Source organism: Vipera ursinii (genome assembly GCF_947247035.1).
Source record: "Vipera ursinii genome assembly, chromosome: 1".
In the NCBI taxonomy this organism is placed as follows: domain Eukaryota; kingdom Metazoa; phylum Chordata; class Lepidosauria; order Squamata; family Viperidae; genus Vipera; species Vipera ursinii.
In genome coordinates, this window is record NC_139512.1 from 47,854,943 (window position 1) to 47,927,031 (window position 72,089).

The 72,089-nt window shown below is 37.6% G+C and overlaps 1 protein-coding gene across 2 annotated transcripts; it reads left to right on the plus strand.

Moving 5' to 3' along the window:
- Positions 1 to 30,930: 30,930 nt before the first annotated feature.
- DIO2 (iodothyronine deiodinase 2) lies at positions 30,931 to 56,546 on the plus strand (the record flags this gene model as incomplete). Of its 2 annotated transcripts, none has more annotated exons than XM_083375618.1 (2): positions 30,931 to 31,842; positions 49,365 to 49,940. In XM_083375618.1, the coding sequence occupies exons 1-2, from the start codon at positions 31,621 to 31,623 to the stop codon at positions 49,938 to 49,940; spliced, it is 798 nt and encodes a 265-aa protein (XP_083231744.1). In that variant the 5' UTR covers positions 30,931 to 31,620. The 2 variants fall into 2 exon arrangements, with proteins under 2 accessions (XP_083231744.1, XP_083231743.1); XM_083375617.1 differs by having other exon boundaries at positions 30,934 to 31,842; positions 49,365 to 56,546.
- Between the last annotated feature and the right edge of the window lie 15,543 nt (positions 56,547 to 72,089).

Genomic DNA, 72,089 nt, shown 5'->3' on the forward strand with positions numbered 1-72,089 from the left:
CCAGGATCTGAGGAAGTTGGTGCGCCACCACGCTCTCAACAACCTTCGCAAGGAAGCGAAGATTGGAGACTGGACGAAAGTTATTCAATGAGGATGGGTCCAAGGTGGGCTTCTTGAGGAGAGGTCTCACCACCGCCTCCTTCAAGGCGGTGGGGAAGTGACCCTCACTCAGAGAAGCAGAGATGACCGCCAGGAACCAGCCTCGTGTCCCCTCTCGAGCTGCATAAGCCAGCCAGGAAGGGCACGGGTCCAGTAAGCATGTGGAGGAGCTCAACCTCCTCATAATCCTGTCCACTTCCTTAGGAGTCACAGGATCAAATTCCTCCCAGATGACGTCGACAAGACTGACCATGTCTTGTTCTTCCAGCTCAGCCCAGTTGGAGTCCAGGCCGGTTCGAATCCGAGCAATTTTATCCAGCAGATATACAATATACAAGCATACATGAGTATTTTCTATTGCTTTCATCTTATCCTATAGTCCTCAACTTACAACATTCATTTAATGACTAAAGTTACAATAGCACTGAAAAATGAGACTTATGACTGGCTTTCATAATTATATTGCAGCATCTCCATGTATATGTGATCAAAATTCTGGGGCTTGACAACTGGAATGTACTTATGGCAGTTGCACTGTCCCAGGGTCATGTGATCAACATCTGTAATCTTTTCAGCTGGCTTTCAACAAGCAAAGTCAATGGGGGAAGCCAGATTTACTTAATGACCACATGGTTCACTTAAAAACTTCAGTGATTCACTTAACAACTGTGGCAAAAATGTCATAAAGTTGGGTGAAACTCATTTAACAATTGTCTTGCTTAGTGAAAGAAGTGGGGCTCCATTGTGGTTATAAACCAAGGACTGTCTGTACTTCATTACTATTGCTACTATGTCATTACAATTTTCTCTACACTACATTCTACTATTCTATAATATTACTTTTATACTGGTACTATTACTCCATAGAGTGATATTTTCCTCTGGTCTGTCTTTAATTCCTTTCTCTCTGGGATTTCTTCTACTTTTTTCCTTCTTTATTAATGGCCAGCATGCAAAGCACTTGCACCTTCTACATTGTGCTTTGCTTTGTGGTTCTTCTTTTTTCTATGGATCATTCAGTCTCTGTGAGACTCTTACTTTTCTCTGTTGCTGGCTGCAGAGCTTCCAAAGTCCATCTCCTCCCACACTTGTTTCAAGGTTGCAGCTTTCTTAGCCAACTCTGCTGAGCTGAGGATGCTGGTGACATGGTTAAGATAGGATGGAAGGAAAGCAGCACAGGTGCCAGCAATTTTCTCTGCTGCCTGCTTTTCCACATTGACACATGCTTAAATTGCTTCTTATTTTAATTATCATAATCCAATTCTATAAAGAGAGGCTTTGAAACGTATTCAGAAACTTTCTCCAATTCAGAATGTTGCAAGCATACTGTTCATTATATAAGGCAGGCATGTCAAACTCGTGACGTAACGTGATGTCGCACAATGTATTGCGACTTTTTCCCCATTGCCGGCAATAGGGTGGGCACGGTTTCATTATGATGCATCAAAGCGATGGTTTGGATTGTTGTTAGTTGCGAAGTCACGTCTGACCCATCACAACCCCATGGACAATGTTCCTCCAGGCCTTCCTGTCCTCTACCATCGTTTGGAGTCCATTTAAGCTCATGCCTACTGCTTCAGTGACTGCATCCAGCCACCTCATTCTCTGTCGTCCCCTTCTTCTATTGCCCTCAATCTTTCCCAGCATTAGGCTCTTCTCCAGTGAGTCCTTCCTTCTCATTAGCTGGCCAAAGTATTTTTTTTTGGACTAACTTTTCGCCCTTGAGTCCTTTGAATAATATTATCATTTATAGCTGGGATTAAAATGTTATAGAGAGACTTAACATGATATTTTTTGCCTGGAATCATAGGCTCTCTTTTTATCTGACTGATTATATTACTACTTTTTAAACAGTACCTATTATATATCTATTGTCTTTATTGTTTCTAACTGCCTTGGGAATTATATAAATTGAAAGAACAAGCCACAGATACTTGACCTCACAAGATCAATGGAATGGATTTAACAGATGGAATACTGAAACTGGCAAATTTTATAACAGAAGCTAGGCTTATTTAACATAAGTACAGTATGTTGGAACCATCCACAGGTATTGGTGTTCTGTTCTGTTCCCTGGCTATAAACAATACATCTGAGGAGCATAACTAAATTATGGCTAGTTATTCAATATGCAGAAAGCTCCCATTTCTGTTCTTGCACTTGAAATTTATTATCATCTGCAAGTCAAACCAGATCTAGGAGAGAGTGCATCTTATGGGTTCCATCATCTAGAGAGCTACATTTGGCAGATTACAGGCCTTTTCTGCTGTGGCCTCCTCTCCTCTGATGTGAGGTTGGCCTCATTTCTACTAGGCTTCTAAAGATCTCTCAAGACCTTATGCCAGCAAGCATCAGGACCCCAGGAACACATGAACTAGTGAGGTGGCCACATTACCATTAACATCCATATATATATATATATATATATATATATATATATATATATATATATATGATATATGAATTATCACTATATGAATTAGGAAAAATAAATTTCAGGAAACAGGAACAACTTTAGCCAATGTCTACCATAGCTACAGCTGTTCAGGAGAAACCATACTAGGATCATTTTTATCCCTGGCCTTAGCAGAAAAACTTTGAATTTCTGCAACTGTAATACAGATTGGTAGTGAAGAACCTCTCTATGATCCAAGTTCACCTCTCAAAATCTTCATACATACCTTCAAACCTTGGAATTCAGATAACATCCCTGTTTAAGAAAGGAGTTCAGACTGAAGCAAATCCGACAAAGGTTCCAGTCTCTGAATATATCAGTAAAAGGGAACTTCCTTTGGTACTTGATTTTACTTGGTATATTTCCTTATTACAGCGTTTCCCTTAACGTTTAGCCAGAATTCACTTTTCTATAACTTAAAACTATTAAACTGAATCCTGATCTCTAGGGTAATACAAAATAGGCGAAGTTTTTCTTTTGTCTGACAATCCTGAATTGCTCTCATACCTCACTTCAGGATTTAATTTTTAGGCTCCTTTAATCTATTTTTAAACGTCTAAAAAGGATTTTTTTATTTAAACCAGATTCACATATGTCACTAGAAGTTGCAAACAGAAGTTTTGCCAAACATGTTTTGGTTGACAGAAAGAGAGGGAGAGAGGAAAATTGACCTTTGATCTATCATTTGTAAGGAATTTTTGAATGGGCTTGCTCTTTTACTTCTGTTCTTTTACTTCTGTGTATGCCATTTTATTGTGCTATAAATAAAGGAAATATTATGTCCTATTTGGACATAATCTTTACAGGCTAAGTGGAATATTTGGAATAAGTAATGCAGTTTTTAAAATAATTTTCCATATTTTTCATCATTCAGTCCAGAAACATTAAAGATGTGCTTTCATCTGTCAGGGTAATTATGCCACTCCTGAAATATTTCCTGTGCCCACACACATCTTTGGTTCTCGTGACTTCCTTATAGTTCAGTCATTTAAATCAAAGATGTTTTTCAAATTCAGGAATGACATATGATATCCTAGTGCAGGAATACTACATCCCAGCATTTTTTTTTAAAAAAAATCAACCTTGGACACTAAGTTGAATAAACTGTTTAGTATAGTATAATATAGTATATAGTAACACTAACAGTAATAGCATAGCATAGTATAGTATAATATAGTACTGTATAGTATACGGTATGGTACGGTATGGTATAGTATAGTACAGTATAGTATATGCTCCTACATACTGGTAGAATACACTATTTCAACAATATTCATCATGTATAGACAGCCAGTTTGGTGTAGATGGTAAGGAACAAGATCAGAAACAGGGAGACTATGAATTCTATTTCCACTTTAGACACAAAGTCACATCGATGACCATGAACCAGTCTCTTTTTCTCAGCCCTAGGAAGAAAACAATGTCAAACCACTTCTGAAAAATCTTGCTGAGAAAACTGGAGGAAGTAATCCATGGTGACACCAGATGTCAACATTCACAGGAAAGTGTACATGCACATAAACACACACAGAGAGGCAGATACAGAGAGAGAAAAACAACCCGCCCACCCACATACACCACCAAAATAGTACCTAGTAGAAAATAGATTTCTCAATAACAAAGCTTTCCAGTATTTGGCTAGTCTAAAGAAAAGAAGAAATAGGAGAGACATGATAGCAGTGTCCCAGTATTTGAGGGGCTACCACAAGGAAGAGGGGGTCAAATTATTATCCAAAGCACAAGAAGGCAGGACAGGAAACAATGGTTGGAAACTGATCAAAGAGAGATGCAACCTGGAATTAAGGAGAAACTTCCTAACACTGAGGATAATTAACCAGTGGAACAGGTTGCCTTCAGAAATTGTGGGCACTCCATCACTGGAAGTTTTTAAGAAGAGACTGTACAGTCACTTGTCTAAGATGATATATATTCTCCTGCTTGAGCAGGGGGCTGGACTAGAAGACTTCCAAGGTCCCTACCAGCTCTCTTCTCTTCTCTTCTCTTCTCTTCTCTTCTCTTCTCTTCTCTTCTCTTCTCTTCTCTTCTCTTCTCTTCTCTTCTCTTCTCTTCTCTTCTCTTCACTTCTCTTCTCTTCTCTTCTCTTCTCTTCTCTTCTCTTCTCTTCTCTTCTCTTCTCTTCTCTTCTCTTCTCTTCTCTTCTCTTCACAATCCAAGTGAGTGAGAGTCTCTCTCAGTTTCTGTCTCACTCTCCCCACTCAGCATGGTCTGCCCCTCTATTACTCTGTACTCTCCTTGATGCTGAGGCCAAGCCTAAATATCCATCCATTTGAATTCAATTTTTGATTTTAAGTAACTTTGGGAATAGTACCACATATCTTGCCTGTGGATACGTTTTCCAGAGACTAGAGAAAGCTATAGGCATGGAATCTTTGTCTTTAATAAATGTTTGCTTCTGGGTTTCTTTTTAAATACATAGTATATAAATTTGATAAATAACTAATAAATAAGCATTGCTTCTTGATTAGTTTAGCATTGAAATGAAGAGCACCAGTTGCAAATGAGAGGTTAAATAGCAATTTTTGGGGAAAGGAAAGTCAGCACCTCCCCTCAAACATTTCTGGCCACCACTGTTTTCCTTCTCAAAATGCCCTAATGGTGATCTTGATGCTTAAAATTTTGGGGAGGGGGGGGGAATATGATGGCTGTAAAATCTTCATGGCTACTGCAGCTTACTAAAATAGCTATCTAGCATAACAATTAGATACCTCCAAAATGACAGCAACTTCAGAATATTGGTTAGTGAGTACAAACACAGGGAACTAGAATTGGAATGTAGAAAGAATAGAGACCAAATGGATGAAATACATTTTAAGGTAAGGCTAGCTGTTTTCCTTTCTTAGCTCATCTTAACAGATTATTCAAATATCAAAAGGCCATGATTTTTATTAATTTTCTATTCTACATTACTCTAAATAAAGTATTTATTTACAGTAGATTGATTGGATTTACAGTGAGATTGATATATAGGACTAGACGTATCTTTCTATGCCTATCTCCATTTTTAATCTGGACTTGCTAAGCATCTTTCCGTTTGTTTAGATAAGTCTGCACATCCAAACAAATTGGATGTGCAGGACATTTTCCCACCCATTGCCCTTATACAAGGGGTCTTCAAACTTGGCCCTTTTATGGCTTGTGGACGACAACTCCCAGAATTCCTCAGCCAGGCATGCTGGCTGAGGAATTCTGGGAGTTGAAGTCCACAAGTCATGAAAGGGCCAAGTTTGAAGAGCCCTGCCATACCATCATGGAAGGTGAGCCTGACTGGCTGTTGCTGTGTAGACCAATCACCAGTACTTGCTTTTACCTTTCAAAGACTACTTCCTTGTCTCTCATCTCCATTCCCTTTGCTTTCCCTGATGTTTGCGCATATGAATGCCATCTTCCCATATTATAACTTTTCCATTAATATGCGAGGGAGAGGACTCATCCATTGTAAAAGTTTGCCTTCTCTTGACAAAAAAGAGCAGGAATTTACTGCTATGAAGCTAAGGCCTAACCAAGCCTTATTACTGCCAAATAGTCAGATAAGACCTTAGGCCACATTACATTAGGGAAATGTTTGTGTTGTGATCTTAGAATAGCTTTTTATGGATTTATTTTATCAGTGGATTTGTCAGCCTTACTTTTGCCATCAAAAAGCATAATCTCAGAATTTCTCCTTCGGGCCTATCACTGACAACTGACAACAAAGGCTGATGCAGTGACACAAACTCATTTCATTCTGCTATGATACCTTCTGTATGTACACATGCCCAAACCAAAACCATAAAGAACACAATACAAGAGCCTGCATATTTTTCCTTTCTTTTCAATTTTTCTTCATCATTTCTCTTTTCTTGCACTTTTGTTTTTTCTTTGATTTCTTTTTCTTCCTTTTCCTTATTTTATATTATTTTGTGTTGGTTTTTATCTTGTTTAAATGTTTCAACAGAAACTATATTTTAAACAAATCCATTGGTCAATTTCAAGCTCCCATCAGATAGTTATTGAATATATGTGGAAGGAAGCACAGCTGCATAATTCCCATTTTGTTATAATAAAGACTGGCAGGAGTTTACAACATCATTAACCAATAAAAATATCCACATAAAATAATAATAAAAGTGTGTCTATTACCCACCACCCAACATTCAGTATTAGACCTACAGAAATCTTCCATATTAATGGCTTCACAAAAGAGTCCTGTTTTTACCACCTTTCTGATCATAATCAAGAATATCACCCAGGCTTCCATTCCCATGGGTTGAAGCAAAGTTTGCAAATATTGTCTCCTTCCCTCTCCCTCCATATCCAAGTCTCATGTAAGCAGGGATTCTTCACTTCCCAAAGTGGGAGAATGAACCAGATGGATTGGTTCTACAGTATCTACCAGAGGAAGTGGTTCTGAAACTATTTTCATATCCAAGTTAAAAGGACTTAACCCTAACCCTTCCAGGTAATTTTGAAAGACAGTCTCATGTATGGCACAAAGCATTAATCAATCTAGACCAGGGGTCTTCAAAGTTGGCCCTTTTATGACTTGCAGACTTCAACTCCCAGAATTCCTCAGCCAGTGTTTCTGGCTGAGGAATTCTGGGAATTGAAGTCCGCAAGTCATAAAAGGGCCAACTTTGAAGACCCCTGATCTAGACATTGTATTGGTCTTGTCTGCTAGTGTGATCCATTCATGCATATCCTTTAGAACGTCCACATATTTTGTTATTAATTATCAGACTTCACCCAAGGCACTTGACTATAACCAACTAAGCAAGCTCAGAATAATCCAAGAACTTCTAATAATGAATTGTTATTGAAGAAAAAGTATTAAAGTAATAATGAAAAAAATTCTAGAACTTCTGGGTTTAAAGAACAATTTTTATATACAGAAATCCTTTTTGTGTCTTTTTCGTGCTCAGTTTAACAGTACCCTTCTCCATCTCTTGGACAAAAAGTGTTGGTTTCATCTGTAGGATTGTAGAATCTATTTTAGTTCCTGACTGTGTGAATCAGATTAGATCAGACAGGTTGTAATTTTGCTCTGTCGTATTTTTACATAGGAATAAGTTTGTTGAATAAAGAGGGGTTTATTTCTGAGTAGAAATTATTATGTTAGGGACTCATCAGTTAACTGAGTTGTAACTTAAAGAAACAAGTCTAATGTACAATAAGTGATTCTACAAAGGTCATAATTAAGAGTGAACAAAGAGCTCCATCATTCAGTCTATAAACTAGCTTTGTTCATAATTATTCAGTGTAACAATATCATTGACTTACACGAAGTGGATTTTGGATTGATTGTTAAAACAAGCTTTAACAACATACTCTACTAACTAGTAGTTAGCTCCTTTTAACTAGCAGAGTTTGATCAGCCATCTGTCAAGATTTGTTCTATTTGCTGCATTAACCATGGGTTAATGTTAATAGTCTCAACTCTTCTAGCTCTTTGATGTTATGCTTTGTACTTTTCTCTTAACTAAGTTACTGGTATCCACAAGTGCATAGTGAAATGTTACATACTTCATTTATCTTTTTGCATTTTGACTATCTTCTCTCCCTTTTCTTCATTAAAACTGTAGTTTTCCAGGGATGCTTTTAATCAAAATAAAGAAACTTGCAGGACTTTGTTAATATGAAATGCACAGACTTTATGAATGTTGTTTATAATTCCAACTTTTATGAGTCATACAAGATTGAAACAGAATTCCAATGGCCAAATAAGAGAAGAAAAAACCAAGTAATTCCAGAATGTTCAATGTAATGATCAGTACCCCAAATATCCTAGCCTAATGCCTGTGGAAAGAAATCTTTCTTTAAGGCACAAAAGGTTTAGGCTTAGGTTTAGGTTTAATGTGTCTTGGGGCAAATGTTGTTCCAGAGGACAGGAATGGCACTAGAGAAGCCATGCTGGTCAGATCCTGTAAGATGATATTACTTAAGAGACAAGACCTGAGTCATACCAGTCTGTCAGATCTATATCCAGAAAAATGCAAAACAATTCCTGCTAGCTCTATGTAGAGAAGTTGCACCCCCCCTGCCCCCAGCTATGGTTCGTAAATGCTCAGAAATCAGATTATCAATCTACCTACAGCCACTTGGTCTTACCTGGGTTGAAGTTCATCTTATTTCTCCCCTCCTGTTATCTAAGTGTCCATAACACTTTGATGATATTGCTTTGTTGTTGTTGTTGTTAGTTGCGAAGTCGTGTCCGACCCATCGCGACCCTATGGACAATGTTCCTCCAGGCCTTTCTGTCCTCTACCATCTTCTGGAGTCCATCTAAGCTCACGCCTACTGCTTCAATGACTCCATCCAGCCACCTCATTCTCTGTCGTCCCCTTCTTCTATTGCCCTCAATCTTTCCCAGCATTAGGCTCTTCTCCAGTGAGTCCTTCCTTCTCATTAGGTGGCCAAAGTATTTGAGTTTTAGCTTCAGGATCTGGCCTTCTAAAGAGCAGTCAGGGTTGATCTCCTCTAGGACTGACCGGTTTGATCGCCTTGCAGTCCAAGGAACTCGCAGGAGTCTTCTCCAGCACCATAGTTCAAAGGCTTAACAGCTTAACAGCTTACTAATACCTGAGTCAATGCCATTGGATGACCTCACCCATCAGTTTTATATAAAGATTAAAGAAAAAAGGTTGGAGGGTTCAAACCAGAGGTCGGACTGAATCCTTCATATTACACCGTCCTCAACCTGTCTCAGGTACAGAACTGAAGAGAACATAACAAAGTATTAGGGTGAGATGGAATAAAAGCAGCCCAGTTTCTAATCTGAGGCAATTTTACATGTATTCAATTATAAAAATAAAACTATAAAGGAAACCTTGAGCAAATTTTGGTATATTACTTTTCATTCTGTATCATTACTGAACAAAATTTCCACCATTTGAGTATTTTTCATTCAGTTAAGAGGTACAGTATACGACTTTTGATAATATGTGTATCTTTTGTAGTTAATTTTGAATTGAAAATTGGATCAGAAACTTCAAAAAAATACAGTATCTGAAAGAACTGTTCTGAGTTGCTTATTAGTCTGATAAGTGCAAATTCAATACATTCAGTGAAACATTTAGACCAAATGCAATTCTCCCCGTTTTCTAGTTACACAAAACATCAGGTTCAGTGTCTTTTCCTGTTAAAATTTCAGGCTGAAAATGTGACTATCTTGAAGGGGATTTTTTGATCATTGGGTTAAATGGAATATTCAGTGTAGGAATCCATATGAAAGTATCTACGCCAGGTGATTGTCCTACCTCTACCTGAACACAAGGGGAGCCCATCAGCTTTGCTCTATAATCAAAACTGCTCTCATTGTTAGCAAAGTTTTTTCCCTCCAACATCCATTTATTTTCCTCACTTCTTTTCTCTGGACTTTTGCCAGTTTGTCTGAATACTTGTTAAAAATCTGGTGCCAAGAAATGAATTCCATACAATATTCAGGATTCAATCTAACCAACCAAAGTGTGAATAAAAATTCAATAGGTATTTCCTGTGCTTTGGAAACTATATTTTGTTGTTGAGGTCTAAAACTTTATTTGCTTTTTTTTTGCAGTCACCTCATATTTCTAAATATATTTGTTTGAAATCAGTTACACTTCCAAGATTTTTTTCACAATTTTATTATCAAGTCATAGATCCCCATATATACCTTCTATCCTTGTCTATTTGATTTTGATTGAAATAAAATCCTACATTTCTCTGTTCATTCTAAGATCCCTGGTGGCGCAGTGGTTAGAATGCAGTACTGCAGGCTACTTCTGCTGGCTGCCAGCAGTTTGGCAGTTTCAGTCTCACGGGCTCAAGGTTGACTCAGCCTTTCATCCTTCCGAGGTTGGTAAAATGAGAACCCAGATTGTTGGGGACAATAGGCTGATTCTGTAAACTGCTTAGAGAGAGCTGAAAAGCCCTGTGAAGTGGTATATAAGTCTAAGTGCTATTTTCAGTAGATATTTATTACTTAGAAACAACATGTTAATTTTTATTCCTTCTTCTAGCTTATTAGCTATTCCATCCAATTTCACATCAGCTGATAAAAAGCCTTTCTTCTACTTCCATATCAAATTAATTAATAAAACTGATGAAGACCATTGAACTTCGAGGCACCCTGACTTGATAATGATTTTCCAGTCTGATGAAGACTCTTTGCAAACTTTTTGAGTATGATTTTCAAGTAGGCTGTGCAGTCATTTTATTGTAAAAGCATCCAATCCACACTTAACTAGGTTGCTAATCAAAATGTCATGGGACACATTGTCAAATGTTTTGTTGAAATTAAAATATCTTATACCCCATAGCATTCTCAACAAGTTGATAAGGAGACTGTCCAATTAAAAGAAATGAGCTATGATTTGGCATGTCTTGTCCTTGACAAATTGATTCTGGCAAATACTGCATTGTTTACCATCAATGTTTTTATAATTTACTTTAAAATCCTCCCAAGTATTGATACAAGAATGAGTGGCTTTTAGTTCTCTGGATTCTCCTTTTTCCTCTTTTTTTGAAAATATGATATTTGCCCCCTTCCCAGCTGGCATTCCCCTGAGTTTCCAAGAGTTCTCAAATGTAATACGTAAATGTCTAGCCAGACAATCAGTGTGGTCCTTTTTTATCCTAGGATTTGATTAAAGAGGTTGTGGAGATTTAAACTCATCCAAAGTTAAATTTTCCTGAGACAGAATAAGACTAATGTTTTGAATTCCCACCATTCAATGTTATCTGATGCTCAGGGATTTTAGTATGAGAAAACAATAAAATCATGCTTCATTTTATAAATTCTTATTATGTCATCCTTATCTTATTTTTCCAGACACCCGTATTATATCTTAACTGCAAATATGCAGCTGGCATTTCTAAATAAGTGATAGAAAACCATCTGAGCTCTAATTCAGAAACTGTCTATTAGAAGAGTTTCATACTGCAAATAATGTTTGTTCTTCTCTTGTCTTGTGTAATCAGTGTTATGGCTTAGCTTATATACCTAGATGTCTGAAACTTAGCTTCACTCTTGACTTTGTTGTATGCCTAATCTATTGAAATTAATGTACTGTTTCTGCTATTTTTGATCTCTGGACTTCATTTTGCCTATTTTGCTATATTCTTTCTTCTGTGTTTAATGTGTTCTTGGCTTTGACTGGTTGATTATATTGTACTGTCTGTACTTATCGTCAGTGATAAGACATTTCCTGAATAGTACTCAGCGTTAATTCATTCTGGGAGGTACAATGAGTACCAAAACAATGAGTACCCAACAAATTTTTCCCATAAGGAATAATGTAGTGACTCACAAGGCAGCCAACACTGACAAATTCTAGCTTGTGCATTGAGTACAAACAATAATTATCAGGACAAAATTTTCATGTCAACTTTCAATGAGTACCTAATTAATTTAGTTTCAAAGCAGTTGAGTACCAAGGTACCACTGTATACTACAGGCCATATGTAAGTGCTCTTAGCTAATATGGAGGGACAATCAGTCAGTCAAGTTATACTATGCTATGCACTGCCTCTGCCTCTGCCTCTGAAAACTACAGAGGAAGTGGATCTGTTCTTCCTTCCAAGCGTATAATGCTGGCCAAGTTGCTTAATCATTTGTTTCTACGTCCTTTACTATTTTGACAAAATAACATATTAATTTTTTCCTTCTGGTCAAGGATGAGGAAGGGTGTTGAAGGCTGTACCAAAAGCTCACATAATTTTAGCAAAAGCAATATGAACTGCAAAAAATAGACTCAGTTTGAATATAATAATCATAAAACTATTTTTCAGACAAAGGTAAGATCAAGCCAAAGAAATCTATCCATGATTCATCCTAGAAACTTTATAAATGTGCTAATTACACTGGAGACTGTAACAAATAAGTTATTTATGCATGGTTTTGGAAGGTATCAAATAAATTCAATATGAATAATTTTTAGCTACATTACTTAAATTTGGGGTATCTAATGATTTTGGCATATTTTAAAGTTTGTGAATTTCATGTCATAAAATAGCTGTCTTGGAGATAATTAAACATGATTGTCATCTTACTATCTTCACTAAGATTAACCCTAAAAAGCACTTTCCAGTCTATGTATTTTGTTTTTAAAGTACATGTCTTATTTCCCAGTGCACTCGAAGGTCACCCTTTAACCATTCTTAACATCAATTCTTCCAAAAGGATCAATAAGTTAATGAAGAAATGTTTCTCCTAAATTCAATATGCCTTTAAAAACTTCAAGGCCTCTTTATTTAGTTTGGATCAATTCAATATTGATATGTCACTGCAGAGTGGGTATAGTGTTACATAATTATTATTAGTGATAATATTAAGTTCATTACTACTTTTTTATAACTTCCATAAAGGTCATTGATGCTGAACATTTAGCCCTTTGGTGCCCAAACAATGCAAGACAATCATTCTGGCCTTTAAAAACAAATTGCTGCAAAAGAGTAATGGTGGGATGATTATATTTTATTACTTATTGGACACCACATGTGAGTTCACTGCTAAGAAAACTCTTTGGCAGCCACTGAGATGATTCTCAGGTTTAATTTACTCATGTGGTTAACTTGCTTGCTGAATTGGGGCTATTTGTGTTGATATTACTACATAGATCCAATATTGTGGAAGGTCGGTGCCAATTTTAACTTCTTTTTCATTTGGTATGAAAATAGAGCCTATTTAGAATCATGTAATAAAAAAGTGTAAGCCTTGATGTTTTATTTTGGAATGGAAAAAGAGGACTCTTCTTGAATCATAATCAGGAATAAAATTGTAGAAAGTGAGATATATTTCTGCCTCAAAAATTGTAGCTTATTGAACATCTTAAGGTAAACTTTAGAAGGAGGATAAATGGAGTACTGGCAAAGAGATTCCTGTCCATTTAGAATAATAACACCTGCTATAAATTCACAGTATTGCCTGCCCTGCTTGTTGCAAGATAAATTTCAAGTGTCCAGTGTTACATGTTACATAGGAACAAGATTTTCACTAGATTGGGAACTCTCTGTTCATAAAATTTGATTTTTTTTATGAAATGCCATAAAGATGGGATGAACCAAAGTATGTCTGGAGGATCTGTTGAACTAGGTGTGTCTGGGTCAAATATAGAGGTTGTATTGAGCCCTCCTATTAGTAGGAGTTTAATAGCAGTAGGAGTATTAGTAATAGTAGTAGTAGTTAATAGTAAGTTACTATTAATTTGTGTAAGCAAAACCAACACAATTATTATTTCATTTTTGATGATTGCTGCCTCAAGCTAGTTAAAACAATAGACCTCAAGTCTAACCCAGTTCCTTGTGACTGCATCCATATTGTTTCCTTGGCAATGTTACAAAATTGATTTGCTGTTGCCTTCTTCCAGTGTAACTTTTCTTATGGCCCCCTATCCAAGGGTTAAGCTGCTTAGCTTTTAAGATCAGTCAGTCTCGGTATGGTTACCATCTCAGGAGGCATACCAGAGATTGTTAAACATTCTTACACTGTTCCTATTAATGTAGTCCATAACTTTTATAATTGAACATATCTTTTTTTCTCCTAAAATATTATCAAAACTGTTACCCACCGAGTAAAATTATCTCAAGCCTGGCAATCAGTTTTCTTTTTCAATTATATATGATCTATGGATCTTTGTAGTAAACCTATATAGTTGGGTCATTAAACAATAAATACAAGTGTATTTACAGCAAGAAATTATTTCTAAAATATACACTAGGAGAAACAGGACAATTATAAAGATCAATTTCACATAGTTTCCTCTTTTTACTCTTCCTCACAGTTTATTGATATGGTTAAGTTCTGTGTTTATAAAGTTTAGGGTTACAATATATCCAGTAGTGGGATTCAGCCAGTTCGCACCAGTTTGCCAGAACCGGTAGGCTAATTTTTTGTTGCCCAGGCCCAGAATGGACTTCCAGAAGTGGCATCCACACAGAATGAATGAGCCTTTATTGTCAAAGTACAACCATGTATACAATGAGATTGGGTGAGCCTCCCTTCGTGCCCCCCACAACTCACAGTGAACCGGTTGTTCACATATTTGAATCTCACAACTGAATATATCCAAATATATCTGTGCACCAGAAGACACATAACTAGTAAAATAGATTTCCTCTCTCCCCCCACAAAGCAATTTTTTCTGTTGTCCAGAGAATAAATGATTCCTCAGAAGAACTTGGGAGAGGTAGAGGAGTGCAAAAGAAGGAAAAATTAGAGATTATGATTATTGAACAATTAGAAGTAGGTATGTCTTTGGTTGCTCATTTGAGAGAGCCGGTTGCTCATTTGAGAGAGTATTCTAAAGAGTGATCTTCAAAGAAAAATCAAACTCATTTATGGTTGCCAGAACAAATTTCCATTGTAATTTTTCTAATGTTAGTTTAAACTTCTTATTCCATTTGGACTAAATACGCTCTAGGTCTGTCACAGACCTTTTTAGAAAATTTGGTTGTTTTATGAAAAGCCATAAAGGTGGGATGAGCCAAAGTATGTCTGGAGGATTTGTTGAATTAGGTGTGCACTGAACTTTAACTGTGGCTAAGAATGACAGATCAGATTCACAGTGAAGGGTTGGAGTTATTTAAATATATTGTTCTATGAATATAGGGCTAGATGAAGAATGTTAGACTAGTCTTCTTGAGATCTGTAGTCAGCTATAGGGAGGTTTCTCATCAGGCCATTCCACTATGAACATAAAGATCCAACTAAGAACTACTGCCACTTTCAAAGTCCAGGCAACAGATGCTAGACCATCAAATAGGGCACATCATAGCAGGTACATTCTCCTCTTTCCTCTGATGTTTGTTTTTGTCCATATCTTAAGTTTTGCATTATACCTAAGAAAGTAGGGAAAACATGGACAGCATGGCTTCTGGAATATTTTTCTCCCAAGGAGCATCTTCATTTTCTTATGTATGTCCAGTTATCCAGTATATCCAATTATCCAAGTATATTTGTATAGTATATCAAAGTATATTCTCTGTTGCCTCTGTAAGTGTGTGCCTGTCTGCCTCTGTGAGAGTCTAAGTAGGGTGGGTACATATGTATTGCCTCTGTGTGCATTTCTGCCTTGTGTTGCAGTCTCGGTTCTTTTGCATTGGAAGTACACGGCAAGCTGCATATGCTCTGCTTGGATCTGGTGATGAAAACGAAGGAGGGGTAGCTTAGATTGGATCAATCAGCACTATTCTAAGCTGCTGTCCAACTGACTCTTCCAAAGAAATGCTTTGAGGGATTTTTTTTTCTAGAAATGTTTTTCTTTGAAAAATTTTTGGATGCAAATTTTCTTTCAGCAGCTTCTCCCTTAGCACCACATCTGGTCCCATTTTGTTCTATTTTCAGAGCATTATCTTGCTGATGGACAGAGCCCCCTTATATAATTTCTTTACGATATTCCACTCGGTTGGAATGAATAAAAATGTATTAATCAAAATATCCTAATTTTATAGGTAAGTGTCCTTCAAAAAACAAATTATTTGCTTTTGCTTCCCTGAAGATTCCAAAATGGAATAGACATAATTGACAAAATAATAATCCATGGAGAGACAAAAATTAAGTACTAATTCAAATTCAGAAAGGCAAGTTCTCGATACACAGGTCAACAAGGTTATTATATATTGATATACAAGTAGTTCTTGATTTACAACAGTTCATTCATTTGGCTAATTTAAAGAAAAAAGAAATAGGGGGGACATGGCAGCAGTATTCCAATATTTTAGGGACTGCCACAAAGAAGAGGGCATTAAACTATTCTCCAAAGCACCAGAGGGCAGGACAAGAAACAATGGTTGGAAACTGACCAAAGAGAGAAGCAACGTGGAATTAAGGAGAAACTTCCTGACAGTGAGGATAATTAACCAGTAGAACAGCTTGCCCCCAGAAATCGTAGGCACTCCATCACTGGAGATTTTTAAAAAGAGGCTAGACAGTGACTTGTCTGAGATGGTGTAGGTTCTCCTGCTTGAGCAGGGGGCTGGACTAGAAGACCTCCAAGGTCCCTTCCAGCTCTATTCTATTCAATTGTTCTATTCCTACTTGCCTAGGCAAGTGTATGCCAAATCATTTAGTGGGAGGCATGTGCTTGCATTGTAATTTAGCAATGAAGCAAGACTACTATGTTGATTTCACAAGGGTGCCAATTCAGCTATCCTGTATTTTAGACTGGCCTGCCATGTGTTGATCTCCATAATGAATGCACCTGGTGGACCACACCCCATGTGTTCATAAATTATGCAACTGATCCAAGCAAAAGATTTCAAAGGTGTTTCACCAGATTTCTTCAGAGCACATGTCCATCCCAGTGAGCTACTGTAATGAATCTCCTACATGGGGTCACTCCTATAACCACAATTGACATTGAAGTTGATGTTCTTCAAATGCAGAGCAGGTAAATTATTATCCCATCCCAGCCTAGGCATTCTTACCTAACTTCACTTAACTATAATGACTGGAAAATGACAAGATGTGTTCTGACATCATAACACAAACTCTATCTTTTCATTAAGTGCAAATACAAAACTTATTCAACTTGTAAATTTCATTTCTATCACTTTTTCCTCTGTTTCTTGGTTATACTGTCAAATATGATGTGATGATGTGATGACCAAATGGCCATTTCATAAAAAAAATCTCCATGTGGTTAGCTATGAATATTTAATTATTTGCTGCCTGTTTCATCATGGGGCTACATTACAAGAGATTTACGGGAAATTAGTTACAGAATTACAGAAGATTCTTTTTATTGTTCACTATCCAACAAAATGTTGCAAAGACACTATGTTAAGGTGCTTGGAAATGACCAATCTTTAATAGTATAACTCTCCCAAAAAACAGAACAAGACCAAATTTTGTGTATTGGGAAAAGAAAGGCTGTATTTTGGAAATAGTCTGGATCAGGCTGGGGGTAAAAATTTGTGAAGAAATTCATTCAGTGCCTCCCTATAGGGGAAGTCAATGAGCAGCAGCTTGGAATGTTGTTTGCTGCTCCATTCTGAATCCCTCCTATTTGTTCTGGCCATGTGACCCAGGACAGAGCAGCTATGAAGGCATTGGAAAGAATTGCAGAAATCGTGCTCCTCATATTCTCTCAACCCTGCTATGCTTTCCAGTCTAATGGAATGTTGGAAAGAAATATTTAAAGAGGCTTGGGCCTGTATCAGCAGGGTAATTCTCTGAAAACAAAAGGGGCTGAAACCAAATTTGATGTGGTGAAAGAAGCTGGCAAAAGAAACCTTGAGCCAGAACTTGCCAGGACTGTTGACTCTTCCATCGTATGCTACTGTTCTTCCTTCTTCCTAATCACACAACCCAACATGGAAAGTGTGCAATCTCCAAGCGCATAGATGTATAAAGCATAGATAGATAGATAGATAGATAGATAGATAGATAGATAGATAGATAGATAGATAGATAGATAGATAGATAGATATAGATATAGATATAGATATAGATATAGATATAGATATAGATGATATAGATATAGATATAGATATATAGATATAGATATATAGACAGATGAACAATACAAGGAGAGAGTTTCAACAGACACACCAGGTTACTTCATTAGCCAGATAAAAATACACACTAGATTCTTTCAAGTAGCTTGGATGATGATCTGAATGCTCTCACTAAGAGAAACAGAATTTCTACTTATAGGCTTCCAAGTCTACAGCTCATGAAGAACCATCAGCCAGTTTGATCAACAGTAAAACACAGAAAACTGTTAACTAATCATTGTTTACTTCTGTCCAGTTAATGAATATTGCATCCTAACCTTCCATCATGCCTAAACATACATTCCTATCTATGTCATAGACATAAATGGAAATAAACTGCTAGTGTTTGTAAATGATCATCTAATCACAGCAGCCTCTGTGATTAAATGCTAGAATCCTAGAACCCAAGAATCCTTTCTGTTAAGAATATAGGCATCTGGTACCCAATTATGTGAAAATGGTAAAAACATGTGAGATCTTAACACAATCCTGGCTTTTGTGCTTGTATTTTAGTATCTTACTTTCTCACCTGAATACATAAGCTAGTTTGCATTGTGACATTATGATACATTTGCTTCACTCCTGCAGAAGCTCACAATGTGTGCGTGTGCATGTGTGCATGCATGAGTGTGTGTGTATGTGTGTGTAGAGAGAGCCTGTGATTTAATATAGTTATATTACACGCAAGGCAGCAATGCATTGCCATTTTGGGTATTTGGTGCTTTGATAAGGATTTTCTATACCATGGATATAGTATTGCTAGCAAAATTGGTCATGTTAACAAGTTCCCAGTTCCAGTGTTGTGCAATGAATGGGGGATTCGTCTTATCTTACAACTGGAACTGTAGCTTCATTTGGAAAATCCTTCTGTGCCTAGTTAATAAAAAGCCAGTCCACTTCTGAGGAGCCAATTCACCTAGTTTTGAATAGTATCGGCCTCTGAATCTTTCATCCCACACAGAACATTCACTCAATAAGTTTAATCATATTTCCATAGGCAACACAATTGTCTTCACAGATCAGAGTAGACTCAGGGGTTAGATAATCTAATTGAAATATTAGACAATCAGCATGAACTGATCCTCTCTGTGACCTTCTACTATGATACTACCCCTGGTATAGTGGTTAAAGCATTAGACTAGAAATGGGGAGACTGTGAGTTCTAGTCTCACCTTAGGCATGACACCAGCTGGGTAACACTCTGTCTCAGTCTTAGGAAGCAGGAAATGGCCAAACACTTCTTAAATCTTGCAAATAAAGCTTCAGGAAGTGGTCCAGGCAATCCATCAGGAGTCAAATACTGATTTGAAGGCACTTTATTTATAGATTTATTTTGCTTACAGTAGGGCATCATCTGTCAGAGAGGAGGAATATCATTTGCAGCTTTTCACCTGCCACTCTCAAATACAGATCAGCTACCTGGCTTTCTTTTAATAAAGAGATTCCAGCAATCATATCACTAAAATACTAATATTGCTCTCCCATTGCATCTGATCTGGTAGAGCTGATTCACCAGTAAAGAGATGAAAGAGCTAAAAATCATTTCAATTTCCTATTTTTTCCTTTATCTCTTCTATATGGTTTTTTTTTTGTTTCTGTTTATTTTATCTTAAGGTGCAACCCCGAAGAGTCAATAAGTCAAGATGGCAGCCATCACCATGTAATATTTAATCAGTCAAAATCATGCAATCAAAGTCCTGTTGTTGTTTTCAGAATCACATGGTAAACAGGGGAAGGGTTTTGATCACATGGTCTTGGCTATTATTTTGATTTTTTTGAAGCTGCCCTTGCAGGTGCTCTTACCTGCCTTTTAACTATGTATGACCTTAGTTTTAGGCTCTGGGAATAATTGTAGCCTTCATTCCTTCCATCTTCATTAGCTCTTCATTTAACAAGTTCTGCTCAGTGGGTTAGGACGCTGAGCTTGTCGATCAGAAGGTCAGCAGTTTGGCGGGTCGAATCCCGAGTGCCGCGTAACAGAGTGAGCGCCTGTTACTTGTCCCAGCTTCTGCCAACCTAGCAGTTCGAAAGCACGTAAAAATGCAAGTAGAAAAATAGGGACCACTACGGTGGGAAGGTAACAGCGTTCCGTGCGCCTTTGGCGTCTAGTCATGCCGGCCACATGACCACGGAGACGTCCTCGGACAAGCGCTGGCTCTTCGGCTATGAAACGGAGATGAGCACCGGCCCCTAGAGTTGGAAACAACTAGCACACATGTGCGGGGGAACCTTTACCTTTACCTTTACTGCAGCACTTTGGAATCTGATCAGTGGTGGGATTCAAATATGTGAATAACCGGTTCTCTGTGTGGATACTGCTTCCGGAAGTCCATTCTGGGCCTGGGCAACAAAAAATTAGCTACTGGTTCTGCTGAACTGGTATCAACTGGCTGAATCCCACCACTGGATGTAATGCTTCAGAACATGTAGGAGCATACACATAATTATTTTTCCAAATGAGCATTAAAGGTACAGAGAAATTGCAGGCAGGTGCTATAAAAGCATCCTATATCAGCATCTGCTCCAAAGCAATCTTTTGTTCTTGTATCCCAAGCCCTGTACTTTCCTAATATCTAGAGTCATAGGTTGCCTTTCTTAGATCTCACATGTGACCTGGGGTCAAATTGTACCAGAAAATGTAAAGCTATTCACTCTAGCCTGATTTCTTAATCTGAACAATATTGCTTGAACAATTGTTTGTTTTCAGAGCTGCTGTCTTGATTAACAGTTACATTGGCAACCATTTTCCCTTTTAATATGGTGACATGGACTCAAAGTAATCTGAAAAGCATTTTCAATAGATCAATGTTTGTAGCTCTTTCTTAAACCATTATTTGTGGTGCATACTAAGAAAATACTTTGCAAAATTGCTTCTGCAAAATTTTATTTTGGAATACACATATATAAATTGCAGCAGAGATTTTCAATCTCTCCTTGAATAAAACTGATGCCAAATGTTGAACTGAGTAACTGACTGTGATTCCCCCCAAAATACTAACATTTGTTAATGATTGGCACTACTTGGAATTTTTTATGCCTGGCCAAAGATACCAAGATAATAGGGTGAACAAATTCCCTTACATGATTTCTGGCAATAATATAAACAATTCAAAAACTTTTGTGTTTAAATTGCTGTAGTATCTTAGACTCTTGTGCATTTGCTTTTTATTGAAATTTTTCAATTGCAATTAACCATTATGAAAATTACCTAGAGTTGGCCACAACTAGCAGAATAAAATCCACAGGGACTCATTTACCTTTTATTTTTCAACTGTGATGAAACAGAGAAGTTTAATTAGCTGAAAATTTTCCATATATACTCAATTCTGAACTTTAAAAGATAGTCAAACAAGACTTTGTTTTTTTAAAAAAATAATATCTGAGAATAAGTGTTCTATATTGTGTGGCAGAGATTTTGAGAGTTTACATATTCCAGTGATTTGGCACAAAGACAGTAGGATATGTAATCTTAAGAAAAATTACACAACATTAGGAAAACCAAGGTTGTGAAAGGGCTTTATGGAATCAATTGCCGGTGGAGCTCCGGATGGCACCAGACCTTCGAACTTTCCGTCGGGGCCTGAAGACCCATCTGTTCGAATTAGCTGGTCTGGCCTGATGGGGGATTATGGGTTTTTAATTGTTTTTAATCTGTACTTCTGTTTTAATTGGGCATGGATTTAATTCTTTTTAATTTTTGTATAGTGTTTTTTATGTATGCCCTGTGAACCGCCCTGAGTCCCACCAAGGAGAAGGGCGGTATATAAATCAAATAAACTATAACTATAACTAACTATTCCAAGTACTACAATTCAAAAGGAATTGTCATCGCCTGTTTTGATCAAGAAGATCTACCTAATAAGTACATTGTCAACATGTCATGCCATCTCTATATTTGTACAATACTTTTCCTAGGGTGCAAAATTTCTGTCTGTCTCAGAGAATTCTTGAAGATGTCATTGCTGTTGTTTGATTTATGTAGGGCTTTATAGATAAAAGCTATTCCCTAATGGAACCCAAATAATATTATACAACCAGCTTTCAGTGAATCATTGACAAAGGCTGGGATTACATAGTTTTACTCATTATTTAGTTTATGAGGCACTATCAAATTGGGCCTTACCTTGTTGACAGAATGCATCTTTATCTCTTGTAATTATCAACTCTTCAAGGACATTTTAGTGATCTTAATCCTCTTAATTCATCTTATCTGTTGGCTTTGTTCTCTTTTATTTCCCTGAAACATGCCTCACATATTACTTTTCTCATCCATTATCCACTCACATATAATCAAACTATATGCTTGCTGGCCATCACATCAGGGAGTAGTCATCTTTTATTTGGTCCATTTATTTGACTTCTTTTTGTAATCCAAGGTATTCTTGGCAACTATTTCCAAATTCATAATTTGAATGGGTCTATCTTCTTTCTTTTGTCTTTTCAAGCCATATGTTACTACAACAAAACCTATTTTAATGGATTAATCAGAAGAGGTGTCTTTTATTCATTGATGTCTATTTAATACAAAAGTACATCACATAAGAATTTTTAAGAATTTGCTTAATAATATAATTCTACAAATTATGTCATTTGAATCAACTCACATAATTTACACAATGATGACATTCCAAAAATGACACAAATTGTGCTATTTGCATACTTTTATATCATTTGCATAATGATCTCAGTAAGCAAGTGACACAAATTGACAGAAATGTAATTTGCATCATTTGCAAAATATTTTAACCATGTAAATAATTGTAGAAATCTGCTCCGTTGTGTTTGAAATCCATTATATCAAGTTCCACTAAGATATTTTTTCTTTCAATTATTCTGATATTTGTTGTCATAGAAATATCCTTATCCTTCATGATTTCACATTCATTGTTGTTCTTGTCTTCATTAGAATTAATTTCCTCTTTATTTATTCAATATACTGTCTTTCTCTTGACACCAAGATGGTGAAAACTATTTCCTATTTTTATTTCTTCACTTGTAAGTTTGAATTCATCAAGAGTGATTTAAGTGCTGACCTATAAACCAGGAGAATGTGAATTCTAGTCCTGCCGTGAAAGCCAGGTTACTTTGGGCCAGTCTCTCTCTCTCTCTTAGTTCAACCGATTTCAAGGGTTGTTATTGTGGAAAAAATAAGAAGAGGAAGGAAAATTTGCTACCTTGAGTTACAGGAAGGATTTTTTAAAAAACTGATAAAAATGCTGGTTGACATAGTCTTTGATGTCTTAATGTTAACGATAATACTTTACACTGTTTACTTTTACTTTGCTACTTAAGCAAAGCCTTAAGTAGCATTTAAGCCTTTTTTTACTTTCAGTTAACGAAGTAGCATCATCTGTACATCTCAGATAGCTATTTTTTCTTGCTCCAAGTTTGATTCCAAATGCCATTTCTTCCAATCTTATCGTTTTTCTATTATATTTGCTTCACAATTTAAACAGATGCATTTTTGTCCCATTTCCACTTTTAAACCAATACTTTTTCAAACCTATTTCTTATGGAAGTAGTTCTTTGTCAACTGCAACAGTTTCCCAAGAAAAATAATTACATATACAAGGGCCTAACTATAGTTAAATTTCCTTCTTAAATTGTCTTATCCTTACTATTATCCATTTTGTGTTAGTTATCCTATATGTTGTCCTTTTATCTTTACTGAAAGTTGCCTGTTCATATGGCATTGCTATATTTTTTTTATAAAACTTTAGCCAAAAATTTATTTGCATGAGGAATTACTCTGATGCACAATCTTTTGCATCTGTCTTGTTTGGTATAAGCAATTATGCACCAAACCTTTTCATACATTGATTTTTATATACATTTTTATATATACCAATATCATATTTATTGACATAGAACTGTTAGCACTTTAATTGCTGTTTAACTGCCTCTTATCAGTGAGTATTTCTATGCCTTTGCATTACACTTTTCCCCAAATATTTTATCCCTACAATTGTTTGTTTCATTCTATAGTTCCATTCCAGATAATCTTCCAGTGTTATTTAACCCAATGTACTTTTGTTAGACCTCTTCCATGATTACCTTTGACTAGTCTTATATTAAATGTAACTGATTTCTGATTTTTCTTAAAATTATCTCAGTTTACTTTTCTTATTACTTTCTTCTGTTTGTTAATATTCTTAACTTATTGTCCTTTCTTGCTTCTTGTGCAAGGTCTGTGTTCAGTGGTCATATATCCTTGTTCCCCAACAATTTCATCTCTTACTTTCTTAGCTATCATAGTAGCTTGGTCTGAAAATCATTTGGATGCTTTCTTCTTTGAACAGTTGGGAATTGTTTTCCCACTTCATTTTTCATAATCCATCTTATCTGTTCCAAGAGCTTATTATTTACTTTTTACAAATCGGTTTCAAATACCTAAATCTTCACATTCATTTTTTTTCTGTTTAATATTCTTTTGAGAGACCCAAAAGTCTGTGTTTAATAGCTGCTGGTCATTCAAAAATCTAGCTTTGCCAGAAAGCCAAAGCAAGCAAACCAACTAACAAATTCAATTGTTAAATTTTAGTGTGCCAGATGGATTTTAAAAGGCCAGGAACTATGCCAATGTACCCAGTTTCAATGAAGTTACTATATCAATGCATATGTAATTATCATATACATTCTTCCAGGGCTTTTTTTCTCATAGAATGCTTAGAAAGGAGTTCCGGCACCTTTTTTGGATGGAACCTTGTAGAGTAGGCAAGGCGGGTTGTATGACATGTGTGAGTTCCGGCACCTTTTTCTTTTACAAAAAAAGCACTGCATTCTTCCATGTAATTTTCACATTTTTCATGTGAGCATTGTGTACAACTTTGCCCAAGATACAGAGCTCTCTGTGTCATTTAAGATTAGACAGATGAACTTCATGTCAAAGGAACAGATTTTCTTTTGAGGACTCAGAAGCACAACAAATTGTCACGTCTTGTTTGGACCACAAAGATAAGAGTGATATTATGATTAGGGCCCAAATGTTTTTAATGTCTTTCTCCTTCCCAGGATTATTACAGGACAAGCAAGTTCCTGCACAAAAGGCACATGAATAATATTATCTGCTGGAAGCATATTCTCACACTCTTATAGTGAAATGCACGACCCCTAGAGGAGAAAGCACGCCATTGTTGGCTTCAGAGTACACTTTGCTGATACAAGGAGAAATTGTTATCTGCTTCCCCCCACCTCATCCCACTAACTTCTGATGCAAAAGCACCAAAATAATGTAGAAACTAATAGGAAAAAGCACAAAAAGAAGATACAAAAAACTTTTCTCAGGAATATTTTGCACAGAAATATGAGTTTAAGCAAAAATATGATTTCAGCTGAGGACAACACTCTCTTTTGTGTATTATATACCCTGGTATATAAAGAATAGAATAATATACATTTATTAACCTTTTTAAATAAATAAAAAATACATTGCCAGGTCTGTGTTCTTTCAAAGCAGGTTTTTTTTATGACAATGAAGAAAATTATATTCCCTCTTATGCTATCTTCTACATAGAATGGTCCTGGTTTTGAAGACCATCTAATTAAGTTAGTCCTTCCTCTTAGGACAGACATGTCAAACTCATGATGTCATGTGACATTGTGCGACATATCGGAACTTTTTTCCTATTGCTGCCAATGGGGTGGGCACGCTTTCGTCGTGACACAGCTGGCCTGCAAGCCGGCAGTTTGACACCCCTGTCTTAGGAGGTTACTTAATTAATCAGAAAGAACGAAAGATCTTCAAATGTATTTTACAAGAATAAAAGCAATGTTTATGATTCTTTTATTCTTGGGGAGAAAGGAGGCATATCCCTCAGAATAATGTCGGCATTTTCTTTTCATTGAAGTAATTTTCTAAAAGACAGAACTAAATAAGCCAGATGGAATTCAGCAGAAAAGGCATCCCAGAGTACATACAGCATGAAGGAGAGTGCTTGGGATCTCATCTACTTGATGAATCACAGAGGGCAGGGTCACGTAAAGCAGGCTGGCCAGGTCTGATGATTGTAATTGTAATGCAAGAAAAAGAATATTTACAGCAGAGATCTACTATATACTCTATTATTATTGCATTTCATTTGCTTGTTTATTGATTTCATAGCATTAATGGATCCTACTTCCACCCCAGATCTTGTCAGCTCCAAAACAAGTAGCAAATACAATAAAACACCACAAATAAACTAGAAGCATAAAATAGTGGAGCAAATCCAATTTCTTTAGCACTGCATATGGCAAGGCCCACATTTCTCAACTCTATATTAAAACTTTGCAGAGCAAGTTTTCACAGAATGTGTTGTCCTTTGCAAAGGTACAGTTTGTACAATGTCTCAATGTCAGGGAGTTGCTGTCTTCCCCAAAAGTAGAAGAAAAGTTCATTGTAGGCTGTATCCACCGGAATCCAGAAATTTCAGTTTAGTTTTCACCAATGCTTTTGGCTCATCAAAGTACCCTTTGCAGTTGACCATGTTTCTGTATTCATAACACATGTGTGGCTCATGGTTTTTAATCAGGCATGAACACACACACAATCCCATGATGGAAGATGAACTTTATAGGGCCATGAAAACAGAGGTCTTTACTCTGTCAAATAAATACACCTGTTTCTTTGCATACAGAAGAACTCTAATGCTAGCAAGATGCAGTGCCCTACTCTTGATGCTAGTAAAGGAACCTTTTTCACATGGAACACTTCTATATTTGCCCAAAGGCTGCCATACAGTCCATTACTTATCTTTTACTTCATTGTTCCTTCTAGTGTACTTGCTACTTACTGTGCTGATTGATTAGAAATTGAAGTTGTCCATTTATAACTTTCAGACTCTTAAAAGGAGATGTGGAGAAAGGGAGCAAAGTTTTGTTTAATTGGTATTGTCATTATGAGGTTGTTTCAATTGAAATATTAAAAGTAACCAATTCCACTTGTTATTTATTATTGTATATTGCATTGATAAGTTTAGTATGGGCTGGGAACAAATTAGTAAAATAAATAAGATGGAAATAAAAATGCATGTTCTATGATTTTAGCTTCACTGGAACTCAACAGGAACACTTCGTAACTAAACCATTTCCTTCTTTCCTTTCTTTTCCTTTCCTCCTTTCCTTGCTTCCAAAATCATGCCTACCTACTTGACAAAGATGTTGAGAAAAGATTATACAGGCTATTTAATTTTTAAAAAAGTTCACTTATTCCTATTCTTTGATATATTGTAACATGATGCGGTGGCTCAGTGGGTTAAGACACTGAGCTTGTCGATCAGAAGGTCTGCAGTTTGGCGGGTCAAATCCTGAGTGCCGTGTAGCAGAGTGAGCGCCTGTTACTCGTCCCAGCTTCTGCCAACCTAGCAGTTCGAAAGCACGTAAAAATGCAAGTAGAAAAATAGGGACCACTACGGTGGGAAGGTAACAGCGTTCCGTGTGCCTTTGGCGTCCAGTCATACCAGCCACATGACCACGGAGACGTCTTCGGACAAGCGCTGGCTCTTCGGCTTTGAAACGAAGATGAGCACCGGCCCCTAGAGTCGGAAACGACTAGCACGCATGTGTGGGGGAACCTTTACCTTTACCTTTAACATGACTCAAAATTGACAATGTGCTTTGCAAATTAAGAGGGTGGAGCTATGTAAATGGGTTTTATTATTTCTCACATGAGAGCTGAAGAAGCTTTTTGGATGAAAAGTGAAACCTCTTCAAAGAAAAACAAGAAAATCCAGTTGCTGCTTGAAAAAAGCACCTTTGGATTCTCACATTGGACTCTATAACCAGTGTAAATAGGTCACAATCTGGAATATCCCTGAGAGTTTTTTCCCCCTCTAAATCGTTTAGAATGGGGGACAATTTTTAACCTCCACTTAAGTCTTTCTCTACAAATTTTGGCAATATATTGGTCTTTCTGTATATTTGTCCTGCTTGTTACAATTACCATGATTTTACTCATCCTAAGTGCTAGTATTGAAGCTCTTTCTCTTTGTTATAGAAATTGAGTCTAATAGGGCTACACCCAAAAGAACAACTCTGAATCTTATCATTAGCAGCTGGTACTACATTCTATGCAATGAAATTAATGGGCAATTTGCAGAATTCTTTGGAGGGAGAGAAAATTATTATGTTAGTGGAAAATGCATAGATTTGGATTACAGATGCAGAGATTTTAAAAGGAAAAGGACCCTGATTGTCTGCCTCTCCTCCCCTACTTTAAACTTTTTTTTCTGTAATAAATTGAAATATGGCATGCTAAAACTACACAATATTTAACAGACAAATGAAGTCAAAGAGAAATGAAGGAGTTTGAACTGGTCATATCCATTACTGATAAACTTTTTAAAGAATTTTTTTAGATAATCTCCTGACTCCTTTTTTTGATTGAGATGACACTAACAAAATTCAGAACATATTAAGATAAGAATTAAAAATTGTATTTTGCACATGGGTCCTCTTTTTTTTGGCAGTACCTATGAGTCATGGCTGATCTTGAAAAACTAAGCAGGGTACGATGCTGGAGGACCCACCAGGATATCTTGAAACTGTAGGTTAGTCTGGGAATTTTAAAAAAGAAACCCTAAGAAAAAGTGGCAAACCATTTTTACACATGACCATGATGTTACTGGGAATTATGATTTGAAAAAGAATTCACCATTTTACTCCTTTCTTTCAGGCAGAACCTGAAAGCAATTGAAAGTAATTTTCCCAGGTCCACAAATGGAAGGGATCCTGTCCAAAGTATGGTAAAGTATTTGAATAAGAAGGATCACTGTCATTCAAAGTAATAAAAACAATCAATTAAAGCAAAACCCCAAGGCTTATTTCAATATTTTGGTTCCCTCTTCACGTTCCTGCTTATTTGGCCTGTGGATGGGAAAAAACAAAGGATGACTGACATGGATTAAGGTAGCAAACATTTTGCTAGCTTCTCAGCATTTAGCTACAGTGAATCAGCTAGAATGTCCTCTTAGCCTTTATTTAATACTTATTAACTAACTTTATTTAGATTGATTGATGGGTGCATTTTATATCCCAAGTTGCTCAAAACATCATATATAATTTTATCTTTCCCTATGAATTATTGTCACAACAATCCTGTAAAGCATCTTAGAGAAAAATAATAATGACTGGCATAGGGCTACCAATAAGCTTTGAGGCAAAGAGATATCATTTGTGCATGCATGAAGGGCCTAGAGTCACTTGTTCAGTCCTCTTCTGACTGAGTATCTTAACAGTACTGGAAATTAGGCATACTTGTTACTCCTTTTTCCCAATAAACATTTTCCCCTCATGTTCAATTGGTCAGAATGTTTCTGGTTTGAGAGACAGGCATACGAAGGGAAAGAACCAGTTTAATCTGATAAAGTATGCTATGTCTCTTTGATGTTCTTTTATTCTAGATTCCCTTTCAGTATCATATTGAAATGATCTTCAATTATAATTAAATTATGTTTATTTGAATGTAATTTTCAAGAGGAAACATCTCACGAAGACTCCTGGGAATATGGAATGGTATTTGTGCTAGTGAATGCATTTATGCTTAGTATGTTGGTGAATATGGTGTTCATAGATGTTGAGATACTATTCTGTTTTATAAGCCTTTGGGTAGGTTGATGCATGAGAATGGTTCTATTGTTCAAATCATAGTTTCATAGTAAATATACAGAGCTAACTGCCTTTCGGTCCCTAGGTATCAATAGTAATCTTGTTTTAAAGTTAATTTTCTGAGAATGCTACAGGGCTACATGTGGCATAAAGCTTCTTGTTCAGAATATACAGCAAAACAGTCATAAGAATGTATAATAATATATAGATCTAAGAGATGAATGAAGGAGGGAAAACTAATATTAGCCTATACCCTATTCAGGTGTACCACCCAGGGCTGCATGGGAGGAAAAGAAAATTCATTCCACCCTTTTTACATGGGCTTAGTGAAAAAAAAGCCATTCTATTGCTTCAGAGAAGAAGGCAATTCACCTTTGGAAGGTACATTGGTGGAGCCAACTGTTATCTGACACTGTCAGATACCTGGAGCCAGGTTTCCTCAGCTACACTGAGAAGATTTCACTCACAGATTCTATCCTGATGCAAGAGAAGTCCAAAACAATCTGAGATCCACAGGTCAGCTTTCCAGAGACTCTAGCTCTGTAAGTTTTGTTATAAATAAATAAATAAATAAATAAATAAATAAATAAATAAATAAATAAATAAATAAATAAATAGCTAGCTAGCTAGCTAGCCATGGTGGAAATAACTGAAGATCAATTAAAAGATTATAAAATAGCATTTTTGTAGCATTTAATTTAGAAGGAATGACAAGGCTGCCTTTGAAATAAACTATAAGTCAATGCTCAGTTTAAATGTCCTCTTCTCTTTCCTGTTCTTTTATTCTCCTACTTCAACATATGAAGTCAGACTGGGTGTTTCTTGTGCTTCTTTAAATACCAAGAAGACAACAAAAGATATTTAAAACAACTCTCACTGATGTAGTTGATAGTTGTGGGAGGGAAATGCACCAAAAATAATAATGGGGGAAAGCCATAAGAGAGAAAGGGAGAGAAAAATTCTAGATAATAGTAATACCCTTTTTCTGTGTCACTCTCTGTTTTTTGAACATGCTTTCCCAAAGTTTGAAAGCATGTGTAAAAGACTGAAAAATGTGCATCTGAAATATCTAGTTTGTGGGGGGGGGGTTTTTTGGGGAACAACAAAGCAACATTCTTCCCTCCCCCTCCCTTCTTGTTCTAAGAGAGAGAGAGAGAGAGAGGGAGGGAGGGAGGGAGGGAGGGAGGGAGAGAAAGTTTTGAGAATTTTACTTTTCTATTCACTGTAGTCCTGGCCAAAGTAAAGCCCTCTTTTACATTGACGTCAAGATCTTTACTAAGATTAGGGTTTCATTTCTCTATTGCAGCAATTAGCCAGGGAATGTATAAAAGGCTTGAGGGAACCAAGCGAGGACTCCAGAGGGAAAAAGCACTTTGTACCACAGGCAGATAGTGAGAGGCAGAGAGAGACGGAAGAGTGGCAGGGGGAGAGAGAGAGGCTGAGCAGAGCCAGCCCAGCCAGCAAGGGAAAAGCAGAAAGTTTGTGTGCAAAGACTTTCCTCCAGAGCCCTCCCTTGACAGAAAAAAAAAAACATTATTTCACCTGATAGCTCCGGTAATAATAAGAATGAGAATACTACTGAAATAGGAGGAAAATTAGAGGAAAGTTAGCCTATTCCGTTTCAATTTTAGAATTATAGGCAATTGGCAGCCCGGCTGTCTCTCTCTCTCTCTCTCTCTCTCTTTGTATTTAGAGGACTGCAAAGGGCTTCTGGCTAAGTAAAAACAACAGTAGTTTGAGTTAGAGTTTCTGAAAAATTAAAAGCAGCTCAGGGTGGAAAAAACGTTCATGTTGGCGTGGTGCTTCCCTTTTCTTTTTCTTTTCTTTTTCTTTTAAGCGGCTCTACTGAAGTGAGAACTGAGCCAACTTTGAAAGAGAGCTAACGGAGCACTATGAATTTTTAAAAAGCCCTTTATCTTTTATTATTTTTTATTGTTGTTTTTCATGAGGGCGCACAGGGTATGAAGAGGGAAGTCAGAGGAACCCTTTGAAGAAGAAGAAGGGCAAGCAAGATGGGTCTGTTAAGCATTGACCTGTTGATCACACTTCAGATCCTGCCGGTTTTTTTCTCCAACTGCCTTTTCCTCGCCCTCTATGACTCGGTGGTCCTCTTGAAGCACATGGTGCTTCTTCTGAGTTGCTCCAAGGCTGCACGTGGTGAATGGCGAAGGATGCTCACATCAGAGGGCTTGCGCTGCGTCTGGAATAGCTTTCTTCTAGATGCCTACAAGCAGGTAGGTTTGTGGACAGGCATGGGCTGAAGAAGACCAAACATCTGAAGAGCAAAGAGTAAGAGGTATTAAGACAGCATGTGTGTGAAATTGATATAATGTTGACTAGATGATCTGTAAATATTACTAGCCTAGCCATTTAGTGCAGAATAGACTAAGTTACCATCTAATTTTGGGCTCATTTTTTCAGTGTTTTTTTATTAAGAGATATTACATTCACATTCTGATTTAATTGCTTGGGTCTAACTATACTGTTTTTAAAAACTTTTCTATAGTGCCCACTTCCTGACTAGTTAATAGCACTATATTAAGGTCTAAGCAGAGATTGAACTGTCTGCACTATTGCCTTTATTGGTGATTTTTTCTTTGTGCCCTCCAAACACATCTTTTCTAGTGCATATAAACACACACACACACACACACACACACACACACATACAGAGTGGCAAATTCTCATGTCTTTCCTTTGTGAATATAATGGTGAGTCCAAAGATATGTAGAACTTTAGACTTAATAGACAAACAAATAATCCCAATTTCTCATACTGCCAGCTATTAAAATAGAATATATTTATTGTTACTATTTAAAATGGTAGGTAGAATTAATAGGAAATCAAACTTCTTCACCTCACTATTTCCATCCGCAAAATGGAAGTAGCCAGACACTATTTTTCTGGCCCAATTTCCATTTTACAGATGGAAACAGTGAGGTAGGGAAGATAATTGTCAGTTATGGAACTAATACATATATCCATTGCAAGGAAGTGCAGGCTGTCCTTGCATTTTGCAAGAGGAGCATAAAAAAATTCAGAAAACTGTGTGCAAGGGTTTTTAATACTTCTGGTTAATAAACTGATTGGCTGATCCCCGCCTAAAAACATCACTGGGGGGGGAATGTGTCATATTGGCATCATTTTACTGCTTGTATTTCCCCAGTTGCTGACAAAGCAGAAAACTTAAATTTCTAGAAATTGACTTTGTGAAAAAGAAAAGCCATCTTCCAGCTAGCATGAACATTCCATATGGAATTTGCATACAAAATTCAAATAAGCCTTTGTTGTGTTACTTGAAACAGATAAATCTAACCTTTTCATTACCTTAGATAGGGAGACACTTGTTTTTTGTTGGTATCCAAGGTGCTTTCTATTTTTGCCAAAAGAAAAAAAAGCTATTCAGCAGATTTTCCCATTTTAGCCTTTTTCTGTGGTATACTTATACTTGTGAGGGACCTCTTGCACCATGGAGAGCTCCCATGGTAGTATCATCAAAAGTAAATTAGAGTCTTAGGTACCCCGGGATAACTCTCTTCATATGTTTCTCCTTAATAGGTAGAATTATTCTTGAATAAAATAACTCTCACAATTTTCAATAAAGATACACAAAACATTTAAAACTATACTTAATACTTTTCCGCTTCTGGGTAATCCAGTGGTAGGAAATATATTTTGCTAGAACGTTATTGGTATCTTGAAGTTTTGGAATATACATATTGAAACTCTTTCATTGCAGAATTTATACAGAAGGAGAAACTGTAGTGTAGACATTCTACAAGGCAATAGCGTATAGGCAGACCTATATACTACTATATACAATAGTGGACATTGTGTCGAGATTTCAGCTAGCTGCTTGGCATAACTTTCTGAGGAAAAAAAAGGCTTGAGACATTAATATTTGGTGGATTCACTGGGCTGATTATTTTTTCTCCAACAGACAGAAAGTATTGGTGTTAAAAAAAATGTCCCAGAGAATCAGATTTTATGAGTATTTAAAATTGCAAATATAAGGATATATTTGGAGATGTTTTAATATCTTGACCAATATTAAAATTTTGCTTGGAGTAGTAAAAAAAAACCCTGAGAAAGACAGTATTTGTCTTGTTTGAAGAGGTACATACCCCAACACTTTCTGAAGTAGTATAAATTCTGACTGTTTTGAACTGTGCACTTGAGCTAAAGTACTCCTATGGGCATCAGGTGCTCATCATACTTCTGAGGAGAATTGAGATATGCAATATATTATACTGGCTTTAATACAAAACCTGCAAAATATATTTTGTGATCTTGAATCCCTTCCTCCAATGCAGTTTGCAAGAAATGCAGCCTAGGTTTCTTGAATACTAATAGCTCCAGTAGACAAGCAAGCAAGCAAATATTTCACATCTTTGCCATTATGTTATTAAAACTCTTCTGTCTATTTCTTCAGTGCTTCCTGCTCCTACTCTGTAATATATTAACAAACACCTGTTGGTCAATGCTTTCTTTGAAGCACTTTTTGCATCTGAAATTTTCAGGCATTCTACCAAAAAACAATTACAAAAACAATATTTTGATTAGTACCCAACTTTGATGCGTAGATGAACATATGAAAATTATTTTCTTGAAAGCTTGCATATTCTAAATCAATCTGTGACCCCCATTCAATTTCTTCTATTTTATTTCCACCCCCCCTCACACACACACAAAGGATAGCTATTTCTGCAGCAGACATAAAGAATATCATAGAAGTACTGGAGCTGAGATTTCTTTGAAGGTCATACTATTCTGCAAGATGCTTATGGTCTACACTAGACAAGATGAGCAAAGTTCAATTTAATAACTCCCAGGGATGTTGGTATAAAAATACATCTTACAGTGGGATGGCTGTATTTTCCCTATAGCCTAGATCAATAAGGGGGGGGGAAAAGGATGATGTACTCATCTGCTTGAGTCTCATTTTCATAAAGTGTTTTCCATTTTTTACTCAACTGCACCAGTAATATGTTTGAGCAAAGCCCAGCTATCCTATTCCGCAGTCACCACAGTCAGACTATTCAGTTGCCTGTCAGAAAAAATGCTTTGTTTCCACCACTAATGGCAGCAGAAAACCAAGGATCTGTTTTCAGGTAGTCAATAGATCATGCCAATTAGCTGGCCAGTGGAAGAAGCCAATGATGTTTCCTCTGGCTCTGAAATTTTTTTGCATTTGATAAGTTTCTTGCAGCCAGGATGCTCGTCCTGCTCCAGTCTAATAAACTATGCAACAATCTAAGGCAAAAATACTATGAATTGGTTATTTGGTGAACCAAATAGGATCATTTCCTTATTAAAAGGCCAGGTACCCAAACTTGAAATACTCTTAGATCTGAAATGGAAATGGCGAAAATTTTCTATTAGACTAAAGTAACTTGACAATTGCTATCCTATCTGTAGAAAGCTGATTTAACTATAGTGACACTTGTATTCGTAATGTCTATGTAAGGTTACTGTAATATGATACATAATGAACTGTTCTTAATGTTAGTTTACAACTACAATTGGCAGGAAGAATGCGGTTGCTAGTTACAGATTTGAACATCTATTCAACACTGGTTATATTGGAGACCTGTTTGCCTCCAGGTCTTTTGCAAAATGCTGGTTTTCTTTAAAAAAATATTTCAGACCATGTAAATTGAAAGACAGACTGTATTTATTTCATCCTCTAGCAGCATTAAAATCAGTATCAATTATTATACTCTGATCCATCACAAAATCCCTTTAGGTGATAGACATCCAAGACAAGGCTTCCTCTATGGTGGCCCTACACTTTGGGAAGTCTTTTCCTATCACTGCAGTCTTTAAATAAATGATTTTTCTGTTCTGCATTTTATACTTAATAACAAAATGCTTAGCTACTGTTATATTTTATTCATTTGTTTATATCACCTTGTTAACTTCCTTGTGAGAGCAGGGTGCCAAGAAAGAAAGGCTAAAAGCTTTAAAATAAATTAATACTTTACACATCTCATTTTGCACTGGAGCATCCTAGACTATATATGAATATGATTTAGTAAAATAACTAAAAGCAACTGAGTGGATGTTCAGACTATATTGAGAGATCGGTAATTAACATTGTACTAACACCTGTTCTGAGTTGAGCACTTGTCTCTTCCTTTCTCTTCAGCAGGCTATCTCTGCAAGGAGCAGAAATGTGGAACTTAGTTGTGTTGCTAGAAAGCAGGCATAGTGGAGAAACTATGTTAGGAGCCATGTTGAATTTAAAATTCAAAGTAAAATAAGCCTATTGGCCAATACAATATGGAGCAATTTGTTGTTGAAACCGCTAGTTACTGATTCTGTTTTATTAGATAGAGTTATTGATGATTCCCTTCTATTTGCTCATTTTTCCCTTTCAGGTACCCAACTTTAGTAAGTATTTTCCACATTGAACTTTGTTGAACTTTGCTTTCCAATTTGAACACCTGCCAGGTCAGTGGGGTTTTGTTTTGTACTGTTCCCTCCTTATAATTTGAAAAGCAGCCCTAGTAGCCAAGCACACCCTATATTGAATAGAGAGGGGTTTTTTAATAACAAGATTAATTTGATAATTAGGGTTAATAGAGTTTATAGGGTTTATAACGCTAGGTCACTACACATTTTAGAAGACAAGGTCAAAGAAAGCGCTTGTTTCTGAGGGCACTTCATATACTTTAGTACTCTAAAAGGTACTAAACTATTGAAGGGTGCTATTAGAATGGAAAAGGAAGCTGTATTATATCATATATTATGAAAACATAATGCTTCTCCCCAGCTATTGTATACATACAAAATATCCACACTTGTCATCATTTCTATAAGTCATCCAATACAGAATTAATGCCACCATGTTTGATCTGTATGTAACATATATGTGTAGAAATTATACAAACAATATTCAAGTCATTGCTTGTCTTTTGTGGGAGCTGTAGATGAGGTAATGCCACCCTGTTCATAAGCTTGTGCTTCAGCCTTGCCTGGAATCTCATTTTATAAATTCCAGGAATAAAGATAGCAATAACATTAGGCAGGGATGCTATCTTTCTGTGACTGCATAAATAATGTGGCACATATAAATGTCCAGTTTCACAACACTTGCAAAGCAGATGTCTCATGCTAAGATTCAGTGGGAGGTTCAAAAATAAAAGTCTAGATTGAATTTTTATTTTATGGATAGGAGATGGAAAGAATGTGATCCTTAGCAGCTAGAAAAGGAAATGCAAGGAATCCAAAGGTTCTTGCAGTATACAGTATAATGAATTTTCCTTTCTTTGATCTTCAGGTCTGTATGAATTTTCCTGAAGTCCCTAATATATTTTTTTCTGCTCCTTTGCAAAGAAAGATTCACTCAGGCTTAAACTGGAATAGAATAAATATGAAAAAATATGACTTTTATTTATTTTGGGGGGGATCAGAGCAAAGGCCTATCTATTCCAGCACCCTATTTGGTCCCAGATCTCTGGGAAATCCACAAAAGAGAAGAGAAGCCAAAGCTCTCTGCCTTTTTTTATTTCTGAGAAACAAATGCTTCAGAGTCATACAAGTAGGAAAACATGATGCTGGCTATTCTATAAAGTCAGCATGACCTCAAAAGCTGACTTTGTAGTTGAAAGTAGAAGTACAGTAACAGAAATCAAACCCATGATTTTCTGCATGTGAATCATCATCACCTCAATTTTTATTGGATTTGGGATCACTACTATGGTCCTATGGCAATATATATTAAGTGGCAATGTAGCCACTTTATTTCTAGTTCAGTGATACTGCAGAGGACTAAAATAAACAAGGAATCATAGAAAATCATTGTAGCAGAAACCCATAAACTTGGGGAAGGCAATATCCCCATTAGCAGGAACTCTCTTATCATCCAGAGTTTCAAATTCCCTACTCCCTTTGAGGTTAAGATGCCATGGCACCATATCACATATCAAGGTTTTTAAAGAGAAAAAGCTCAGTTTTATACTTCCACTATATTTATTAATTTGTTGTGAAATCAAATGATGGGTTAATTGAAGGTGGTCACTAGCTAGATGCCATTTTTTATGGTTTCGTATTAATCACTTAGAGCAGGCATGTCCAAAGTCCGGCCCGCGGGCCATTTGCGGCCCGCGGGGCGGTTTAATACGGCCCGCAACAGCCCTCCCTGCTGTATGTAAATGCGGCCCTCCCACGGCCCTCCCTTCTGATTGAGGGCCGCCCCTTCGGGAGCTGCTCCCACCTCCCCCGCCGAGGGGCCGCCCCAGGAAGCGCAGGCCGGCCCAGCTGCCGCCCCCACCCCGCCAGCCAGGCTCCGGGGCTCCACGCGGCTTCCTCCGCCTCCTCCTCCTCCTCCACCAGGCCTGCTTGGGGCCCAGGGTGGCTCCAGTGCGCAGGGGAAGCGCGCGGAGAGCGGATCGCGCCCTCATCCCGGCCGGAGCGCAGCCCAGAGGAGGAGCCGCTGGGCCGGGCATGCCCTGAGCGGCCGGGGGTCTCCGGTCGGGCCATGCGGCACTGTGGGTGAGGCGGGGGTGGCCGGCGGGGGTCTCGGCCTGCCCGCCCATCCCGCTGAGCACCTTCCCTGCACGCCGCGGCTGCCCATGGCGGCGGCTCCGGCCCCGGCGGCGCTGGGGCTCCCGGGCGCGGGGGCTCCGGCGGTGCTGGGCTGGCCGCTCTGGTACCACAAGGACCTGAGCCGGGCGGCGGCCGAGGAGCTGCTGGCGTGGGCCGGGCGGGCCGGCAGCTTCCTGGTGCGCGACAGCGAGAGCGTGGCCGGCGCCTTCGCCCTCTGCATGCTGTGAGTCCGGGGACCCGCGGGCGCCGCCTTGGGGACGGGCCGCAGGAGGGAGGGAGGGGAGGGGAGGGGGCCAGGGCACGCCTGCAGAAGACTCCCCCCCGAGGCTGGGCATTCCATGGTGGCGGCCCCGGAGCCTGGAGCGGGGTCTGTCCAAGCCTCCGATTTCTTTCTTTTTTCTTTCTTTCTTTCTTTCTTTCTTTCTTTCTTTCTTTCTTTCTTTCTTTCTTTCTTTCTTTCTTTCTTTCTCTCTCTCTCTCTCTCTCTCTTCTTCCTCTCTCCTGCCTCCATTCTCTCTTCTTCCTTCCTTCCTTCCTTCCTTCTCTCTTTCTCCTTCCCTCCCTTTCTCCCCCCCTCCCTCTCTCAGCCCTGCCTGGCGCTGGACTCCCGGGGGTGACCTTCCGCCATGGAATCCGAGACGACTTTTTCAGCTGCAGAAATGTCAGCCTCCCGGGATGGGCTGGGCGACCCCCCGGCGGGGAGAGGTGACTCCCCTCCCCCTTCTAGTGGTTTTCCCGACTCCGGCCGCGCCGATCTGCCGCTCCTCCGGTGGGTTGAAGGGCCGGCTGCCTGGCCAAACCGCCATGATCCTTCCCCTCGCCCCGGGCTTGGCGCGGCGTCTGTGCCGGTGCAGCGAGGCTGACGGTGCGCACCTGGCCTGGCTGAGCGCATGGCGGTTCGGCCAGGCAGGAAAAGGTGCAGGAAGCGGCCGCCGCCTGGTAACGGCGCCCCGGCTCACAACATGGAGGCGGCGAGCAAGCGCGCGCTCAGGGCGAGGCGGCCGCGGTCCAGTGAGGGAAGAGCGCCGAGGGAATGGCCGGCCGGGCTGCGCTGCTGCCGAGCGAAGCTCGGCCGGGGCGCACGCTCTGCTCTGCCTGGTGCCAGCTCAGAGACTCCGCCCGCCAGGCCCTTCTCCCGCTCAGCCAGGCCAGGCGCGCACCGTCAGCCTCACTACACCGCCTCCACGTTGTGAGCCCGGGCGCCATTACCAGGCGGCGGTCGCTTCCCGCACCTTTTCCTGCCTGGCCGAACCGCTGCGCTCCTCCCCCCCGCCCCAGCCTTGGCGCAGCGTCTGTGCCGGTGCAGCGAGGCTGACGGTGCACGCCTGGCCTGGCTGAGCGGGAGAAGGGCCTGGCGGGTGGAGTCTCTGAGTTGGCGCCAGGCAGAGCAGAGCGGGCACCCCGGCCGAGCTTCGCTCAGCAGCAGCGCAGCCCGGCCAGCCACTCCCTCGGCGGTCTTCCCTCACCGGACCGCGGCTGCCTCGCCCTGAGCGCGTGCTTGCTCGCCGCCTCCACGTTGTGAGCCCGGGCGCCATTACCAGGCGGCGGCCGCTTCCCGCACCTTTTCCTGTCTGGCCGAACCGCCACGCTCCTCCCCCCGCCGCGGGCTTGGCGCGGCGTCTGTGCCGGTGCAGCGAGAGCGCGTCTTCTTTGCCACCGGAGCTGCCCCGGCTTCGAAGCCCTCTGGCTCCCCTGGGCCTTGGTGACATCCAGGGAAGGGCCGGTGTGTGTGTGTGTGTGTGTGTGTGTGTGTGTGTGCACGTGCGCACATTCTGTGTTTCACAGCCATTTTATGGGCTGGGATGTGGGGAGCTGGACAGGGGTAGGTAGGGCCCTGGCCTAGCAGAATTTGTGAAGTGGTGGAAGTGTGTGAGCTGTTACCAGACAGTCAAAGTAAGTTTGACAAGGTCAGACTCTCTGGTAACAGCTCACACAGTAAGTTTTTTTAAAAATTTATTTAAAATACATTGTGAAAACTCAGCTGTCAGTTGATCTTATGTTATAAAATGAAAAGTATGCCATTTGCAATTAACTTGGCATAAAATAATTCATTTGCATTTAATTGTAATTGTTCAAAGAATGTTCGGAAAAATGTTCGGCCCTCCAGCATGTTCACTTCATCCAATCTGGCCCTCTTTGAAAAAAGTTTGGACACCCCTGACTTAGAGAGAGCATTGATTAATTTAACTAGAAATTATGGTATTTATTTGTTAAATTTATATGTTATCTTTTGTTTTGGCATTAAGGAGCTATACATAAAGCTATCTCCACCTCCCCCACCCCCCACAACAACAAGTAGGGCTGGGAAGATATGACTGACCCAAATTCACCAGGTGAACTTCCATGGACTTGAATGTATCTCTCTGTTACAACTTCAACACACTAATGACTATACCAGACTAGCTCTCAAATGGATATGTCGAAGATATTTGTGAATCAGTGAAAATCAGTTTCTGAGGATTTCTGAAGTAAAAAATGGTAGCTTAAATTATAGTTTTATTCTTAAGAACCAGAGCCAGGAGTTCAGAAACCTTGATACAGCTGGGTGAAGAGAAAGTGCAGTATATACAGAGTGCATGTCTTTGTTTATATATGATTAGAGGTTTCTATCACTCTTCTTACATCTTTTCACGGTTTACTGAAAGCTCTATAATGATTGTGGCTACCTCAAACCATTCCTGAGATCAGAATCAGAAATGCTACTTGAGGATCTCGTTAACACAAGATCAAGTTGACCCCAGTCTCATCTTTATAGATCAGGAATTGAATCATTTTGTATGCTCAAGGTACAACGAAGCCTTTTACTGAAATTTAACCTAAAGGGCATTAAGCTAGTGAAATGTTGCAGCACAAATTTACTTAAAAGGGTGTACTTTTTTCTCTCATGGTTTGTAAGACTTCCAGGATTCAATGGTATGGGTGTACCCTGTATTTCAGATTAGGACATTCTTGTAAGAAAAATGTCTGAAGGCCCAGAAGACGATAATACACTTGCTCATCAGGCATGTGTAGCAGAAAGATTAACTCCTTGAAACAATAGTTCTATTCTACTCTAAACTCTGTTTCTCTCAGATCTTTTCTTAGGTGTCAACTGGAGTAGCAATTCAAGTTGCTTACTCTCTCAGAGCCAGAGCAGAAGAAAAATCTGGCAGCCAAGAGCAATTGTTCTGGGTTGGAACATCACCAGCAAATTGTTAAAGGGCAACTTTTGTTCCAGGTGGTGGTATATGTAAAAAATTTAGTTGGAAGTGGGCAGGGAGCAAGCCATGGTTTTCCAAACTTATTTAGCAGTCCCCTCACCTCTCTCAGTTGAACAATGCATAATTGCTGCTTTCAGAAAAGACTTAGAAGTATTTAAGGAACTGTAAAGAAAGTCAGTAAATTATCCCAACATTGGGGGAAAGATAATTTCAGCTGTCAATAATAACCTTGTAGAACTTCTCTCCTATGCAACACTTTCTATGTTTGTAAATGGAATGTAAAGCATTTTAGTGCCTTAGATTGATATATGATCATAAGCATGTATTGACATGGGGTTCTATGTAAGTTTGTGCTTTTGGAAAGTTGTCAGCATGTACAAGTCTGAAAAATAATTCTTGCTTAATGGCTATTCATGTTTTGTTTCTTGGAGAGGATGTCTCTGCAATAGTTTCCTAAATGACATCTCACTAAATCTCACTAATATGAAATATGATGAAATATAGCATCATTGTAGAAGCAATATGTATAGAGGAAATATTGTAAGGAATAGTGGATGAGATTCTTTGTATTGTATGCTTAGTTGGTAACAGTGGCTAACTTCTCTAGAGATGACATTCAGAGCCATGTACAATGTATATTGCAAGAGAATTAATCTTAGTAGAATATTCAGGCATACATATTCACAAACTATTTCTGAAAAACAAGACCTCAGATTGTTTCTCATATTGCTTTGATGTAGAATAGGATCAGTTTATGTCATTTCAAATAATTTACAACTTGCTTGAGTTTCTTTGATACTGTTTTTGACAAAATAATATAATTCCTATCTTGAAAATGATAGGAAAAATGACAACCTCATTTTTGGCTGAAATTATTATTTGAACTATGGAAATGCTCCATGCAATTTTCAATCAGTTACCAAAAACAGTAGAAAGTTTTCCCATCATTTGGAAGCAAGAAGAAATCAGAAACTGCTGTAAAGAGTTTGAGATAGGCTTAATTTTATGTTCTTAAACTGCATTTCCAAACTTCATTACAACTCTACACTTTAGCCCTCATTCTCTATAAAAATGTTAGGTGTATCCCCTGGTCATCAAAAATTTCCATCTTTGATTTGAATCAAGAAAGTTCTGAAGTCTTCATAAAACCGCTTGCTCTTCCAGATGAAACATAAGAAGCTTTAGCATTCAGGACCACTATGTGGTTACCATAAGGAATCATTTGAGCCACTGGGTGGTGTCAGTAGTGTGGGAGAGAGATGTGGTGATTCTAGCCTCTGGTAAGGGCAAGGAGATGCCATTTCGGAAAAAGTATATTTCCACTCATAGCTTCCAGCATCTAGCTCTTTAGAGGTGTGGCTTTCCAGGAACTGTATATAATGAATAGGGCCACCGAAGAGCACAGCAAAATTGTGGGTCCTGTCATAGGAAAAAACAACACAATAGTAGCTATGAACTATTCTCATGCCAGTGGCTGTGAAAATTTGGATGAATCATTGAGAAATGACAGGCTGCTAAGAACTTGGATGTCTGTGAATGGAATGAAATAAAAGTGTAAATCTTCAAATATTTCTGACTGCTCAAAGGAATTCTGAATATAACCCTAATATATTATGTCTGGATTTAAGTGACTGGTGCCTGAGCCCATTGATTATTTGGCAACATCTCTTTTCTGCAAGGAACTGACACAGCTTGACAGTCTAAACCCTATGAAGAATTTGAAAAGACTTAAAGTTGTTCCTTGAAGAGGGATGAAAATTGTGTAAAGGTTAGGATATTTTGTTCATGAATGCTACAGTGGCAAATTCTAATTCCAGTCAGTGATTTATGAATCAGACTCTTGTGTCCCTGCCTCTGACACCTCATTTTTCACTTTGCCTGCATAAGCAAGCCAATCATGGTCTTGTTACAGAATATAAGTTTAAAAAGAGATTCCTTAGACTTAGAGTGTTAAATAAAACTGCATATTGAACTGTATTTACAAAGCAACTTTCATCTAGTAGGGTAATGGCAATGATCTAGGGCAGAAGTTCCCATTCTTGGTAGCCAAACTATCTGTTGCTCATATAGGTAAGATTCACTCTGTTTTGATCTGAATTAGGTTAGTCCTGAGACAAATAAATGATAGTGCGACTTTATGAGTTGTGTAATTGGCCTATGGAATTCACTGCCACTAGATCTGATGGTATTTAGATGTATGTAAAAAAAATGAGGAATTTAGCAGAAGCTGTCAGTATAAGCTATATGTGTCCCAGTACATTTTAAAACTATGTAAGCAACAGCTCACCTTGTAGCATTCAACTATCCATTCATCCTTTTCACTGGACAATCTTCAGTGGAGTGAAGAAGAGAAGTCAAAGAAAGCATGAATAACTTGAACTGCTACTTTCAGTTCAATAGAGCTAGTGGTGGAAGAACAACTTGCTGTCTTCCCTATAGAGGAGTTCTATGTGAGAGAGAAACTTTTTGATAGAGCCTCCATGATAGACTATGTAACTAGCTTGTTAGAAAAAAAGTCCATGGTTATAGGAAAGGAAAGCTCGAGCCAGAAATATTGCGTGTGAGTGAAATTTCCTGGGTTTGCTTCTCATAACTGCTCTCTTGCTGCCTTTGTCTGTAATTTCAAAAGATGTTTGGCAGAGAATTTTTTTTTAAAAAATTATTTATTTTGGATGACATTTCACTGTGACGCGTTGTAGGTATTTTTCCAAGAGCTAATTCCACTTCAGTAATGAATGACAACAACAAAGAAACCAAACAGTCCCTTGAAATGGATGTCAATCCCATCTCTCAACTTGTTAGAATAAAGATGACCTTTGGGAATGTTACAGCTTCATCAAGACCAATTAGCAGGAGATGCAGCCAGTTTTGTCTAAGCATTAACTACTAGTCAGGATTGGCTTTTTGGAGTGGCTAATGCTAGCACAGAACAAGGCACCGACCTAATTACTCTGTTGCAAGAGCAGAAGAGGCCTTGTGAATGTTTGCTTGGCAAGCCTGTCTCATTAAGGATATTTTTTTCCAAGAAAACACAAGGACTTCTAACAGCAAAACAATAATAATAATAATATGATAACCTGTGGCCACAATATTTCTTTTGCTGATGTGGGAAACTCAGTGATGCTATCCATCCTAGGGGATATCTTGGTTGCTTTCCAGATATGTGATGACGTGAAACTGGTATTATTTATTTGCCAAGTCAGTTGTGATCCCTTGATTGGAAGGCAGTTGTTAAATATTCCTTTGTTAGAACATAATTAAACCAATGTCTTGGCACCAAGAAAGTTTGATAAGTGAAAGAACAATGATAGCAAAGATCCTGGATACAGGGTGGTCTTCTTCTTCTTCTTCTTCTTCTTCTTCTTCTTCTTCTTCTTCTTCTTCTTCTTCTTCTTCTTCTTCTTCTTCTTCTTCTTCTTCTTCTTCTTCTTCTTCTTCTTCTTCTCCTTCTTCTCCTTCTTCTCCTTCTCCTCCTTCTCCTCCTTCTCCTCCATCTCCTCCTCCTCCTCCTCCTCCTCCTCCTCCTCCTTCCTGATTTTAAGTTCCCAAATGTTAAAGAATGGCATTAAATATTGCTTAGTGAAACCTTCAGAATGGAAGTATTATCATATCAATCTTACTTTTTATAATTTGGAAAAGCAAACAGGAAGCCACAACTGACAGAACTAGTTTTATATTTAATACAAATGGAGTGCCAGTTTGTTCTAGTGATTAAGGCACCAGGCTAGAAAAAAGGAAGACTGAGTTCTACTCCTGCCTGAGGCATGAAAGCTGGTTGGGTGACTTTGGGCGAGTTAGTCTCTCTCTCAGCCAACTCACCTCACAATGTTGTTGTTGTTTGGAAAATAGGAGGAAGGAGTATTAGATATGTCCACTGCCTTGAGTTATTTATAAAAATAATAAAGGTGGGATTAAAAATGAAGAAATAAATAACTATAGGATAATCCTGGTATTGATTACATGGAGTGGTATATTGTCTTGGTCCTGGACATATATGTAGCATGGTCTCTAGAAGCTCACAGGATGATTTAGAATTATCCGAAATCACTAAATTGGTGTGGCAGGAAAATAGGAGAAGGAAGGTGTATATGCCATTTTGAGCAAAAATCTCAATAAAAATCAATGAAAGAAACAAGATATGTTAAAACATCAATCGTTATACCAGGGTACAGAACCAAACTTCATATGAATAATAGTATCCTCATTTTAGGATGGCATATTTATACTACAGAGAGAAAGAGAGTGAGGGAGAGATAGATAGATAGATAGATAGATAGATAGATAGATAGATAGATAGATAGATAGATAGATAGATAGATAATTAGAGATAGACTACAGCAATGTTCTAATTAGCACGCAAGTTAAGTGTGAGCTGAATGATACATCTATTAAGTGGATCCACAGTTCATTTGCAAAGGATACTTTAAAATGTTTGTCATATCCTTATCTAATTAGAGGCAGGTTTTAAATGAGATGCCAAAAAGTGCAGTCCTGGACCAGATACTTCCCACCAGTTTTATTAATGAATTGAATGACAAGGTGGAGAAAATGCTTATTAAATCTGGCTATGACACTTAATTGGATAAGATAATTCAAATCCTTGAAGAGATATGACATTCAAACATCTTGATAGAACTGAGAAAAATGGATTAAAAAATAAACCAAGAAAGAAAGGTTTTTCAAAAATAAATTTTAGGAAAATGAAATAAATGCATCGCAATAAGATCAAGGATACATGCTTGGCAACAGTCCATGTCCAAAAGACCTTGAGTTTGTAGATGATCATAACCTGAATGAGAGTCAGCAATATAAGGTGTCTGCAAAATAGATAAATACATGCATACATTTGAGGCTGTATCAATAGTACAATACATTAATCATGATAATCATTCCATTTTATTTTGAATTAGTCACACTTCACCTCACCTATGCAGTCCAGTTTTGAATACTATACTTTAAGAAGATACAGACAAATTAAAATGGAACCAAAGAAAGGCAAAGGAAATAACCGGGGAGTTAGAAACTCAACCCTAGGGAGGGAATTAAAGAAATGAAAATGTTTAGCCTTGAGAAAACTAAGGGAATTCATGATAGCAGTCCTAAATGAAAAGAGTATGTCACGGTCTGTTTCTAAATTCCATTAAAATGATTAAGGAGAGATTCTATCAGGATCATATGTGAGTTTTCAATATTTCTACATTAATGTGACCTAAAATGTGTTCTGTTCTCCATACAAGTCTTAACACTAAAGAGGACCCATTTAAACATATGAATCAAAAATATTATACTTCTTTATTTTTAATTACTCATTAACACCTACTGTGACATGAAACACTCCATACCAGGGGTAGGCAACCTCGGCTCTTTTATGACTCATGGACTTCAACTCCATGAGCATAGCTGGCTCAGGAATTCTGGGAGTTGAAGTCCATGAGTCATAAAAGAGCCGAGGTTGCCTACTCCTGCTCTATACCATCACAATGTATTTGTTGAGGGAAATGATTTGTACTTGATCTCCCTGAAAAATGGACTGGTGGAATCTATAGTGCAAAATGTTTTATGACCCTTTCCAGCCTGGTGAGCATCAACAATCAAAAACCTCATTTTTTAATACTGTGACTTATATTTTGATACATAAATTTAAGAAATAAATAAATATAATACATTTATTATGAAATTCAGCATTCAATAGTGACTATTCAGGATTCTGTCCTTTACATATGGTAGGACCTCCCACATTCATACTTATTTTTGAGACAAGTTTTATTGAACTTTTAATATTTACATAAACATGTATTTGTGAAACAGTATGGTGGTTGAGTAGTTAAAAGAAGAAATAACCAGTTGTAAATAGTTCAGGTTACATCAACAGAGATGCCCTCTCTACTTCCCTTAGTTATTACATAGTCAAAATAGGCAAGTTAGTACATTTCTAGTTGTAACCTAGTCAATCAACAAAATTCAAAATATATTTTCAATAATACATATCAATATCCTGTTTTTAAATTTTGTCTAATTGCAATAGGATATTCTAGAGTGGCCTATAGTATATAGGAAAAAGCTTAATTTTTGGGTAACCCACAATTCCCTATTTCAATAAAAAATAATTATTTTGTCTACAAAACTTATATTGTTCATTACAAAGCATTCTTATATTTTACCATTAAAGTCTAATTTTTATCTTAACAAATCACCAGATATTAAAAATATGTTTTTTGCCTTAACCATTCAACAATTATTAAAATACTATCTTTTATATATAAAATTCTAGATTCTATACTATGATTCAAAAGTAACCACTGAATATTCTGCAAGTCATCTTGACCGTGGATCAATTATTAAACTGCTATCTTTTGATATGTCATTCCAAGTTCTAAGATATAGTTCGGAGTTATATTCTAAAAGCTTACATTTGTTTACCTTTACAGATCTAAAAGCTAAATGTAAAATCAGTTATATTTTGTTTTTTGGGATTCCCCTTAATCCATAAAAGAGATATTTTTATAGTCTATCTTTAGGAATCCCAAAAGAGAAACAAGTTCAGGTTTGTTTTTTTTTAATCTAACTCTTGCCTTCCTTTTGTGCCAATCATGCTTCCCTCTTGGCATCTTTAAAATCTCAAATGTATCTTCCTTTCTTCCTATACCCCTTATTTGAATCCAGGGAGCGTATCCAAATGTCAGTTTTGCAAGGAAGATGCCCCCTTTGTAACTATTGTATTTTTGCTTTGATAATTCAGTTTTTGATGGTTGATATAATATAGTTGTCATTAAATCAGTCAAATCTTTTTGTTCTTCCAATTCTATCTGAGTTAGGTAGAAAGTAGTAGCTGGTATTATAATTGTCATTTGATTAATTGAATTCTTAATATATTGTATTTGAAGGCATTTAGTGTCTTCACTCTTGGTGTTGTTTTCTTCAGGTGCTGCTGCTTTTTGGGTTGCAAGTTTTGTAGTTGCCATTAAAGTTTGGACTTTAAGGTCTTCTGTAAAATCAAAAATTGATTTGGTGGCTTTAAATTGTCAGATTTTTCTTGCAATTTGGCTTTAATTTGCTCTGTCATTGCCAAAATCATGTCCAATATCAGTTTATAATCAAGTGGTGGGATATATTCATCCATTTTGTTGTTGTTTGCAGTTAAATCTTCCATGCATGTCCGGAAGTGCCACGCACGCAAACCAGAAGCCCCACATTCATACTTGATTATCATCTCACTGATTGAAACACCTGTCTCTAATTTCCTGTTCCAATGAGCTCTTAATCCTACAAATTCCAATGAACTGTTAATCTTATAAATTCACATAGTTTCGCCACACACAAATAAGTAGTTTTGGATCATTTTCCTCAAAGAATGGAACAACAAGATGATACTATCTCTGTATAAAAATACATGTGCATTCATGTTCCCAACTAATATGTCTAGCATTTCTTAAATATCTATTCATCTATAATGTGATTACAAGCAAACATTGATCGACACTGGACTATGAAAATGAGTTTCAGTTTTCAGTAAAAAATCTATAATATTGTACAATATGTATGTACAGTATGTATATACACACGTTACATATATAAAATTTAGTTTTCACTTTGTTGTTATGAGGTACTGAGTGTAGATTAATGAGAAAAAAATTAATTTCAACAACTGTAGCTGCAGCATAACAAAATTGTGGGGTATGAATACTTTCTGAATGCAGTATGTGTGTGTTATAAATAGTTGAGTATTTTTAAAAAAAATGTGAAGAAATAATTATATGTCTTGGAAATATTAGACTTGCTATTTAAAAAGACTGATTCTTAATCTACTAATGATATTAGTATCTATGCCAGAGTAGAGTAGAATGGTTGTCAGATAACTAATGGAAGAAAGGAAATGTATCTAGAATTTACTTCTGAATGGGCTCAGAGGTAGAAGAGCTAAGAGTTATTTGTTTAGTAAGGGGAACAATGCAAGAGAAATGGCAGCAAATTATAATAATTGATTATATTTTTGTTTTAATCAATAGGTGAAATTGGGTGGAGAGGCTCCCAATTCCAATGTCATCCACATACCTAATGGCACTGCTGAAAGCAGCAGCAACTGCAGATGGAAAAGCTCCATGGGAAAGTACGGTACTGAATGCCATCTCTTAGACTTTGCCAAATCTGAGCGCCCACTTGTAATCAACTTTGGGTCAGCTACCTGACCTCCTTTCACAAACCAGCTATCTGCCTTTGGCAAGTTGGTGGAAGAGTTCTCTAGTGTGGCTGACTTTCTGTTAGTCTACATTGATGAGGCTCACCCATCAGATGGCTGGGCTGCTCCTGGTATCTCATCTTCATTTGAAGTCAAGAAACATAGGAACCAAGATGACAGATGTGCTGCTGCTCACCAGCTTCTAAAGAAGTTTTCTTTGCCACCACAGTGCCAGATAGTGGCTGATTGCATGGACAATAATGCCAATGTGGCTTATGGGGTCTCCTTTGAGCGGGTATGCATTGTACAAAGACAAAAAATTGCTTACCTGGGGGGAAAAGGCCCTTTTTTCTACAATCTTCAAGAGGTTCGACTTTGGCTGGAACAAAACTTCAAGAAAAGATGAAATCCAAATTTACCAGATATGAAGTCAAGAGGACTGTCCTTTTAAAATAATGCAAAAAGAAAACAAGTTGGATTTTGTTTTGAATGGGATTTTTCTGCCTTTGGGGACAAAACAGGCGTAGTAAAATGTGCAAAGTGGTTACAAACAACATTGAATTCTCAGTAGCTCTCTAAAAAAGGAGCTGGGATTTTTTTTTCCTTCCATAGAACAATACTTCTGAGATTTTTATGCCATGAGATAGTAGAAGCACCCAAAACCATTATTTCCAGAAAGTTTATGAAGAACGATATATCACACCCTGAGATAAAAAGCACTTTGTCCTTCAGAGATTGTCCTGTTACATTCCATCATAGCATGTTCAGAATCTAAAGCTTGCCAGGATCACAAAATAATTATTTTAGTTTGTTGTAGTGAGGTACCATTTGGTAGATATTCCAGATTCCAACATCTACTGTTAATTGAATAGCTAATTGCCTTATTAACTGCAGAAAATAAGAACTGGTATTCACTCTGCTATAATAGTTTTTTTGTTTTTGCAATGTAGTATAGCTGCAATTTAGAAATCTTTTACTTTGATTCTCTCTCTTTCGGTGCTTCAAAGACAAAGAATTCTGTAAGAGCAGGTTATACCCTAACTCTGCATTGCATGATTAAGCTCAAATATCTCCTAGCAACAGTCATTGTAGAAATTACTTGAGCAGCTCTGAATCTTAGTTTATACCACCTAAACTGAATTTCTTAATAATTTTGAAGTAGTGAAGACTATTGTGTTTTGGGCCAATTCGGACAATCTAGCTCGAATGGATTTCTACCATTTGTGTCTATTAAAGAAATAATTTCTGTTGAAAAACTTGTCTAAATCAACTGACGGTTTCTTTTGTCTGCCCCAAACCCAGTTCTCAGAATTTTGCTTTGAAAGATCAGTATTAGACTTATTATGTTTGAACCTGGATATATCCAGGACAGTTATGCAATCAGGTCTGCAATTGATTCCTCATATTCCATTCCTATAACTGTTTTGTGAAAAACATGCTTCAGTAAACATCAGTTATTGCAAAAAAAAAAAAAGCTTGTGCTTTCTGCCAGAATAAACTAATTTTTGAAAGTAAGCTCTTCAGGTGAAAAATATTAACACTTGAAGTATTTTCTTAAAGTAGCCTTTAAGGCACATCTCATGACAATCTCATTTCTCATTATCACATTATTTGGGGTAAAAACACAAGGATTTCAGAGGGTGCAATACTATCTGTAAATCTTCACCCTTTTCTGATCCCACATGAAGCTTTCAACTGGTGGATCATTACAAGTGAAAAAGTGGCTGTGATCTTGGAAGTGGCATGGGTTGGCACTTTGTATTGGATCACATAAGGAACAATTGTGAGAATATTACCTTGCATTCTTTCTGCACTGAAGTAATGTCTGAGCAATGTATTCCAAGGTTATCTCTGTGTAAGAAAAAAATATTGTGTATATCCACAATATTTTGGGAACATTGATGGGAAAATACCCAGAATCATATCCAATATAGAAACAAACTTGTTTTATGTTAATTCTGGATGCATGTATGGAAACTATCAGGTTTACTTGCCTTTTTTTTTTTACAAATTCAACAACAGTGCAATTAATATTAGCTGTTAGTATATCTTTTTTTAAAAAAAAATAATTTATTGCATTTAAAAATAGTGCAAGTGGTGTATCTTTCTGTTAGGATAAAGAAGACATAATGAAAAGGGGATGATGTTCTATTTTATTGGGACCGAGATTTTATTCATAAATTAATGTGATTGACGATGCAATTCTTGTTGATGCATTGTTTGCCCTTCTACCTAATAACCTGCATTATTGTGGTTAGCTTTTAACCACATTAATTTAATGTGAAACAGATTTCAGCTTTAGGACTGATGAACTGCAGAGCAGCAGAAAGCTAAATCCTTTGTTCCCCTTCCATTTTTAAAGAAATAATTTTCCCTTAAATATTAATTTTGGCCTCATGGCTACTATCCCTCTTCATCTGCCTGTCTCTCTACCCCACCCATTTAATGGGTGATAAAAACAGAAGGAGTTTTAATGAAACAGTTGGGAGGTTCAAATTTGAAGGAGGAAGACAAAGTCGAATGGTTTTGAGAGCAAGGCTTGGTAATATTTTCCTGAAAGATGCATTGAAAGAAATATAGTGAGTAGAGTTGCCCTGTTAGCACAATGGATCCATTTGCCCATTTTTATTCAAAGTACATAAAAATTGTGAAAGAAAAGAAAGGGTAAAAGTCCTTTCCAGGGAAGGGCAAGAATACATTAACAAGCAATTAAATTCCACAAAGACTTAAAATTCCTTTAAGTTTTCACTGCTTCCTTATGGAACCATTGTTTGATGTTGGTCAAGAATTCTTCTAATATACAAGACAAATTTTAGATCATGTTCCCCTCCAATGAATGGATACAAACTTGACAGTGGGGTATGAATACTACTTTTTCTATGTCCACTTTTCTTTGCTTCCCTTTTACAGGTATACAACACATGGGCACACAATTATAGAGAAAGATATCAGAAGAACTGAGAATGAATGTACTAAAAAGCTGACAGATGGAGCATGAGGAGGTGGCATATGTTGTTACAGTTTGAAAAAATTAAGGACTTGGTGAAGGTATAGAGGCAGACAGTTACAGGAAAGTAGTATTTTAATTTAGGATGGGGTTCATTGCTAAAATATGAATCAAGCAATAATTAATATAAATGAAATGATCATTTTTTCAAACAGTAACCTGTTGGCAGGGATGCAACACATATTTCTTAGCAAATGATTTCAGTGGAATTCTTTTAAAAATGATCTTCCAGTGAACAGATTCCCTAATGTTTCCCTTAAATTGTTTTTTTTTTACTTCTCCTTACTTTGCCATTATAACATGCAGGTAGTTCTTGACTTATAACTGTTAATGGAGCCTGGAATTTCTGTCATATGGCATGTTGATTGTAAGTCAAGGTCACCACTGGACAGAACTAATTTTATGACCATTTTTGTGGCAGTAATTAAGCAAAAGTGGTCATAAAGCAAACCCTGCAGCCATTAAGTGAATGCTACAGTTATTAAGCAAATACCATAGTTGTTAGGCGAACTGTTGTCAGCAATGGGCAGTTTTTGCTGGAAACCAGTGGTAAATGCTGATTTCTGGCACAAAAAAAGTATAAATCACAGTTGTGTGATAATGGGACAAATAGCCATAATGCAGGAGAGTTCCAAATGCCCAAAACACAATAGTTGACTCCTGGGGGGAGGGGAGGGGCAGTCAGAACTGCCCCCTCCCCCCATCAAAACTTCAAACCTTCGAAGTACCTTTCTGGAGGTCCATTGTAACTTTTGTTGGTAATTGACTGGTCGTAAGTCAAGGACTACCTATATAAGTTATCAATTGAAGGCCTTATTTCTATTCATATTCATTTAATAGTTTGGCACATAATTCTAGGTGAATTACACTTTGGGATTGCTATCTAATCCACTTAGTGTAGCATTTTGCTTCAGACAGCCTTTTTACTTAAGGCTGAATCCCATTAAGGCTCAGTCCAGAACAATCATTGTGCTGATAAAGAGGTTTTCCCTACTGCATGTCTAATAATAATTAACTTTTAAACCAGAATGGCAATTTAGAGCTTGAACTGAGTTTATTTGTTAGTCATCCAGGTGCCATAAGACTCCTGGTTGCTTCTGAAATCCCATTCTCTTACTATGTTTATTGACCCTACATTTGCACATCTTAAAATGACAAGAATCTTCTCTGATTAATTGATATAGCAGTCTGAGAAAACCAGTTATTTATTTGATCACATCTAAATTTACTAGGTTATAGAATGTTGTCATCTTTTTAAGAAAAAGAAATATTTAATGCACCTCTATTTTTCCACTGGGATGGAAATGAAATAAGCAAAACAAAACAAAAGCACTATTTTGGATGGAGACAAAAAATGCCTTAATTTTTATGCTCTTCTTTGTATTCATTATTTGTTGCATGAGGTGTTTTTTTTTGAGCATTGCAAACCTTCATCCTCCTCCCCTTTAACTCTCTTTAATATGACAGTTTTATAAGAGAGAAAGACCAAAACATTTTGTTTGATTGCTGGAATATGCCTTAACTCAGATAGACTGAAAATGGCTAACCTTTAATATAATGTAGCACATTTAAAATCATACAGAAATTTTCATTTAGTGCATCAACCAGTACCATGATTATGACAAAGATACAGAATAACAGAATTGGAAGGGACCTTGGAGGTTTTCTAGTCCAACTTTTTGCTCAGAAGGAAACAATATCATTTCAGACAAATAGTTATCCAATCTCTTCTTAAAAACTTCTAGTGTTGGAGCATCCACAACTTCTGGAGGCAGGTTGTTCCATTCATTGTTCTAAATGTCAGGAAATTTCTCCTTAGTTCTAGGTTACATCTCTCCTTAATTACCAACCTAGAACTAACATTTTAAAGCTCTGTGTCCTAGTACTTTTCTTCCCTTCCCTCTTAAAAAGAAAGAGAAAAATATATAGAGGAGAATATATTTCTATCCCAGACAAAACTGTTAGTGAAAGGAATACTGAGGTTTTAGATCCACATTGAAAATAGCAGCCCTTTGATTATCATGACTTTAAAATAAAATATACATCTGTCAAATTTTAGACAGTTAAATTTTTTGTGTATATTTTAAATGTTTCTCAAACAATATATGTACAAGCAGGATGGACATAGAATGGTGTTCCTACATTCCATTTTATTATTCAACTGCATTCAAAGAACCTCCCAGAGATCAGTGTGGGACTTACCTTCACCTCATCAAAAAAGATAACTCTAAGATAAGAACATTGCCTTCATTTTGGAATAATTCATTGTCAGGGAATATACTTTGCAGTTCTTCTATGTTTTGAACTAAGCATTTGGCAAAAGCAGTAACTTGAAAAATGTCATGCAAAGCTACAATTTTGCACTCAAAGTTGGCACTGAGCCTGGCTAATCTTTAAAAGTTTGGTGTAGTCCAAGGGGATTTAGGTCTTTTCTCCAGCCCTTAGTGAAGTGTTTTCCTTCTGGCCTCAAGAAGAGAGAAGATGTTTCTTTGCAAAAATCACTGCCTCCAAACTTCCAAAATGAGTTGCTGCCCTCATTTTGTTGTGGGAGATTCCATGGGAAAAGATTGTGATAGCAGTAGGTGTAGGTGATAGGAGTAGGTGCAGGTGATAGGAGTAGGTGCAGGGAAGAGGATCTTTGTCTCCTCAGGATTTTTACTTTCCAGCAAGTGGAGAATCTAGGTAGGAATTCCAACCTTCTGGGATGCCTTCCAGATCTCTATTCTGACCCAAGCTAGAAAAAAAAGAGAAAACAAATGTGGGCTGATGGGAAATTATTTCCCTCCATAGTCACAGTAGACATGGCCAATGAAGCACAAGGCTCTGTGCTTGGATAGGACAGGGCTCTCCTGCAGTGGACCTATTAGAGCCATGCAGATTGTCAATTTTTCTCAGGCTCCTCCTGTTAAAATCAGAATGTTCATTTGGGAAATTGCATTGCATTTTCCAATGGAAAACGTGACTTTTCCATCAGATCACTGATCCAGTTTCAGTCTGCCTCAGTCTCAGTCTGACACCAAGATGGAGATTCCATTGGGAGGATATATCCTCAACATATAGTTAGCAGGCCATCTCAATGTTGAGTCAGGGAAAATGCGTGGATGAGACCTCAGTCTTATCCAGAACAGTCTGACTTGAAATCAAGTATGATCATAGCTAGATCCAAACCATTCTACACAATGGCAGATCTAGTATTCAGTCTTAGATGCCACTTAGGAAACAAGCTCTGTTTTGTCTTGTATTTTGAGCTCTGTGAAAATATAATCTGTGAAAAACCGATTTCATGCCTCTTAACATTAGACTAGCAGTATACTTTGCTTATATTTTACACTGACAACAAGGCACATCATTGAATCAGATGCGTAATATTTTTAAAAATAAAATATACTATAAATCTGAGAGAAGGCTTAAGGTGAGATCCCTTATATGAAGGGTATTTGGTAAAGTATATTTTTGTGAGCTTATTTAGTGTCCTGTGTGATCTTTTGTGTTGGCAGATGTTGGCTTTAGATTTTTAAAACCTACATTCAATAATATAACCAAAGCAATAAAAGATGTATCAGGTAGGGAATACAGGCCAGTCATATTCATTTCTTTACCATAATCAGCTCAGAACCCATATTGACCAAACTTTGGCTGGACCCAAGACTTGGTTTGCAAAGATGAGAAGTTTGGATGAAGCAGAGGTGCTGGTGTTTTCATGAAGATCACTAACAAAAGAGTACCATACTCAGTTGATGATCAGATGCTTTCTATACTGGCATTTCTGTTTTGTTCTTATATCTGTGGGTTTAGAAATGTGGATGTGTTTGAAATACATTTGATATGAGTCCTGGGTCAATATGGTGGAGAACCTTTGTTTATGAATATGCATGTTTTATTCTTAAATGTCATAAATACTCTCTGTAGAAAAATGAGCAAAACATGTTACAATATTGGTGCTGCGTGGACCATATACTTTATAGAACTGTTTTTTCTCCTTGTATTTTAATAAAAGTGGAAGAAAAACAATAAGTACTCTCTCTCCTTTTTAAAATTATTGTATATTTTTGAAGGCAAGATGAAAACAATATCCACTTTATATTGTACACGTTTTGCAGATTTGGGTTGATTTGGGATGATTCAAAAGTGGTATTATAGATTCATTTGATGTAAATGAAAAAAGAAAATAGAATAGCTGGCTGAAGCCCAATTCATTCAGATTTAATAATCAAGGCTGAAACCATAGTGGGTAAATTAATGTGGGTGTAGGGGGGAGGCTTTAGATGCCTCTTTATCAAGGGCTAGAGGGAGATGAAGGAGGCAGCAGAAGAGATGAGTGACCTCTCTAACAATAATATATTTTTAGCTATTCAATATTTCCTTAGTTTCGTATTATGAGTCTAGGAGAATCAGTCTGAATCACTATTGTTTCCATGTATAATGCCTTTGGGTTCGATCCCCAAGGCAACATGAAGGACCCCAAAGCCTGTGAGATCGTAATGGCAGCAACTACGTGGACTGAAATTCTGTATGATGTCAGAGCATAAAAGGTTCTTGTTGTTATTAAATAGGAAGTTCAGTATCAGATGCTTGGGCTTACCATAATACATACTGTCATCAAGTCCACTACCTTTTCTGTATCACTGATTTCACTGGAAGAGATTTAAGCACATGTTTAATACTCCAATTGCAACCAATAAAGCATAAAATATTTTAAATTGGCTGAACCATGATGTCTGGCATAAGGGACTTTAAAAAAAAACATGCAGTTTAACCTAATGGCTTATATGTATTACAGCTATGCTGCACTTTGAATGCACTATTCCACATCCTTTTTCCCCCTGAAATGAAACAGGTACCAGATTTCTTAATTCAATTAGATAAAATTAACAGTGCAATCCTACACAAAAATAAATCCCACTGAACTTCCTTACCTTAATATTGAGTATCACCATTCATTATTACTGGAGAGGAAGAATCATGCACATGAATAGGAAGCAAATGTGAGTGTATAACTGCTGCCAACATACATTAAAGTTCATTAGCATTTTTTTCTGTCAGCTAATTACCTCTGAAAAAGCAAGTAGTGACCCTTTTGGTGACTGGCTCATTCAGTTAAGTATGGATCAAAATGATCTTAGTATTTCATTCATTGATAAATTAATGTATAATGGAGTAATAGATGAATAAGCCTCATCCCTTGCTTTCTTAGTAAGAAAGATTCTAATAGAAGGGGATGGTTAAAATAGTTTCTCTGGCTCCTTCAAAAGATTCATTTAATTGCTGGTAGGATTAATAGTTTTGCTGCTTGAATTGGAGGAGATGATGCCCCTTCCCAATTCTACTTGTACATTATAAATTAAAATTGTATCCCACTGACTCCTGACAGACGTGGGTATTTGTTGCATATGTTGTGATTCAACAGATTGTTAATATACTTAGCTTCATGGAACAAGACATCAGGATGCTTGTGGAATTTAGAAAACCAGACAAAAAGCTACCAGTCTCTATCACCTTTATCATTCATTTGGGGAAATGTTTTGAAAATACCCACAACAAAAGATGTAGGTTAGGCCAAGAGACAGTGACTGACATAAAGTCGTGTCATGATCAGGTGAGAACCTGAGCCTGAGTTTTCCTGAATCAAATCCAACAACTTGGGATTGTTGCAAAGTCACGTTGCAAACACTACCAAATGTTTCCTTTAGAGCAGAAGGAATCTACTAGTAGTACCGTTTCATTGAAAGTAAGGTGTACTCTGAAAATAAGCCCTAGCTTGATTTTGGGGGGTGGGCCTAATATAAACCCTAACCCAATAATAAGCTAGGGTGGGGTTGGGGGTGTGGAGCTGCCCCATGTGCCCCGTACCCATTCACCTTGCAGCCGGGCCTCTTCTCACTAGCCCACTTCTTCTGTGGTGTCTTCTGCAGCCAGGCCTGTATTTCTCACTTACAAGCCTTTCCGGAAGGCCACTGCAGCCAAGAACCAAGCTATGGACTCAGTTGCATAGGCCTTCCACAAAGGCCTGATTGCAAAATGCAGGCCGGAATGCAGCTGCAGAATGAAGCTGCTCTTTTGGTCAGAAGAAGTGGGTCAGCTGGGCAGGGCTGTTGGTGCCAGAGTTAAGTATAAAAGCCATCCCCTGAAAATAAGACCTGGTGCCTCTTTTGGTGGCAAAAAAAAGATCCAGTCTTATTTTCGGGGAAACATGGGTAGCAATGAGCATGAGAATGTTTCCATGAATGCCTGTATATTCAATAACATACCTATCAGAATGCCAGTATGTTCAATAACATTACCACGGCATACCTGACACCTATCCACACCTACTGCTTTAACTGAATTTTTTTTAATAAAAAGCATATACTGGCAAGCAAGCTTGCTGCAAAGCAAACTGAATCATTATTATTAAGACTCATATTATAATTAAAAATGCTTTGGCTCCCACATGTATGCTTGCATGTGTGTGTGCGCGTGTGCCTTCAAGTCGGTGTCAGCTCCTGGCAACTGTCTGGAAAAGTCCCTGCAGTTTTCTTGGCAAGATTTTGAAAGTGGTTTGCCTTTGCCTCTTTCCTAGGGTTGAGAGAGAGTGGCTGGCCCAAGGTAACCCAACTGGCTTATTCCTAAAGCAAGACTGGAACTCAGTCTTCTTTTATGTAGCCTAGTGCTTTAGTCACTACACAAACTGGCTCTCCACATACATCAGATTGAAAATTTAGAATATAAAAATGGTGGACAGCTGAGCCTTAGTGTTTTGAGGACCCTGTTTTGAATTCAGTATTCCATTAGAATTTTGTGTAATTTTTTTATTTCCATTTTGACAATTTATATAATGCTTCACAGACCACTTTGAGAGAACCTGAAATTATAAGTTCGATGGTAAAGTTAGTCTAATTTCACAGACATTTTATTTCTGCTGTCATAAGAGATAGGAATTGAATTATGTTATCATTATGGTCCTCTTCTGGGATACCATAACAAAATGGGCTTGCAGAATAAAATAACAGTATAGATAACTTAATTCAGCATCCTTGGGTACAAGAAAAAGAATAGGTAGCCAACAAGTTCCAGGCCATAAAAGAAATCTTAACTTTTAATCAGAGTGGCTTAGGAAACTTTGATGGCATCAGTGATGTATGATAAATACTTTGTAGTAAAGCTTTCTTGGTAACAAGTTTCACTAATGCTTAAAACTTGTGATTGGATGAAGGAAATGGTGTATAAAAGATAATGAAAGAAGATAGATAACAGAGAGAAAAGGAAAGATGAAAAACACACTCTTGCAAGATTCCTCCATTTAGTTTGTAGAACTTGCCCAGCCTTGAAAGAACTCACCTCCACTGACTGAGAGCCAAGCTGTTCCCTCAGAAACAGACACCAGAAACCGACACCCCTTTTTCCTTACAGTCTACAGTAAGGAAAAGGACAGTTAAACCTTCCTCAGCTGAAGCTGGTTCCAGAGTTGCCTGTGAAGAGGAAAAAGATAAGAGATAAGATAACCTTTATCGTCATTTTTTACTATGGGCACAACAGCACACATCAAAAATGAAATTTAGTTGCCCGCTCTCAAAGTGAACACATACACGACACACACCTAAACATACTATATACAACATGTGTTTATGTAGGGGTGTGGGTCTATACATAACAAATAAATATTAAACACTATCCATCTTGAATATATAATGGAAGGAGGAAGCTTGAGAGTTCCCAAGGTTAATGCTGTATGGAATGAAACTGTGGCTGAATCTGGATGTTCTGCTTTGGATATCATGAAGTCTCCTCCCAGAAGGTAACAAGGAAAACACGTTGTGAAGAGGATGTGTAGTGTCCCAGGTAATCTTACAGACCCTGCTCAAGCAATGCTTCTGTGCTGTGTCCTGGATGGGAGGGAGGGAACTGCCAAAGATCTTTTCGGCCATCCTCACCACTCTCTGCATCACCTTCCTGTCTGAAGCAGTGATGCTTCCAAACCAGACTGTGATGCTGTATGACAGGATAGTCTCGATCCTTCCCTTGTAGAAAGTGGTAAGGATAGGAGAAGGACATAAAAAAAAACCCAAAGGACATAAAATTCTTCTGCCAAGATGGCTTATCTTTTAAATTGGAGTCTATAAATCGGTCTGATAGTTTGATTGAAACTTCAAGGAGCCTAGGTTTGTTTCAGAGACCTGTCTAAATCTCAGGCGTAAATGTATTAATCTATCTCCCTACTCTGTTAGTCCTACATTTGCCTTCAGTTGCTTGCTATGCTTGACTACATCTACAGAACTGACCCACTAATATTAGTTTTATAAGTTGGATGCATAAATAGCTTGATAAAAGCCCTTCAACTCTACCTCATGAATACAGGATAACAAGCTTTGGCAGCATGGGAGGAAGTGTAATAACATAGCTGCTTCTTTTAGCACTAGGCTCTTATTTAAATGAAGACTTTATAAAGTTTGAGACCTGATGTTTATAAACCCCATCACAATTTAGTTTCTCATCAGTTTATCATGCATGGTATCATACTGACAGTGTTCTCTTGAACATAGAGTGAACAAATGAAATCATCTCCTTTTTTGGCTTCTTTTTGCTCTCAAATTTTACTGTCTTAAATACTATATTTTTGAATATGAGTGTGGGCAAATTCCATGAGACATTGGAGGATAGGGGGGCCTAATGTGCTATGTATGGTCCATGGGGTCATGAAGAATTGGACACAACAACAACAGCATATTATATTTTGATTCACAAATGTGAATCTTTTCAATCTTTTCAGTGCAATATATTTTGAAAGTGTACCAATTTTATATTTATCTATTCATTCAGTCAATCTATGTGGCCTCCAATCTTGCAAATCTGAGTCAGGGAAGCTACCATGAGGTTAAAAACTTTCAACACAAATGAATAATAGCAGTATGAAATTCGTAATACTAATGAACAATTTGTGCAGGTTATCTTCTCTTTAGTCTCCTATTGGATAAATCACATGTCACTAAAGGTTAACTTATAGTCCCAATGCTTTTGATAAATGCTCAAATCTGCACTTCCATTTAAGTCACTTTTTTGGAGTTGCAAAAGGAAAAAATCTTGGGTTACTGGAAATATAAGAGGTTGCACTCACTTCCCCTGTGATTAAGAAATGCCCTTTCTTTTCAAGACTGTGGGTCTAGAAAAGTCTTTGCACTGCTCCTATGTATTGTTAGCTGACTAATGAAAGACTCGCTCAAACCTGCAGTTTTTGTAAAACAATTTGCTTTTATTAATGAAAGCTTCTATTGCCTTCCTGACTCTATGACCCAAGGAAGCTTCTCCTCTTTCATTCCCTTGCAAGCCATTAAAACACAAAGCAATACTTGTGACCAATTGATTCTTTCCTTCCTTTTTTTTGTTGATAAGCCAAATGTTACCAGGTAGCACTTCAGCATCTCTTTCAATGTCTCCAGCTTTTATTCTTTCTCCACACAACTGATAACTGATTGTAGAGTTCACAGCTAAAATTTTCATTCTGAAGACCAGAATGAGCAAGGAATGGAGCAGGTGCTCAATTCCTCAAGCTCTCTGTACACCTGCATTGAGCTAGTTCAAACACTAATGTTTATTTACAATATGTATAAACTATCCCAATCCCAGTGGTCTCTTGGCAGTATAGAACAAACACATACAAAACACACAATCCTCCTAGCAATACAAATACAGTAAAAACCTCCTCACAATACAAATCTCAAGATAGGTGCCCCACAGTTATTTAACCAGGCCAAAGTCTCATTGGAATAGAATTACACTGAGTTATGTCCAAACATCAACAAAGTAGGCATACAGTTCTGAGAGAGGGTAATCTATAAATCCTGCCATTTCAGCTATACCTAGGTACTACAGTGGGGGGGGGGGTTACAATAGGCCTTCTGTGGGTGACTGGACTATAAGAGCAAATTTGGCTTTGGTGAAGTATTCTGATATATCCTAATGCTGTACTTTTTACAGTTGTCTGGATAATAGCCAACATTTCAAACTATGTCTAGAAGCCAATGAAATGACTTTAATAGATGTATAATATACTGCCAGGATTATTCCACCAGGATACTGGCTGTCATATTTATGCCAGCTATAGCTTTCAAGTTGTCTCTGAAGGCAGCTTCACATAGAACATATTTCAGAGGTTCAGTTGGTAAGATTAACTGACCAATATCCTTGTTTTTAGTTTTTGAATGAATATGCTGTACTGAGCAAGACAGAGTCCAGCAATGGACATTTTTAATACAGTATATATATTTTAACAGTGACAGCCAGCTAGAATTTCTCAATTAAAAAAAAAACTGGGCTTTCTGGGAAAAGCAAATGTCAGATACCTAGATTATGTTTCTCTGAAAGATTTGTGCTTCACCCATTCAGCAGCCATCTCATAGCTTGGTGCTAAGTTGCTTGGTGCTAAGTTACTCCTCCCACAGTCCCAACCTCATTAAGGCTGCTGGGCTTTAAAATATCCATAGTAGAGAATATGAAAGACTTACTTGCCTTCTAGGCTGTAAAAGCAGCTGGCTGGCCCCTGAAGGGTAGAATTTTAAGTGTTTTAATCAATTTCACATTTTATCTTGTAGCAGAAGCAAATTGGCTGCTTCAGTGATTTAAATGCTTCTGTCTCTGGGACAACCTAATCCGATTGAACTCTAAGTTTTCCTTTGTTGGTGTGCTTTGTTCCAGCCCAGGTAAGTAGATAAGACAAGCCATTACTAAAATCATTATGGGCTGGATCATTACCCAGAATACCATCTGCTGTTATTTTATCAAGCCTCCTCTTATTAAGCTGTCATTAAATTGCCTCAGATGCTCACTTATGGTTGATGAGATAAATCAGTCCACTTGATAGATATGCAGAAAGTCAGGTACCCCTTTTTAAATTGTCTCAGCTACAATCAAGTGTCAGTCACAATCTATTTAATCAACAATAAGCCTTTAATTAAATATAATCATCAGAACTGAGCTCTATTGGAATGGCCTTGTTACTTTTTAAAACAGATTGTCTTACCAATGACTGGAGAAGATGGGAGAAAAAGGACAATGAGAAAGAAGCCATGACAGCTGGTGAGAGTTGATATGTCTCTGACCAATATAAATAATGAATGGCTATGTTGCCTGGACTCATCAGAGCTGCCAGGAAGGGGAAAGAATCTTCTCATCATAGTCATCAAGTTTTCTACTCTGCTGATGTGCTCCCATTCTAAATTGGTAATCCTACTTGTGGGCATTGTATGAGGAGAGCTGTGAGAGTTTATGGTTCTCCCAAATTAGAAGTCATGTAGTACCTTTTCAGACTAATACATTTTATTAAAAGTCATAAACTTTCATGAGCTATAGTTCACTTCATCAGGCAACGTCCACTGTTTGCTATTTGTTAATCTGAAAAGGTGCCATCAGAGGCTTGTGGAGATCTTCCAGCAGAAAATCTGTCCCTGGTGGACACAGTCTCAATTATCTTTTTTGGCATCAGGCAAAGATGTTTTTGTTCTCCTGGATCTTTTTATTCTTTATCACTAATTTTCCTGTGCTGCAGTGGCAGCTTACATGTCTATTGGGGCAGCGTATGTCAAAATGGTCAAGTCAGCAGACACCACAATTGGTTCAAAGCCCTGCTTCATTGTACTTGTGTCAACTTTGCCTTCATCAGGGGTAGGCAACCTCGGCTCTTTTATGACTCATGGACTTCAACTCCCAGAATTCCTGAGTCAGCATAGCATAGCATAGCATAGCATAGCATAGCATAGCATAGCATAGCATAGCATAGCATAGCATAGCATAGCATAGCATAGCTGACTCATGAATTCTGGGAGTTGAAGTCCATGAGTCATAAAACAGCCGAGGTTGCCTACCCCTGGCCTACATGTTTTAACTGCACTGCCACCATGACTGTCAATTCATGTTTTTTTACCTCTCCCTTGCAGATACTTCTATGCAGAGAATATTTTCATTCATTTTATATCTATTGTTTTCATTGATGCTGCCTAGATAGCATTTCTGGCTGTGGGTTACATCTTTTTAAAGTGTATCCTTCATTTACATATATTTGGTTTAGACTATAAAGTTAATCTGCCCTACCTTCTGAAAGATAACCTATAAATATAAATAAAATAAATTGCATTTTCAATGTAATTCATAACTCTGAAAGGTGACTACAGTAGGAGTTACCTGGATCTTGGGGGAAGCATATTCCAGAAAGTCAGAGCAGTAATAAGCATTAATTTTGGCTCCCACCTGACATTTCCAGCAATGGATGGAAACTAGTCAAGGAGAGAAGCAACCTAGAACTAAGGAGAAACTTCCTGACAGTTAGAACAACTAACCAGTGGAACAACCTGCCTCCAGAAGTGGTGAATGCTCCAACACTGGAAGTTTTTAAGAAGAGACTGGACAGCAATTTGTCTGAAATGGTATAGGGTTTCCTGCCTTAGCAGGGGGTTGGACTAGATGACCTCCAAGGTCCCTTCCAACTTATTATTATTATTATTATTATTATTATTATTATTATTATTATTATTATTATTATCACCAACGACATATTGATTCACTCCAGATTGTGGGCATCTCACAGATAACTCATACTGATGTTAAATGTAGGAAGGGAATGAACCTTGTAATGTATTCCTCAGCAGACATGTACAGGATTGCACAATGAGAATGCAATCCTTAGCAAAAGAGTCCCAGGGATGCTTAAGAACTTCTACATTTATTCTATGTCTTTCTCAAAGTCTGTCTTTGTTACCAGCTACAATATTTCCTGTACAGGACAGTCTAGGCACAGTGATGCATAAACTCATAATCTCAAAGTTGAGCTACAGCAATCTTCTAATCTAGAAACAGAAGCTAATGGAAGATCATGCATCTAGACTGCTGCAAATGACCTATTGTGATTTTATTTAAAAAAAATAAATATCAACTGGACATCAACCTTTTAGCAACTACATAGACAGAACCTTTCCAGGATGATCTGTCCCAACCCAGCCCTTCAGGTTTTCATTGGTGTATTCGTCCCTGTAATCAAGCCCATATGTCTTGTTAGTGATCATCTTTTTTCATTCACTTTACCTATGATTATAGTCCTTTCTAAAGAGTTAGATTTTTGCATACTACATGTATCTAAAGTATAATAATATAAGCTTGGTCATTTGATCAGCATGTTATTATTGTTATGGTTCTGTTTGAAGTGTGTTACTCACAATGAAAGCTCTACTTCTTTTCTAGGTATGCCATGACATAACAAGCATACAAAAGGGACAGAGCTTGAGGAATAATGTTATGACATTACTTTCATCATTTTGATGAACATGACAAATTCCTATTACTGCTATGTAGTTCTATTTGTTTTGTTTGATTGCACTCTTCTTTGGGATTAGTTTTAATATAAATTGGACTACCTATTTTAAAACTACATTATTAGTTTTAATCAGGCTAAATAAAGGGAATGAATGAAGAAAATGTATTATGATATAAACTTCAAAATTATGTTGTATATATATATATGGACAACAAACCCTATAATCCCAGTTAACGTGACCTCAAAAATACCAGAGTAAGCATGACTGGTTTAAGGTATAATTATATTTGTTACTCTTCATAGTTCCATAACCCCCTGTATTGTTTTCCCAGAAACACTTAATCATTTCAAAAGTCCCAGTCTCTACAATTCTCCCTTGATCAAATAACCATGAAATTGTAATTTAAATGTCATAATCTTAGTGCTTATTCGAAAGACAATCTATTATAGGCATGATTTTAATATACTGTTGTTACCATTAACAACATTGAAATAGCATAAATTGATAAAACCATTTCTGTGTATAAAAATTTTTTTCCTTCCTTTATTTTTATTAATCTGCTATTTTCTTTCTTTGAAGTCTATTATAATTTTTGTTGTACAATTTGTCTCAGTAATGGAAAAAGGAAATGGACACACACACACACACATCTTTTTCCATTCAAACTTCACTATCCAAACTTCTCAAAAATTGGACATAGATGACTACAGTTCTACTCCCAACCCCACCCCATGGCTTCTGGAGAGGATTTATTTGCCAAATTGTCTGGTGGTGATCACAATATTAGAATTGCTTAAAGAATGTTAGAAAAACATCACTCTAGTATTATGTTAAGTAATTTAAAAAGTACTTTTGGAAAACATTTGAAGAAATGCTGTTTTGATCTTTGCAGATGTTCGCTTGATTGTTCTGTGTCATAAACAAAATTTATTGTAGTTTGGTCTAATTTATTACCATATCCCAGAGATCGATAAATTAACCAAGGTCTGCAGTCTATATAATTACTATTTCTCAACTGATTTGTTTTCATATTAACTTTCACTGAAAGCAAATATTCCCAGATCAGCAGCGCACACATAGACAGATACACATGGACCAGACTTCTCATTTATGATCACTTATGGCCAGGGCTTTTTTTTTCATAGAATGCTCAGAACAGAGTTCCGGCACCTTTTTTGGATGGAACCTTGTAGAGTAGGCAAGGCCGGTTGTATGACATGTGTGAGTTCCGGCATCTTTTTCTTTTACAAAAAAAGCACTGCTTATGGCTGACCTTATTACAGACTTGTCTGACCTTTAGCAGAAACATGTGAAAGCCCAGGCCTCTGAGGGATCTACTGACTAGAAAATGGAGGTGAACTTAGGGGGTCAGGACACAACACCAAAGAAAGACCCCAGGGCTTAATTCACTGAAAGCAACCCACTGTCAGCTGTCCCAGGTAAACCAGACAGAAAATGGGACTACAAGAACTAATTCTACTATATTGTAAGGCTACATAAACAGAATCTTGCAAATCTGAAGGCACAAACTTCCCACAGACATTTTTAATTGCTTGATTAAGCAAATGCTTCCTGAGTTTCTTTCTCTGAGCCACTTTGGAATTCTTGCTTTTCTTGATCTTCTCTTTCCCTTTCTCACAAAGTCATTCATATATTCCATTACATCTGCTTCCTCTCTCCCACCATGTCTTTCATCCTGTCACCACTGACATGTTCTGGCTTGCCTAAACTCCCCCAAAATAATTTCCCCATGTGATTGGTCCCCAAAGATAAAGATTATCACACCATCGCAACAAATCACACAATAGACCTATAGGAAGAGAGGGTAGTTAGACCAACAGTGCACTTCTGCTCCTGCTTTCAGCACCTCCTGCAGAATAGGCAATGCTATCATCTATCTCCCCAGCAGTATCCCCAGCCAGGAGCTTTCACTGGCCTGGCAAGAAGAAACCACTATGTCAAGCACCACAGGAATGGTCCAAACCTTTATACACACACACACACACACACACACACACACACACACACACACACACTAAAATGGCAGTCTCTATACTTGACAATGATATTATTTTTTATTTTATTTTGTTTATTGCATTCCTTATGAGAGGGGAGGAGATTGGGCCATTGGTAACCTTACTTTCAGCACTGGGAGAAAGGCTTTGCCATCTCCAGTTGGATAGTCTGAATGATAGGATTGCACTTCTCAATTCCACTACCTCTGAATCCTTGGAGAGGTGGGATTCATTGCCTGCAGGGAGAAGATCACTAGAATGAATGGCACCATTCAGGAGAACTGTCACGAGTATGGACCCTTTATTGTCAGCTGTGCAGTATATATCCATAGCAGTTTGAAAGAAAGCTTATTTCAGCATGGCTAAGAAAAATGTATCGTAGAAGAATATGCAATTTACTAATTGACATGTTACAGTATGTTGGAGACAAAATACACGATCCATGGGATGATTTGATCTTATAGTTTCAAACTTAAATCTTTTGTCTTTCCTATTTATTACATTATAAACATATTAACAATTCTCAAAATAACATGAACAACAAAAAAAGGAAAGCAAAGCCAAGGGTTTTTTTCCTTTCCTTTCCTTTCCTTTCCTTTCCTTTCCTTTCCTTTCCTTTCCTTTCCTTTCCTTTCCTTTCCTTTCCTTTCCTTTCCTTTCCTTCCTTCCTTCCTTCCTTTCTCTTTCTTCCTTCCTTCCTTCCTTCCTTCCTTCCTTCCTTCCTTCCTTCCTTCCTTCCTTTCCTTCCTTCCTTCTTTCTTTCTTTCTTTCTTTCTTTCTTTCTTTCTTTCTTTCTTTCTTTCTTTCTTTCTTTCTTTCTTTCTTTCTCCTCAAAATGCAAATCCCTCACAAAGCAAAAACAAACAGACAAACTTGGAGCTGCCAAGGAGCAGTAGCATCAGAAAGTTATTTGCAGATGTCTGGAAGCAAGTTTCTCTTACTGGCCATTTAAATATGAGAACAAACAAGTAACAGCTCACATCTTTGAAGGCTTTCTCATGTCTTCAAAACAAGAGGAAAATGGGACAAGCAGGAAGAAATTGTAGTGATTGACAGGTATAACAATGAACAGTTTTGTGGACCATCTCTAATCTATGGGGATAGATGCTGAGCTTTATGTTACATTTTGATACATTTAGATTGTTGGGGTTTGCAAATTGTCTCAACTGGGCAGTAACATTTGAATATCTTTGCTGGAATTAAAGAAGGAAAGGATGTCTGTGCTAGGTTCCTTATCTAATTAGATAAGAAAGATTCTTATTAGATTTCTTGTGTAATCTTCATTCTTCAAGTCTTCCTTTTTCAGTTCTATCCATTTACATCTTGTCCCCGATGAATCTACTTTCTACTCCTTCAGTTCACCAGAATGCTTTCTAAACAACATCCCCAAGCTTTATTAACCCCCTCCCCTTCAATTGCTAAAACTGCTTATGGGGTGCTATTCAAGGCCTAAGCCATTGTTGTAAGTTAAAATGATGCTAAGCCAGAGTTTTGGCTTTGTAGCATTCCAGTTTTCCCATGCCTCCTTTTTTTTTAAAAATGAACTAAAATTTTGCCTGGAAAAAGCAAACAGACAGGTAGAAGAAGAGAAGTAGACTAAGGGAAGTAAAGTACTGTATACTCCCTCCATGTGGGCACAATAGGTGAACAAAAGGTGTTTAAAAAGGTACTGCTGCATTGAAAGAGCATCAGAATGAGCTGAGGAACCTGATTAAGGCAGATGGTGTGCAGAGGTTCCCATGGGCACCAAAGGCAGAAATATCTTAGTTCTGTAACTATCAGGTTACAGTGTTTGCTTCAAAATATTGCCCCCCTATGTAAACACAGGCATTTTCACTGTAAGGAACCTCGGCTGCATGGGGAATGTCAGCAGTGTTTCTGGCTGTATCTAGGATCACAATGTTGTTTGCTATTTCTACAAATGTGTTTGGTAGTGCTCTAAATGCTAATAGACCTGAGCAATCTTCACCCTTGATCTAAATATAAACCACCTGAACAGTCTTCTCTTCTTAGAGCCACTGAAATGGGCAGCATTGTTATAAGGGTTGTGGCATCCTTTTTAGGTCTGAAACGTGTGTAGGCATGCATATGTTACATGCATAGGTATTTGTGTACACTATTTTAGAATGGAGTTCCTTATACGCCAGGGGTGTCAAACTTGCAACGTCACGTGACGTGTCATGACATATCACGACTTTTTTTCCATTGCCGGCAATGGGGTGGGCATGGTTTCGGCATGACGCATCCGGCCTGCAGGCTGGCAGTTTGACACCTCTGTTATACAATATTCAGTAACCAAGAGGCCTCTTCATCTGAAAAAGTTTGCTCATTTTTGCTATGGTCTCAGCTAAATATTTCTGCAAGTGAAAAGCAAGTATAGCACCCAGAGGTTTAGCAACTTTTTAAAAGACTGTATTACAGCACCAAATCTGTTTCTTCTTTTTGTTAAGATTTTGATCAGGCATTTCTATAAGCAGAGTATTCCATTTGTCTTCCTCTATGCCTCCTTTCTATTCTTCTTTTCCAATGGACATACTATGGTAGTGTGTCTTGTATGGATTATTTATCATACATCTCTAAATATTTCATTAGACTCAATTACATTGCCACATTGTGGCTATGTATGATGATCCTGTTCCCTGCATCATCTTTAGGTGCATGGGCCATTTATTTCTCTTCTTTGGGATTTTTGCTCAAACCTCTATCTTGTTGTACAATCCCCCTCAAACCTCTCTCTTTTGATGTGCAGAGAAGGGCAACTAGGATGATAAAAGGCCTGGAAATTAAAACATGTGAAGAACGGTTGCAGGAACTGGGTATGGCTAGTCTAGAGAAAAGAAGGACTAGGGGTGACATGATAGCAGTATTCCAGTATTTGAGGGGCTGCCACAAAGAAGAGGGGGTCAACTTATTTTTCAAAAGCACCATTAAGCAAGACAAGAAACAATGGATAGAAACTAATCCGGGAGAGAAGCAACCTGAAATTAAGGAGAAACTTCCTAACAGTGAGAACAATTAACCAGTGGAACAGCTTGCCATTAGAAATTGTGGATGCTTCATCTTTTAAAGAAAAGATTGGACAGCCACTTGTCTTAAATGGTATAGGGTTTCCTGCTTGAGCAGGGGATTGGACTAGAAGATTTATTTATTTATTTTATTGGATTTGTATACCGCCCTATTCCCGTAGGACTCAGGGCGGTTTACAGGGAAGTTAAAACCATGAATACAAAAAATTAAAAACAAATAAAACAATTAAATTAAATTCAAGCCCAAAGAGTAAATCTAAAACCCAGTTAAATTAACAACCCCACAGTCTGGACCAAACAGATCGAAGAGCCAAGTTTTCAGGTCCCGGCGAAATGAGTGAAGGTTGGGGGCAGTCCTAAGTTCTGTGGGTAGTTGGTTCCATAGGGCAGGCGCACCCACAGAGAACGCCCTTCCCCTGGGAATAACCCACCGGCATTCATTAACCGGCGGTACCCTGAGAAGGCCCTCCCTGTGGGGGCGCACAGGACGATGGGAAGATGATCCCTTCCAGTTCTATTCTGATTGATTGATTGATAAGTGTTCTCCTTTTGATTATAAATCGGGTGACCTAAAGCATCTGATTTTCTTATTACAGGAATGATGGAGGATTTTCTTTCTTTCTAAAACAAATAGCCACTACATACTAGTGGTGCCAGGGGAAAAAAAATACAAACATAACCAGGTTTCCCAGTCTTCTTTCAATGTCACTGAGCAATTAAGAAATCATACAGTAAGAAGCTAGGCAAGTGCACCAGGCAAGAGTGAAGGATATAGAGAAAATAAAATCTTCCTGTTTCTAGGTGCTACAAGGAGTGAACTAATGCAAACAGACATGGACAGCAGCAAACAAATGAGTGGATCTATGCAGTGTACAAACCCTTATTTTAAAAAGTGAGAGTGCCACTGCTACCTTCACCCCAAGGGACATATAAAATAAATCTCAAAAAGAAATTGATAAATTATATAATATAAAAACAATTGAAAAGCTATCTAGGGTGGGAATAAATCATTTTTATTCATCACCAAAGTCTACAGCCCAGCCACACCACGCCAGACTGTCTCATTCTTGAAAACATTACTACTTAAAGTACTGTAATTTTCATTTACATTTTCATTTGATTTCAGCAGTGGAACTATTCCTGAGAGGTCTTCATTCACAAAAAATATATTTCAGTCCAATTTTTTTCTGTTTCATAAATAATTGGCTGTCTCTTTGTTGTCGACTTATT